Source organism: Tinamus guttatus, unplaced genomic scaffold (genome assembly GCF_059628265.1).
Source record: "Tinamus guttatus ecotype Peru unplaced genomic scaffold, ASM5962826v1 Tinamus_guttatus_pri_ptg000151l, whole genome shotgun sequence".
NCBI lineage: Eukaryota > Metazoa > Chordata > Aves > Tinamiformes > Tinamidae > Tinamus > Tinamus guttatus.
In genome coordinates this window covers 330,769-402,857 of record NW_028288685.1, presented here as the reverse complement: position 1 = coordinate 402,857, position 72,089 = coordinate 330,769, and the positions used below count along the sequence as shown (strand labels likewise).

The 72,089-nt window shown below is 39.9% G+C and overlaps 1 protein-coding gene across 1 annotated transcript; it reads right to left on the bottom strand.

Annotated features, from left to right (window-relative positions):
* Nucleotides 1–11,752: 11,752 nt before the first annotated feature.
* RAMP3 (receptor activity modifying protein 3) lies at nt 11,753–63,703 on the bottom strand. The gene is made up of 4 exons (XM_088522386.1): nt 63,593–63,703; nt 40,848–40,877; nt 38,316–38,448; nt 11,753–12,034 (listed from the first exon to the last, which is right to left on the bottom strand). The coding sequence occupies exons 1-4, from the start codon at nt 63,642–63,644 to the stop codon at nt 11,779–11,781; spliced, it is 471 nt and encodes a 156-aa protein (XP_088378512.1). The 5' UTR covers nt 63,645–63,703; the 3' UTR covers nt 11,753–11,778.
* Between the last annotated feature and the right edge of the window lie 8,386 nt (nt 63,704–72,089).

The following is a 72,089-nucleotide window of genomic DNA, read 5'->3' as shown; positions in this document are numbered from 1 at the left end:
GGCACAATTTTAATTTTGTATGAATTATGATGACTTAATTCACTTATTAATCCTGTAATAATTTTACCATACATAGTTAATGTGAAATTAGTAGCTATCAAATTTTGTATAGACCAGAAATTTTTAAATAAACTAAGCCCATATTGGGCAAAAAGGTGCTGAAGAAAATGAGAGAAATGCTTTTTAAATGTTCCTTAAGCAGAGTCAGGTACAGCTCATTCTTGTAGGAATTTTGATATGTTTTCAAGGATGACCTACATGAGTCTCACAAGAAGCTCATCTCAGACCATGGGAGCAGGGCAAATGCTTCGGAGCATATAACCTGGGGAAAACTGCATGAAGAAGCCCACAGATTTATTCACATTTCTATATTTTGTTTCTGAATTTACAAGTGTCAGGGGTAATCTAGCAGCTGAGTGAATTGAACACCAGCTCAGACTACATCTATTCTGTTCTGAAGAGCCAAACAGATTGCCAAGGATGATAGTTTGTCTCCATTCATCCACCTCACTTCAGTCCACTCCAGCGACTACAGCATTACCACTGCAACTGATACAAGAAACCAGGAGAAATTATAACTCCCTGTGAGGGACCTAATGAACTCTGGATAGGTAATAACCAGGCGCACACAGCTTTGCTCTCAGTGGCACTTTTACACCAGCTGCAAATTGGGCCTTATCATTAAGCCGTTCGCAGCTTGGTTTCATGGGACAGTGACAGTCTCATCACCTTACAGACTGAGACACAGGATCCATTTTTTTTTTCTTCTGCTTAGGTTATTGGTTGGAAAGGAGTGGAGACTGCGAATTTCCCTCTATTTCCTTTTTGAAGCCAGTTTTCTATAAGTACAGCTGTGATCCAATCTTATGAAGTAAGCATAGTCATTTGAACAAACCAAATCCTTCATTTCCCAGACAGCCTACAAAATGGAAACAGATGGAAGGGGATATCTACAACAACTGCATGGTCCTAGACACTGGAGACCTGCTAAGACCCTTGAGACCCAATCACTGGAATCTTACTCCTTACGACAGTTCCTCATTTCATTTGTGTAAGAAAAAAAAGAAGCCCATTTGCTTCCCATATAGGAAATCAATAGGCAGGTCAAGCATCCCCGCTTATTCATTTGTTAGAGCACAACACTGGTCCAATAATGTGACTTGATTTATTTGTTCCTTGTATTCCCTCAGTACATTCACCAGCTCAGCTTGTGCAGCTCTTTGCTCACAGTACATCTGGCTACTGCAGGCAAAGGTGTATTCAGATCAAAATATACCAATGCGTATGGGAGCAGCCCCCTGAGATTTCCCCTTCTTGAAGAGCTGAGAGCAGTGGGTAGATATACAGGAATCCCAGCAAAAAGCCTAGACAGGATACGCTTTAGGAGCAGAGTTACAACATATTCTGTGCATGAGATAAGGTATAAAAATACCACTGAGTGTTAAAGCTGACTGAAGTCCACAGAGTCAGTGAACTGGGCTCCAAGGGGGTTGCATCAAAAGGACCCCTCACGCATGCAAGTTCTCACTCTATTGGTACAGCATCTACTTGAGATCTCTGGGCTTTTGTCTTTCAAATAAAGAGCTTACAAATACTTTGGAAAGGCCAGTATTCTTCCTGGAGGTATCAGGACAGTGCTTATGGGGCATGTCACTTTTGCCTACCGTAAGTCCAAGAGGTAAAACATTTACCAATCTGTTTGCAGTAACATTGCTGACTTGGATTGCATTTCAAATTCATTGGGCGGGTGGCAACATTAGGTCTGATGCCAGAGTGCTATTCTTATCACAATAAGAACAGTTAACATAAAATTGACACCTTTTCTTGAAAAGTAACTCAGCCCTTGCTGAAGAAAACTCTGGCTTCTGAATTGATTCATAACTTTACACCCTCAATATGCTTCCAAACCTGGTTCTCAAAGTGAAATCTTCGTAAAGTTCAATAAATATGATGTAAAATGTCACTCAAATGTCAAAAAGACTGTTACTATTACATCATTACTATTAACTTGAAGATTTTCTGTCATTTTTCTTCTCTACTCTTTGCCTTCCTTAATTGTCTTGGTCTCCTTGGGATTGTAACATCTTCAAGACATGAGCCATTTCTTGCACTCTGCAGGTTCATTGCTTAGCATGTTGTGGCTCCAATCTGTAGCTCTGTATTACATATGCTGTACCTCATACATCATACTAAGAGTTTGCACTACAGGAAACCTTAAGCAGCCTTTTAACTCATTAGCTTTCCTCCACTATTGCTGTTTTTAGTGAACGACTTCTCACACTGGAAATCACATGTTGTGACAAGAAGGTGTCATGGCCATAAAAATAGGTCCCACTGTCCCCTGAAGAGGACTTGCTCTCAGTGCAACTAACACGATTTCATAAGGAAGCTGAATGTCTGCAGATTGTCACTGTGAATATCTCCCCAAAACATCAAAAGAGAAATAATCCTTCCCTTTTATGTTTTGATGAGTTTTTTGCTTTGGGCCATTTAAGCATTTGAACCAACCCAGGTGTCATACTCTCAAAAGAAAATAACTTCAAGATTGCCATTGGATCCAAATTTTCTCAGTTGGAAAACATTTTAATGGACCAAGAGCACAAAAAGGGAGTTAAATTTGGACTGCAAATACAAACTATGCAGTACAGATGCAAATGTTGTTCTAATTCTCAGATATATTTTAAAAGCATATGTTCCCTGTTAATGATTTGACTGTGTTGTTCTAATAAGTCTGATTTTGGTTTTATGTTCAATTGCAGAGCATGTTTCTGTCAGTTATAACATTTCCAAAACAAATACAATCATTTCCGCTTGTAGAAGATTACGGAAATTTTGAAATTCATTACATTTTGCCTTGAATAAAGGTAATAAAAAAGTATTATAAGAAAAGTCCTCCTGCAAAGACAAAGAATTAATTTATTGAAAAATAACAGTAGTCAAGCTGGGACTAGAAATATTCTGAAACATACAACATAGTTACTTTAGAAGAAGATTAAGGAATAATTTGTCCACACAATATCCATAATAGTTTCATTTGGTTTAGCTAGAAAATCACTTACTTACATTTTCTTTGTATAAATGTGTCTTTAATGACACTATTTCCTCTCCTTTTTAAAATAACTCTTATATACTTGAAGACTTCTTTTTTTCAGATCTTCAGAAATAACTTCATAAAAATATGGTAAAATCATGCAACTAAGTATCAGCAGTTTACTTTAAATAATTCTTAATTCAGGCATCTAAACCCACTTGTCATACCTTAGCCAAAGGAGAGGACTAATTTTTGGAAATTTATCTTCAGCCAAAAGATAAACAGTCCCTCACAACATCCTTGTGGGAAAGCTCCGGAAGTATGGGATAGATGAGTGCACAGTGAGGTGGATTAGGAACTGGCTGGATGGCAGAGCTCAGAGGGTGGTGATCAGTGGTGCCAAGTCTAGTTGGAGGCCTGTCGCTAGTGGTGTCCCCCAGGGGTCAGTCCTCAGTCCAGTCCTGTTCAATTTATTCATCGATGACCTGGATGAAGGCACAGAGTATTCCCTCATCAAGTTTGCTGATGATGCCAAACTGGGAGGAGTAGCTGATACCCCCAGAGGGCTGAGCTGCCATCCAGAGGGACCTGGACAGACTGGACAACTGGGCAGTGAAAAACCTCATGCAATTCAACAAGGCAAGTGCAAGGTCCTGCACCTGGGGAGGAATAACCCTAGACACCAGGACAGGCTGGGGAATGACCTTCTGGAGAGTAGCTCTGCAGAGAGGGACCTGGGTGTCATGGTGGACAAGTTGACCATGAGGCAGCAGTGTGCCCTCGTGGCCAAGAAGGCCAATGGGATCCAGGGGTGCATTAAGAAGAGTGTCTCCAGCAGGTTGAGGGAGGTGATCCTGCCTCTCTACTCAGCCCTGGTGAGGCCACATCCGGAGTATTGTATCCAGTTCTGGGCCTCACAGTATAAGAGGGATGTGGAGCTGCTGGAGAGAGTCCAATGCAGGGCTACAGGGGTGATCAGGGGCCTGGAACATCTGTCCTATGAGGAGAGGCTGAGGGAGCTGGGCCTGTTCAACCTGGAGAAGAGAAGGCTGAGAGGGGATGTATTCAGTGTCTATAAGTATCTCAAGGGAGGGAGTGAGGAGGATGGTGCTAGCATCTTTTCACTGGTGACCACCGACAGAACTAGAGGAAACGGCCACAAACTGAAGCATCAAAAGTTCCACAGGAACTTAAGAAAAAAATTCTTAACAGTGGGGCTGACAGAGCTCTGGAACAGGCTGCCCAGAGAGGTTGTGGAGTCTCCTTCTCTGGAGATCTTCAAAACCGGCTTGGATGCAGTCCTATGCCACATGCTCTAGGTGACCCTGTGTGTGAAAGGAGGGTTGGACTAGATGACCTCTAGAGGTCCCTTCCAACCTTAAGCATTCTATGATTCTATGATTGTTATTATAGTTCATTATTTTTAATATAGTAGTACATTATTTTTAATATAGTAGCTCATAAGGGGAAATTATTGGTCACAGATACATATCGTAATTCCTCCATACACTTTCCACAGTTGCTGGTATATTCAGAGAACTTAATTTAAAGAAGATGAAATGAGATCTTTTCTCAGTTTGTATATAACTCAGCCTTTCACAGACTCAGCAGCAATATAGTGGAGGAATATTTTCACATTTGCATATACTGTCTTCCAAATAAGCAGCCACTGGACTTTGCCTTCATGTTGGTAACTGCCCTAAAGACACAGACCTCAAGCCGGCCTCAAATCCTCCAGTTTTCAGATTTCATTTCCAAGTCAACAGACATTTAAAGGCTAAATCTGTTACACAACAGATGTCACTTGGGAAATGTGAGCAGGGATGTTTGGGAAAGAAGAAAGAAAAACATGATTTCAGCAGTGTGCTTTATTAATATAGAATTCATTGCATTATCATCTCTGGAAACAAAATTATTTAAGTTGCAACAGTTTTTTTTCAAATTTAGCTTTGGAGTTTACTTTCATGAATAAAATGTTCTAAAAGATCCCAAAATCCAAGACTATCTATCAGAGTCATCTATAGTATGGTAAAAACATTCAACAGACTCAAATGCTTTGACTATTTCTATCTAAAAGCTGATGCAGACCCATTCTCTTTCAAATTTGATTACATTCTTGCTCCTCTCCATGTATTTTTTTTTGAAAAAAAAAAGTCTTGGCTGTCATAAATTATCATAAAAACGCAAAAACCTGTAATATTACTTTTTCCTCAGGAAAACCCTCCAGTTTAATTAACATAGTTGACTAACATCATAAGTTTTTGTAGCCTAGACTAGCTATAATTTATTTTTATTTCTAAGCTATTACCCTAATAGTTTGCATAAATTGACAACACTAATCATTACATAAGATAACCTATACGATAAGCCTATCTTTCAGTCTTATAATCTGCTGAATTTGCAATATTTGGCCAGAACCATTTTCCTTGACCTTTTGCAATTAAAACAAAATTCTTCAACCATGTTCTATAATTATTTCAGATTACATACTCCACACAGATAGAGAAGAGCCCTAATCAATCACAACAGAAGTACAAAAATTATGCTAATCTGAGATAAACTAGGCTATCTGAGAAAAGTCGGGATGCACTCTCTGCTGACAGAAAAATTCATTGCTACCACCTCATAAATATTATACTCAAAGCAAATCCCTCTTCTTAAGAGACTCAAGCTCATGGGAATCCCCTTAGCCAGAAACCTAGGAAAGGCACAGAGTCCTGTAAGATGTTGCTCCTGTAAAATTACTATAAACCATGGTTTTTCTTACAAAATTTATCCTTAGAAATTACCCTCTCTGACAAAACCCAGGCAGCTCAAGCCTTCCCAAGTGAGGCTTTTAACTCTGCAGACTAACTCCAGAATGTCCCAATCAGAGCTAAGCACCCTTTTCACAGCACCCCAGGAGGGATAGCAAGATTATCTCTAAAATCAGCTCTTCTCTACGTTCTGCTGGTTCAGAGACTGTGACCTACCACTACTGTCTCCACCAGAGTTATCTAGAGATGCCTTAAGTAACAGCAAGCAGCAGTGGCATGTCCCCACCCGCCAAGCAGAAAGCAAGGCACGTACATTTCCAAAGTTGCCTGTCTTAGATGCTTCATGACCTTGGAAGAGTGCATGTGCCTGACCTTAAAGAAACTAATGTACTTCATGTGCATTTATTTCTACATTGCAGAGTAAACTGAAGCATTAATAAATAAAAGTATTAATTTTATGACAGCTCAAAGACTATTTATATCTTCTTTCTTCTTCACCTGTCTCTCTTCTTTGAGGTTAAAATTCATGCCAGTGAAGAGGACCCACTTAAAAAACAAAATATAACTTCATATGAATTTATTTTATTCAAAAGTGAATATTTAGTTGAATTCATTTGCTAGAGTGCACTCAAATCTGAGCCTGTTTTAAGTCATTTACTATACCAATGATTTTATGTGACATTTCCTATCTACTTCACACTGGTTCCTATCTTCTCCAAGCTGGTTTCTATTCCAAACCAGTTCCTAAAGGCTTATCCAGATCTAACTAGCAAGATGTACAGGCAATGTTGCTACAAAAATCTGATCAGACACTTCTAAAGAGCCACTTCGTGACTCTGTCTCCTCAGAGGCTTTTGGTTCTAATGCTGCTCCTGGCTCTGTGCTCCTGCACATGGCTGAGCTGTGCTGAAATGGCATCTGTGCCATCACAGGTACCAAGAAGAATGGTTTAGGTAAAATATCAGGATTTCCTCTCTGAAGTGACAAGCACCCACATAACCCAGACCACTGGTTTAGCGTGTGTTTAGGCACCAAATAGCAAGCAGATACCCCATTCACCTACAACTTGATTTGCTCCTCATAACATATAGATAAATTATTAGCCCTGCTGTAAAAGGGCAGCCCATCTCCTCGTAACTGCGCTGTAGTCCTGTTAGAGGGAAGGAACAAATAAGTCAATGTCTTATGCTAATGACCAAGATATTGCTAAGCTTTCTTTGCCTGTTTTTCAGTGATTATTTAAACGGAGCGGATTGTAGGAGGTGAGTCATTAAATGTATCATAATTTCCTAGGTTTTTAAGCGAACATTTAAAAGTTATGCTCTAGAATTATCTGTGCATTCCTGCTCACTGCTTGCATATTTACAGACCAAGTGTCTTGGCGAGCTCCCCAAGAAACAATCTAATTAGCTTCCAAGCCAAGCAACCTATTTCAGTTCTACAGAGCTGTATGCTAAACAGCCTCCTCTCTGCTGTCACTCTGCAGCTTTAATGTTATTGAAACTGTCAGGCAAGAACTGCTTTTGAATTAGCTAGGAGCTGCAGGACAATGAAGGTGACAAAAGATCCATGCTAATGTCAATCACAGAGGGGAAATACGGTTGCATTTCAGCACACATATAAGGCTCTGTCTTAACAGAGATGTATTTCTCTCTTCTAGTTCATTTAGTGTTTTAAAAGAGTAACTGCAGGGCAGAGAGAGGCAACAATGAAGAAGAAAAAAAGCCAAATGAACTGAAAGCTGAAAAGTTTCTCTGAATCTGTTTCCCATTTTTATCAGTTGCTTAATATATTAGTCAATACCTAATATACTTAGCTATCGTAAATATGATCTGTATATTCACTATGGTTATCATTCATGCATTTATCTTCATAACACCTGAGATTCCCTTTCAAGTAGGGCACCAAAGCACAGAGGACTAAGGTAGTTGGGATTATGATTTACCTCCTCTATCATTTAGATATCTACGTCATAGCCGAGACTCCATAAAGTGAGACTGTCAGTAAGATCCAGCTGATGCATTCCAGGGCACATTTCTCACCACTAACCTGACCTAAAACAGGTGTCTTATTTAGATTGAGGTGACTGTGAATTTTGCTCACAAGTCAATACCTATCCTCCAGATTTCTAAACTGAGATTGAAAAAAAATAATCCCACCTTGAAGGGTTGAGTTGGAATTCAGACAGCTCTGTAACAAACAAGAATGAATAACTCCAGCTATATTGCTGCTGGTTCTGAGGTTCCCAAATAACCCAAACACATCCCAATCACATGCTTGACGCACTGGCTGCGGAAACTCCACAAAGACACATTTTCTTCAGCCCCATGTTTCCATCTTTCTCCAGTCCATTAGTCAGGTAATTAATTGCATTAGTAAGGCTCTGCGCACAAGGCAGTAGGAGCTGCCTCACAAAGCCGAGTCAAGAAGAATAACACATTAATGAAGCTCCATACATTTCAGAGCAGCTATCTTTTTCCCAGGCAGCTCTAGGCAGATTTGTGCCTATTTGTTGCCTGTGCCTCCACCGAGATTCAGAAACAAGGCGTTTTCCCACCTCCATTCCCAGATAGTATGGACAGAGAACTCCCATTAGGCACCATTATTGTGGTCCTCTTTTCAAAATCTCTTGCTGAGTGTTCATCTAAATACCTAGCAGCCAATGTGCTCCACAGCTACCAGTACCATTTAAAGTTCTTGGTAGAAACAGAGATTGGTTTAACTGAAATTAAATAGCTTGTGAAGTATCTCCTCAATTTTTAAGTAACGATGCATGTGTTTCTGTCTAACTATGTACAGAGCTCCCGTCTTATTGCATTCAGAAGCAATGTTGGTCACTAATTGCTCTTCTCCTGCCAAGACAGGAAGCAAAAAAATGCAACATTTGTTTTGCCCTTGGGAACAGACACTACAAATACTGGCCAAGATGCTTCATTCCAGGGGAATTTTGTACTTTTATATCTATAAGGATTCAAGCATAAGATACGGCTTACATCAGCTCCCAAAAGATCCCAATAATGTAATTAGGCAGCTAAATGTCTTCCCTTAGGATCCACAGATGCCATTTAGACTGGCAGAGACACCATCATCTACAGCAGTTATGAGGAAATATAGCCAGAGGACAGGATGATCCCAGGTCTCATTCCCCAAGGTAGCTAGGGACCAGTGTAGGTAGGGACTGGTCAAGCTCCCTGCTGAAGCTGTTCTACCCTATAAGAAATAAAGACATTCCCTGTTCTTCCTGCATGCAAAAAAAGTCTACAGCAGCACAGCTGTCTGTGTTTGCTAGCTACTTGCCAAGGCTGACGCTTTTCCTCTGGCCCAAGCACTGCTAGAGAACAACCACTATTTAAATTCTAGAAATGATTTGGGACTGCTTACTTTCTTTCTCCTTGATTCTCTTATTCTTTTCTTCTGAGGCACTGCTGTAACAAAAAAATTAATTTGCAATTACAAAATGAGCCAGATTCTTGGCTCCAGGCATGATTTTCTTGGCCATGTACACAGGCTTTGGGGGAAGGGTAGCTCTGAACAGTAAAGAAAAAAAAAGAAAAATAAAAAATAATAAAAAAACCCACTAGATAGAATTATTTCTTACCAACACATAGTATACATTGTATTAAAAGAATCAGTATTTACCATTCTGGTTATAAGATCGGGACACTGTGGTTGCTTATTACCTTACAAATACTACAAGTGTTTCTGCACATTTAACCATCAAGCCTGCATTAAATTAATGATGTCTTTTCCCACACACTGTTTCAGCTTCTCTGCATTACATGTAGCTGATAAATAGTGGAAGATTCTATGCTGAGTGGAGTAGACAGAAAAACCGAATAAATCTGCACATCTATTACTCACTGAAGCTACAGAATCCTCCCTCTCTTCTCAGCAGCACAAGTTTATTAAGGAAAAATTTACTCTGTTTATTTCTTGAATCTCACATTTCTTCAGCTCTTCTGAAAATAATACATTAGATCATATTTTCAAATTAAACAGAATTCATTTAAACATGACATTTGTTTAAAGACACTAATAAACACATGGCAGCATAATGGCATCAGTGTTTCTCCTCCATATAATTTCCAGAGTAATCTGGGTTATAAAGAATTAGGCTAGCTGATACCCCTCTGCGGACTTTTTGAACAGGTAAAATTAGTTTCAAATGAGCCAGGAATGATCAGGAATTTATAACAAATTAAATTAGCAACTAGACTGAAATGAATATGTTTTGGAAGAAGTCAAATAAAAAAAAAACAGAAAAGAGAATAATACAGAATACAGAAAAGAGAATAATTTGGTTTTGGCTATAGAAAATGTTTAAATGAATATTCTTTTGTATTAAATGAATGAGTTTGTTTTTTTTTTTAGCTCACTGATGGTTTTGGTGGACCAAAACATGTTGTTTCAAAAAAAATAGTCAAATAGAAAACAAAAATATATTATTACCACATATTACCACATAGTTCACTTTTTTGCAAAGAGCAATCTTCTAATAGCTTTCAGAGAATTAAAGAGCATCTTTGGAAAAATACACAGGAAACACCTTACAAAATGAATCATTCTATCACAAGGGTAATGAAAATAACAAGCCACTGTGTTCTATTCTTGGGAAAGGATGTGAAAACAAAACAGTGCAGCTACAGGTACTCTTTATCTTTCTGTACATGAGCCCTTCTAATAAAGAGGGCAGTTCTATTTTGATTCAGGACTAGATTTACTTCTACAAACAGAACTGAATCTGAAATATTATGCCAGAATCTTAAAGGCGAAAAATCTCAGAGGCATGGGTAGAAAACATCAATTGCTTGACTATTCCAGCTGCTTTTTACTTGTGGGTGTAGGGTATGGAAAAAATGGAGACTCACTTGTAACAGAATTTGGTCACTCATAATGGAGTATTTGACTAGAAGGCCCTTTGTGCAATGACAGGCAAGAAAAGTTTACAATACATACATTTATTTTAGTCATATGATATTTATTTAAATTGTTACATAGGAATAGCTTTATTGAATAAGACTTTTAATCAGATATATTTCTTCTCTGTCCCAAACAATGTTCATAACTTTTTGATGTTCATACTTTAGTTCCCACGTTCTTCGCATGATGAAAATTGATTTATCTATGAAATTATTCCCTGAAAGGCAGCTCAATCAACATCACACCTTGTGCTTATTTGCAGGGCATCACTTGTGCAATTTGAAGCAAGAGTGGGGACTATACGATGAACACAAGTCATCAAGAATAATAATTATAAAAGAGAAAAAATAGTCCGGTGTATGAAAGTTTCTTCACTGGTCCTTAGTGTATCATCCTCTGTCCTTTCACATTTTCCCGCTGTGTGAAATATGTATCCTGTACATGTATCTGTATCCTTCCCAAAGTCTGTAATCCATCCAACTCCAACTAGCCATGCCTGAAAGGCATTTATGAACTATTTTATAACATGGCATGCAGGGATAGTCACTGGCCATACAAATTGCTCTTTTTGCCAATATTTCCAGTTCTTGATAATGATGCTAAGCAGCTTCCAGAAAAAGTTGCCACTTGGTTACATCCATATTTGCTTCATTCACTGCTAGTCTTCTATTCAAGACACTCCAGAGGACTCCCCCAGAGCTGATGCTGTACCATGCATACATACACTTACATATTGTTTCGAGAACATACTTCACCAACCAGCTTTAATTACTGGAAAGTAATTTTACCCCTCTTGTAGCTAACAGGTCAGTTTTTCTGAGGACTCTCCTGCTTCTCAGTATTGTTTATGAACTTCATGATCATAAATCCTGATGTTAGTAGAAAGCTTTCTATCAGCAGCACTGATAGCCAGCTCAGAAGCAATGACTTTCAGCAGTAGATGTTTGAACACAAGATCGTCTCTCTTAGCATCTCTCAGGTTTTGTATTTGCAGATTATGTTGTTCCTCTTTTTTCCCTCTGTGTTTTTTTAGAAGAAAGAAATGGGAAAAAAAATGCCCAGAGGAGGAACTTAAACCAGGATATCACTTCTTTTACTGCACCACACTACCAGCGTTATCATGGCACATGTCAGCATGACTGGGATTAATATCAGAGTTACGAGAATTTCATCTGGTGGATCTTCCCAGTGAACCTTTTCGGAAGTACAGTTTGAAAAGAACTGTTTATGGATTCCAGTGATAAAGCCTTCTGCAAGGGGGTTTGGCCAAAAGCAACTTGCATTGTTGGCTTCACGTTCTGTGCACTGGGTAAAGTTGTCATAATACCTAAGAAAGGAAGACAATGAAAAGAGTTTAGACAAAACACATGAAAGCAGACTTCAATGGGTACCATGGGTACCATTATGCCCAAAGGATAGAAAAATCTCTAAGATTCGGTTTATTGTCCAGATACTCTGTTAGAGGATCTTGAATTGAAGCTATGGATATCAAATCCAATGCAGAGTCAGATGGAGAGCTGACTCATGTGTAAGCATAAGACCAAAATATTCCAGATGAAATACAGGTGTCCTGGAAGGCCAGAAGTCAAAATCTGGCCTTGGGGTGCTATTTCTATGGCCAGAACATTCTAATTCCACTTAAATACTGCAGAATTAAAATCTCTTCAGAGAGGCAGCTACAACACCACAAAAATATAGTCAAATGTGCCAAGAACAGTACAGTTTAAGCAAAATATAGATAACTCATGCCTCATCTGTCATCAGACAGGAGGTTGTGGCCAAAATGATGATGTGATGCTGGACCTAAACCACAGCATGTAGTACTGTGTAATAATTCTAGTTCTGGTACATCCTTTAGCAATAATAATACAATGTGAAAATAAACACCAAAAAAAAAGTCAGCTTTTGACAACTTTTGTCTTTTTCCCAGCTCCAGCAAGTGTCCAATAGAAAAACCGGGGGAAAACAATCCTACTTAAACCTATTCTTAATACTCATGAAATGTGTAACACATATGTTCAACAGAGCATGTGCTGGAACTTACGGGTTATCCTTACAGGGATAACTTGTATTTATGTTATGAGAATTGGCTCTCCCTCAGAAAGAAAAGGAAACAATATGCCTAAATAAGTAATCGGATGGGTTTTGTGGTTTTATCATAAGGCAGGAAAATTCAGGAAGGGATTGAGTATGAGGGAGGAGATCGGAAATTGAGACGACAAGGACTGCCTGGTCAGGACATGAATAGGGGAAGAAATAAGGAAGTTGAATATTGTCTCTTGTGTCTTAAGCATTTTCTCTCAGTTCTGTGTGACTCAATAACCTCACTTCAAAGAGAAAAAAATAGAAAGACAAGGAAAGGAAAACCCACTGATGCCTCAAGGGATGGCATTCTGCATTAATATCTGAAGGTCCTACCTCATTTTCAATATGCATAAGTGGAGTAACACCTGATGAACGACTCATGATTATGTGAAGCACCACCAGGGACTTATGCAGACAGATTGTCTTTTGCTGTGAAGTAGTGGAGGAGAGACAGTCTGTGTCTGGGTGAAGACTGAACTGACATCCACTGTGTAGGGCCTGTCTGAGGAAAGATGGCCTATGCTACCACCCCCTTATGTTGGGAACACAGCCTGCAGAGTAACCCTCTCAGAGTGTGTTCTCATCCTCAGGGAATTTGCACCAACAGCACTTTATTCATTGGCAAAGACACTGGATGATCTGGCAAGACCACATCAAGATGCTTTGCCACACAGATGTCTATATACACAATATATGTATATTTTAAGCAAAACAACTAGAAAGGAAACTTTTGTTACAAAGCCAGCAACCACAGGGAAACAACAGGAAATAAGCTAAAAATAAAATACAAACATCATGGGTTTGTTTTTTTAATAGCACTGTTCTTCCAAGATATCCTGTAGCATCCGTCTTTTTTGTCTCTGGGCTAAATTAGGATCAATAGATGTTTAGCTGAACACAGGATAGACAATCTCAAAGGACCTGGAGAATAATACAGCTAAAGGCAAGCCTGGAGGAGATGGTGGAGCTCACACCGCATTGCCCAAACGGGTCAGTGCTCCGTCCAGCACAGACATAGGGCAGGAAGAGTCATGCTCTGCTCCAGCCCTGCTCTGTGCCACGCTCTGGCTAGCGGTACCTGTCACCCATGGGCACTTGGCATCCCATGTCCCCCTATGCTGCCTTCAGGTCCCATCTGTTTCTACAGAATAACAAGCACAAGAAAAAAAATCTTTGTGGTCTGCAGTGGCTTCATATAAATGGACCCTATCCAGAAAAGGCTTCATGCCAATTCCCCCCACCATCTTTTTTTTATAAATCTTACAGCAAGCTTACTATTCTTTCAAGAATTCTACAGAGTTTTGTGATAGAATGTTAGATGGTATGAACAACTCAAATTTCCCCTGATACTGAGTCTCAAGTACAGCACAGATAGAAAAAAAACCAAAAGGTTAAATGCTTCCAAAATGCAAGATAAAAATAGTGGAGTTATGTTGTATTTAAACACTGACTCCCTAGGAGCCAAGATAGAACATAAATATTTAAGTTATCTTAATAGTTTGAATTCCTCATAACACTCACTTAATACTCTCTAAAAAAAAAAAAACAGAAAAAAAAAAAGAAACTGTTACCTGCACTAGAACTGTTTTTTCAGGCAAATGTGAGAATGTAGAAAAAATGAATAATCCAAACTATTTGGGAACTATGTGTCTGCAAGCAATATTCCATTCACTTAAATATTTACGTAATTTAGTAATTTAGAGCTTTTGCACTGCAACAGAACACTCCCCTAAAATAAAAAAAGAAAAAAAAATCCACTGCCTGGTACTGGGTAACATCCATTTCACAAGGCATCTACTGAATTATAATTCCTACAACATTGGTATTTAATACTTGATCCATTGTTTTACAAGGCTTTTGTTTGCATTTTAAGGAGGAGTCAGGACTTAACAGCTATATAATGCCAATTCAATGCCCCTGTGTTTGATTCTCTTTATGTGATGCCTAACTCTCCTAACTCAAATTGTAAAGGTAGGGAAAGGAACCGGTTTCATTCTAGTTAATACATTACCTCTCACAGTGAAGTCCTGGCTTCTGACTGGTGGCACGGTAACAAAAATGCATAAAATAAAAAAAAAATATGTTTTGTGAAAGGGAAGAAGTAGAAATGGCATTCTGTACTTATAACCAGAGCAAGTAATTGGAGGACAAGAGTGCAAGCACCAATGCTTCAGCCTTGGGGATTAGAAGGAGGTGTGGGAAGGTAATTCTTCTCTGCACTGAGTTGAATTTTCAGCTCTCTTTCAGGCTAGCTATAAGGGTCAATAGTCAGTCAACAGGGATATATACTGGGACCAGTCTCACATAAGCTCTGTGATCAGTGGGTTGAAAAATCAATGCAGCCAGGAGTTTCAACTCAATTTAGTAGGTCAATACTGAAGGACAAAAACTAAGCATAGGCTGAGCACTAGAAATTTTCATTAAAATCTCTTCTCCACTAGTATGCTCAGGAGAATCACTGAGGAACCAACTGTTTGGTCATACTGCATTTTATTGATTATATTCATTGTCAAAGGAAGATTAAAAATAGCTGATTCCTCTTTGAAGCATTCTCCGGGCTCTAACACATTTGTCTGAAAAGACTACATCCAGTACTTCAGTGCATGCTGTTATTTTGAGAGCACACCTTTTCTCCTGTACTTTATGCTTCCATTAAACCAGTTAACAGCAGTTAACCTTATGGTTCATTTTTGTAAAAAAAAAAAAAAAAAAAAGGAAATTTTTATTCTGTGAGTAGTTATTTTACCTATGGAAAAATGTATTTATACCTGCACATATGACCAAGAACATGGGCAGGGGGTAGGAATGACCAGATATGCTAGCATAGGCATCTATCTTGACGGGACAGTGTTCAGAGAAACACTGTTCAGAGAAACAGCTGGATGTACTTCATCTCACTCTTCTCAGAGCACCCATCACCTAGCTCTTAAGGCATAGGTCAGTCTAAGCAGAGATCTGAATCCCAACCCTAGCTTCTCACAAGAGATAACATGGCAAATTCTTTTTGGTCTTCCTAACCAGCAGTCCCAGTAAGGTAATTTTGCTATCTCTCCAGCACTCAGGTAGACAAGCCAGAGACTCTCTTTCCTCTCACATACAACCAGGCATGTACTAGGAGGCATGAATTTTTTTATTATGACTGAATGAGAGAGGTCAGGAATTAAAAAAACAAGGACTTTCACAATTTCACCACCTGCCTTTACATTTATCAGTTTCAAGATTAGTGATATAATGTAATTAAATAAAGCTATTGCTATCAAACAGCAAATTATATATATTATCAGTTAATATTTATTATTTTCAATTTATTCAATATTCAAAAATATGGGGAAAATTTCTCCCCAGCATAAATGGGGCTTGATGCAGTTCTAGCAATAGATACTCTAGGGACACTCGCTTTTGCTACTGGTCAAAAATCTAGAGGTGCTGTTCCAGGATACTACAAGATATGTGGAATATTTAAATAAATAAATGCATTTTGAACCTCTGTATTTCTCAGAAGGGACAAAATTCCTCTTTTGCTATATGATACCAGTTCTAACTCTTGACTTGTTCTGCTGCCTTTAGGCTTCAAACTTCTGGTTCAGTTGCTGATTACTAGGGAGGAAGCCTCCCAGTTGATCCAAAAACCGCCAGCCCTGTAGATAACAGCAACTCTCATGCGACAGAAACACCCATCCTCGAAACACATGTTCGACCAAGAAATTTTCTTATATGTACTCATCTACTAAATTACATTTTTAAATGAATGATCAGCCCCTGTTTACTTCCCCGGAATTGTGTCTGATATAGTACATTACTAGTCAGTAATGTACTCTTCACTGAATAGCATAAAGAAATTAAGTAACCAGACTCCCAAAGATGGAAAGCTAATTTTATCCAGCTTGCTTTCAAGAAAAAGGTTGAAGTTCTCAGAAGAAGAGCACTTATACATCTTAAGCCAAATTGCCATTCGTAGACATTTCTAAATGAATTTTTATATATTAAAGAGAAAGAAAAAAGGCAATCGGCCTCAAAAATAATATTCAGATAAAGACCCTTTAATGCTACTTTTTCATGTTTTTGGTTCTTTGAGCTTCCACCAGATATGGAATGAGAAATACTAAAATAATAATAGTTTTAAATCTCATACCATAAGAGAAGCTCTTCTTACAGCATTTCCAGCTGAAGTAGAAGCAGGGAGTACCAAATAACCTCCCCCCCGGCAAAAAAAAAAAAAAAAAAAAAAGATTACTCTTGTAATCATATCCAGCCTAATTTATAGAATTTAAGGGTGTCCCAGTCTGGCTAAGCTTCAGATAGTGAACCAAACCTTAAGGTGATTATCTCTTGATGCTTCACCATCATTTTAAAAGTGAAGCTTCAGTTTTGTGATCAACTATGAGCCTACAAATATGACAGAATTCTTCTAGGTTCTTTCATGCAACATGTCTTTAAACAAATTTGTGGCTACATCTCACCATTCCTCTAGTCCCACATCATCTTTTGCCAAGAGGAGCATTCTCATGGACGCACTTGTACCGCCCTAGTCAGACCCGATTTGCCGTACTGTAACTCCGGTGTAGGATTAAGTCAAAGCAAACAATACACTATGAAATGCAAGGAAGGAAATCCTTGCAGAAAAAAATAATGGCAAACAATCCCTTGCTGGGTTAATGACAATATTATAAAGTATAGTTTACTCTCACGCCACTGCATAATGGGCATTGTGACAGATTACTCATTTGTATTGAAAACAATAAATACATTCTGCTGTCCTTTGAAATAATTACAGAACTCCACCCTTGGCTTCACATCAACAGCCTTCTGGCAATGAAAAATGGTTGAATAACCCTAACTGGAAACCCAAAATACACAATTATTAGTAAACTCTTTTTAACTTCTTAAAGATAAAACAAGAATATGTAAATATAAAGAACAACTCTAGATTTCAGGAACAGTTTAGATGATATATATCTCCCAAGAGCAATAGAATTTACTATATTAAGGTAACGCAGATCAAGGAAGGAAATGTAGCCTGACATCTAGTTCTATGATATAAGGATCAAAAATTTAGTAGCACAGGACTTTTACCAAGCTTTTAGTAGCACTTCTGAGCTAATATTTACTCAGCGTTAAACAAAACGCATTCCTTAGGGAACACCAGTTCTGAGGAGTATTCCTTGCAGCCGATACTATGCCATAGCTATAGCAGCCCTATATAAACTTATTATAAACTTATTGCATTAGAGTAATATCAAAACAGTAGGAGCAGGCAAACTCTAATTCGGCAAAGACTTAAGTATACATATCCCGCTTCTTATGTGTATGACATCGCCATCTAAGCAGCCTTCACCATCAATAGTGAGGTATGGAGAAAGCTGTATTTAAGGTACTGAAAAAGCTAAATTGGATCTCAGATGCTGTCAGCCACCTCATGAGATCCCACTTCAGTGGCAGGAAGAGAAGCAGAGATCAAGACGATATGCCAGGGAGGACAAAGGAAAACGCAGGATGGCCAAAGTGGCATGTGGAACTGGCATCGGTAAAATTCTGGCAAGCATCTGAATTGAAGTGGTTCATTCATGTACTGCATCGTCCACATACAGTTTGTTTTACTCTTTAGAGATGATTACACAGTTACAATATTACACAGTCACCCTCTTCACCCTGATCTAGCCCAAGAGCTACAGCTTTAAATTAGTTTGACTACAGCACTACATACTATACTGTTTTATAAACAATGAATTAGGTCAGAATACATTGCTCTTCATGAACTCTCTGGGAAGAAAGGCCATCTAAAGTCAAGCCATCTGAACTACTCCAAAGAAACCCTTCTAGAACCAGCTTTCAGTGGAAAACATGTGCACGTGCTATTTTAGTGTGCTCAATATTTAGAGGGAACAGAGAAAAAAATGTATTTCTCCTTCATTATGAAACAAATGCTGTTGTCAAGAAGTTTTTGTGTATGTACATACATTTGTATTCACATAATTTAGCTTCATTAGCCATGGAAAGCTAAACCTTTTTCCATCAGATTTTGTTGGAAAATGCTTCTTAATTTTTGAAAATATTAATGGGAGGGATCACTGAGAAGAACAGCATCTGTGGGAAATTTTCCAGTTGAGGCAAATCTGTCATCATTTTGACGCAATAGATATTAAGCTGTTAATTTTCAAATACATATACATTGGAGACGACATTTCTGGGTTAAAATAGTACATTTCTTATTGTAACAACAGGATCACCTGTGACACGCTGATTTTAAACTACTAGTTATTAATTAGTAATTAGTAATTTTAAACCATTTTCAGTCATTGTAGTTTACTTGGATTACAGCTTTGATGATAGAAAGGGTAGTTCCTTCTGCATAAACCCCTAAAGCGGCAGAATTGTTTGTTAGCAAGTGCTGCAAAACCCACAGTTTTGCAGCAGCAAATCTGCTATGTGTTTAATGAGCCTAACATATAGCACTGCAACCAGGGCTGGATTTGTTTCTATTTTAGGAATTCTGTTGCCTGTTCTCCGTGCTAGTTCTACACCACCAAATGTTGTAGTTACACTTGCATTTGATGGAAAACAAAACGGCAAGGGGGAAGTGAGAAGTCATTTATTATTCATGGAATACGGAAAGAAAATAGAATAGTTTTTAAAATGGGCTTCAATGTTGTAAGCAAATAAATAAATAAATGCATCTCAATTCCCAAATCTTGAGGAAAAGACAGGGTGACTGAGCAGTATGTGGAAGAGAAACAGGATTCATTAAAATACAACTTTTTAGTTTTTATTGTACCTATCACTCTTTCTTCTTCTTGGACTCCCATTGATGGGTTGTTTGGAATTTGTATGTCTAAAATTCTGTGCTTCAAATTAGAAGCAGAGTTTAAGAAGGCGATCTGGGTCTAGAAGGACACAAGCCATTATGGGATCTAAATTAGAGACAGATTTCTAAAACGACTGAAAGACAGATTCTAAAAGCCTCTGAAGTCTGCTACGCTAAAACCAGTATAACATAAATGCCTAGGCATACACAAATTCCGTATGAAGTATTTCTGCAACTCTTTCCTTCTTTTTCTTTGGATGATTACTATTGTCTCCAGAACTGAATTTCAGATACTCAAAACTACTTGGGAATTCAGGTCACACAATTGAAAAACAGTGGCAGGTTTAACTTCACAGATGTCAAGATCTATGCTCTCAGTCATATCAGAGCCCTCAGTGAGCATTGAAACTGTGAATGCTGGGCCCTGTTAAATGGGGATTAAGGTTTCTCACGTCTATCTAATAAAATGCAAGGTTTGATTCTTTTCGTGAAGTGGCAGCCGGGAACTGGGATACTACTGGGAGGGACCGGCACACTAACATCCATACATGTACGTATACTCCCACACAGCACAATTATGTGTGGCTTAATCCCTTAAGAAACCACAAGGTTGACAGAAAGTAGCATTTTATTGAGAGAAGGTGGTGTTTCAGAAAAACTTGTTTTTCAGCCTTTGGGGATTATTTAGGAAAAGGAGCTGCAGAGCACCTGCCAAAAGGGAAGGGAAAGATCCCCAAGCTTCTGTCAGCTATTTCCTCTGCACCTGGCCGATATAAGTAAGAAAGGAAAAGTACTCCCCATAGAGAACACAATTTTATACCTGAACAGGGATCTCAGGACACAAACAAGACTGCTACAAATGGAAAGAGCTCAAATGGTAACCCAAACATGAAAGCTGATCATTTGGATAACTCACCTAATTTCCCGGGTATACCACACTTCATGTCACTCAGCCCTGAGTACTCTCATGCCCTGAGAGATTTGGTTTCCTGAATGGAAATTAATGAGTTAGATCTTGGACATTCTTTAGCAGCATGCTGATATGGGTTACTAGCAGAGTAAGCTCCTGGGGCAATTCAGCATGCTGATATGGGTTACTAGCAGAGTAAGCTCCTGGGGCAATTCACATCAGGCAAGCTATGCCACCATACCAGAAATCTGACAAAAAAGTAGATGTGGGAGTCATTACATTTTGCTTTGATCTCATTAATTCCCCTGAAAATGTATGAAGTTTGTATTTTTAATCTACAGATCAAAAACCTCTCTACATTCAACAAATGACTTACCAATTTTAAGCTTTTTACAGTTCTGGGAAAGCTATATATTTATGTTATGCAGAGCTTGCATATTCCAAAAGCTTGAAACTGTACTTTTGAGATATGCTACAAATAAGTTCATAAAGGCAAAGAGGTAAATCAGATTGAAGAATTCACAATACCTTTGCAGCTACTTTAAACTTAATTTTCACACTTCCAGTTTCTCCCTTTCACAATCGCCCATTAAAATGATCACCTCGAAGTACAGAAAAGAAAGAGCCAGGAAATAACTCCATTTAACAACAGAGCAGGTATATGAGTTCTGTCCCACAAAAGGAAATCTCCATCTTCTTTAAATATGTAGAATTGGAAAGGTTCCTGTTTGAACGTGAGACAGGAGTCAGTAGTATTTATTTGCTCTAAATAAACTAATCTTTCAGAAGTTCAGGACGCCTAAGGTTATAAAAAGTACTGCTGTAGCAAGTGTTACTGACATGCTGTTTTCCACTCTCTTCAAGGGCAATCAGCTTTTTTTTTCCCCCATAATGCAGAAACAAACTCTGCTTCTGGAAAAACATATTATGCTGCTAGCACAACCCTTTGGAGTGGCCAAGTCTCAACAAGGAAACAAATGTATACCAAAACACCATGATCATAGAATCACAGAATGGTTTAGGTTAGAAGGGAGCTCTAGAGATCATCTAGTCCAACCCCTCTGCTCAAGCAGGGACATCTAGAGCACGTGGCACAGGACTACATCCAGGTGGGGTTCGAAGACCTCCACAATCTCTCTTGGCATCCTGTTCCAGGGCTCTGGCACCCTCACAGGAAAGAAGTTCTTCTTCACATGGAGATGGAACTTCCTGTGTTTCAAGTTGTACCCCTTACCCCTAGTCCTGTCGCTGGCCTCCACCAAGAAGAGTTTGGCCCCATCCTCCCTACATTCTCCCCTCAGGTACTTGTACATGTTGACATGTACAAGTCAGAACTCCTCTGTCTTCTTATTCTTGGCAAAATGCTGTGGTCTTTCACTGGTGTGAGAAAGATGGGTCCTGTCAAACCATCAAAGACTCAATTAATTAGCAATTATTCCTTCAGGAATTAATCCTACTCGAGCTATTTAAAATGTAGATGAAAAGGATGTTACCTGTTTTACTGGCAAAACACTGTGGGATCAGTCAATGCTGAATTATAGCAACAAACTGCTAAAAATTTAGGTCTAACGAAATAAAATGTTTCCACAGGACCACAGTTCCTCCTACAGCCACATTTCTCAAAAATCACAAGCCTCAGATTCAGACAGAAGAAAAATGACATTACAGCTCAACCACACACCTTAAATGTAATTTCTTAGCAATATTTTATTACTATTTAAATAATCACTTTCAAACCCAGATAAAAGTGGTATGCTAGTGAGGAGGGCAGTAAGAAGCCTCAATTTGAACAGCCTAGCTCTTGTTGTCAAATAGCTCCTACCTTGAGCACCATGAATGAAGTGTCATGGGAAAAAAATGTATTAATCTAGCCAGGCAGCAAGGCATCATTTCTCAGAAACCAATCCCTAAAAACAACTTAAGTAACTCTAACACAGCAATTTTACTAGTCATTAGAGCTATGCAATATGAGAATCAGAAAGATCTTCTTTACTGTAGACAAGTTTATATTTAAGTCAGTAAATCAATGCAGTACAATCCAGTACAATCCACTTATACCAACGCAACATTAAATTAGCCACCCTGAGGTGAAGCTTTTATGTAGATGTGTCCATTGTGAGATGCCTGTTCTTCAGAAACGGGGTCCTTTCCCAACTCCAGAAGCAGTAGCTCACATGAGCAAGAGCAAACCTGTTTGCTTGACTAATTCAAATCTTTCTGAAAGCCTGTTCTTTCACATAACAGTCTCCAGCCACTGAATATTTTTGATGGAGAGCAGGTAATACATATCTGCCTCACAAGACCATCTAACTGTAACCAAAAAGCCTGTGTTAAGAAAAGCTCATCTGCCTTTAAAGAAGTGAGAGACTGCTGCTAGAAAAAAAAAAAACTATTTGATTAGATGATATACTAGTCAATGGCCTTCTCTCACTATCTATAGGAATAAAAGAGTGCTTCAGCTGATGAGTAATGTCTCTGAAAAAATAAATAGGTCCCCAAGCAAAGCAGCTATTGAGATGGTAGCAGGAGCATCATTCCTTGTTAAACAAAAAATAAGAGATGCAGTTCTCTCTTCAAAGAGAACTAAGTAAATGAAAACAGCTGTGTGGGAAGACTCTCAAGCTTCTGCCTACTTCAAAAACTTCCCGGGTAGTCACATCTCTGCATAGGCTGAAGAGGTGCATCTACACCCATTTTGCCTCTTAAGCTAAAGAGATCTTCAAGATAACGGTGTATTTTATACCTCCATATGCATGCCTACGAGGCTGACATGCAACACCTTCAGCTTTCATCTAAAAACAACTGCTTCAGATCCTATTTTTAAAAGGATATTAAAGAGTTATCTGGTGGAATGAAAAGACTCTATTCAGCCTGAAGTAGCACAACCCTTCATAACTTCACAGCATCATGTTTTAAAGAGGAAACAAGGAAGAGACACATATGATGATATCCAACAATGAATTACAAATCACATGTCAAAAAGGTTTATACTTAGGGAAATATCCACTAGTGTTTATGCATAGAGTAAAAAAAATCAACTAAAATATTAAAATAATTCATCTACTTCCATGTAAAAATTATCACCATAATTTCCACACACTTTTTTTTTTTTTGTGATTATTCCAAAAATAGGGGATTTTGTCTGACTATTCAAGGAAAAACTAGTTTCACATACACAGATAAAATTCTTGAAATTACAAAATCCACTTGTTTGGGGAAGGGAGCAGTAGTTGTTTTCTAATGCAATCACAAATGAAATAATGAGATTGAGTAATCAGGGGACTAATTATAGATCTTAAACTTCAAATTGTATGATATACTAGACTGTTAGTGTGCAGATGATTTCCAAAGTTTTAATTAACAAACATATTCTAAAAAATTCCAACCTGTCCCTTGGCTGTTCATAAACAAGAGCACAATTCATGAAAAATTATCCATAGAACCAGAGTAGCAATAACATTAAGAGAATTCAATGAGCGGCATAAAAATCTGATGAGAAAGTATCATATAAGTACAATGTTATATTTGAACATGAGTGTTGAAGGTACAATTGTAAACTCTTTACATCAGAGGAGGATATTTTTGCTGTTTTTTCAAGGGTACTGCACACAAACCTGCTAGCAAATATTTACAGAACACTAATATCATTTTGATGTTATCCATATTTCTCCTCCATCCCAATTTATTTCAAGTGCAAGAAAAACAGTTACTCATAGCAGTAAAGAAAAGTTCCTAAGTAGCTTCATGTTGCACTGACTGGCTTCTCTACCCTGTGCTAACATCTCACAGAGACAGACTGAAGCAGATGGCAGGACCAAAAGTCTCCTCCACCCCTCCACCTTTAGTAATGCTTACTTGTAGATGAAAATAGATACACCTATTTTTGTACGTATTTCGTTATAAGTAACATTAATACCTAACACCTGTACACTACACGACCATATAGATATGTATCAGGTATATGTACTCCCCAAGAATATAATTCAAAAGTACACTCTCTTTGTCCTTTCTATTCTTCTTTACACTTTCTGCTTCAATTATGGAAAAAAATCCTTAATTTTATGAAGATGCTGTACCCTTAGGTATCATTTTTCTTAAGTATTTCAGACATTTCTTACATTGTCATCAAGTTCATCAGTGAATCCAGCATCTTCATTTTTCGAACTATAGAATACGCTGAAAAAGGTGACTAATGTCTTTAAGAATGAAGAACACTGCATTTCTTGTCTGAGAAGTACTTTCTAACACTGAATTATATATTGTTTTGCAAGAGAAAACAGCAATGCCAGAACCTTGTCAATTAGCAATGTAAAATATTTCTTTAAAGTATCACTATATAATCAACTTCTGTAACTGAAACAAGGCCATGAACACAGAACAAATGGGTAGTATTAATTCATACTTCTTTGTGCTGTCAGCAGTTAACCACGACTAGCACATGTAGCTTGAAGCAAGAAAATACATTTTTTTCCACTGTTGAGTTAATCTTGATTATTATATATTCACAGTTGATTCATTTAGAAAACAAGAAGGTAGAAACTGTCTTGCAAAGCAAAATGGAAGAACCACAGAAGTTTGTATCGAGTATTCATTTTCATAACAAAGATTTATTTTCTTTTTCATTTTCACTGCTTCTAAAAATAAACTATACTTGATAGCTGCATCGCCTAATTGATACCAGTCTATCAATTTTGCCGTATTACTTTACCACTCCAAAATTTAGACAAACATGTTACGTATTGCTTATACTTAAATGTGATCTTTCATAATAAGCTCCATAAAGATTGTTTTCTGTTACTGATCTTGCTATAATAAAATTCAAACAGGCCCTGCAAACTGCTGAAAGGGCATACTATCTGAGCAGAATGCTCAAGTTTCTGTATTCATCAATAAGGGGGTTTCTCCACAGTTTGGCTGAAGAGCAGGACAAAGGGAGGGGAGACTGAGTGGAGCCATGAGCCGAGAAGGACAAAGAGAGCCATCTGCAAGGAGATGGGGGCCTTTACAAAGGAGGGAAATAGGGCAATTCCCCCACATTCTTCAACAAGGGGGACAAAGGAGTTGGTGAGCTCAGAACAGATGGCGGGAGGCCGGAGTTCGGTGTAGGCAGGCCGGGAAGGCTGTAACTTCTGAGTACCTTGGCCAATGGGGAAAAGGAGAGGGCGTCCCTCGGTCGGGAAATTAGGATAAAAGGGGGGCTGCATCCCCCAGCAATTTGAGACCCCACAGGGATATGCCCGGTGAACTCTCCCTTTATTCAAATAAAGTTTTAGGACTCCTCTGTCTCCTTTTGGACATTCAGTTCTTGACAGCGAGATTTTCCGCACACATCTGACACAGGGGAAATTTCATTTGGAAGTGCTTTCCAACATCAGTTCTAGATGCTTTACATTTTCTTTGCAAACAATTTTGCTCATTAGGATTACTATATTGTTCCCCTCTGAACTATTTGTTAATTGGTTTGCTAAAGAAAGCACCAGCATACTGATTCAACCCTGCAGGTGCAAGCTACCAGCAACTAGTCCAATGCGTCTACTGTGGCAAACATTAATTTACTTTGCACCAGCCTGGGTAATAATAGAAATACAAGTGGTGACTTCGGCTGACTTCACCAGTGTTGAAAACTCTCTCAGCATCTTCAGAAGGAATTACCAATATTTACAGTTGTGACCTTTTAGTATCAGAATTCACCTTCTTTGTTTTTCCTCCCCTCTAAACAGTGACTAAAAATGTTACATATGTCAAAAACGTTTGGGGGCAAAAAATTAAAAAATCTAAGAAACACAGCTGGAATCTGATAGTAAGAAGTGATGAGCTTTCAGCTATTAGTGATGAAGAATTTTTTTTTTCCCTCTACTCAGTAACAGGCTCAGAAGATCCTTTTTGTTTCTCATATGAGCTAAACCTTTTACAAAAACTTGCAAAAGTCTAAGTAATTGGAAGAACAGGAAGGTTTGATTCCTCACTAGCCTTGGAGAGACTGAGAACAAGCATCGAGAGACCCTATTTTGACATGATACAGTCATTATTATCACACTGTCAGACTGAGAGTCTCCATAGTTTTAACAAGAAAGAAAGTTATCTTTGAAGAAGAACAAACTGCAATAATTTTCTCTTCTTTCCATTTCTCAGGAACAGTTTCCCCGAGTTAAGACTTCTGTAGACCGGAATTACAGCATGTGTTGTGCTATAAATAACTAAAAACATTGTTTTGGTTCATTAAATCTGAGATTTTTGGATCTCCCATGTTTAATTCAACAGACTCTCAAAAGACTGGCCAATATCCCTTTATCCTACCCATTCAGCTCATCTAATGGTGCTCAAAAAAAAAAAAAAAAAAAAAAAGAGCTCTTGAAAGCTTCTTTCCTTTTTTTTTTTCCTAAAAAAGAAAAAGATTTCTCAGTGTTTGAGCCTACAAAATCCATAAAACAGCATCAGAAGAAAAAGTGAAATGGCTTAGTTTGTAGCGTAGCTCATTCTACAACATGATGCAGAACAAAGTGATAGTCTTACATTTATAATCAAAATGGTCTGTAGGTTTTCAGAGTAGGTTTTCACAAGTAGCAGTGTTCTTAATGCAACCTTAAGATTCAGAAGTCATATTTAGAATACACCATTAAAAATTTAATATTCACAAATGCTTTTTGCTACATTTCTACATCTTGTAATGTGGCCAAAACAGACCAATATTGGTATGCAATACCATAACTTTGCACTAAAGATTGAAAAAGAAATAGGAATGAGTGTCCAAAGTCATATGCTTATTTAGTCTCCCACCTTGAATTATCACTTTCACTGCAATGACTTCTATAAGGAGACTTCTAACTGAATCCCATGAGGGTGAGAGTAATGAGCAAAGAAGGAAATCATGGAGGGAGTAGGCAAGAGATTTGGCAGGTAGAAGGGAGCGGAAGGGAGAAGGGAGAAGGGAGAGTTCTTCATCAGCAAAATGGGGCTGAAATGGAACTACCTCAAGCATTACCTGATGGGATGCGCACACAAGTGCTGAAAGACCTGACAGTGTCATTGAGAAGCCACTGCTAAATAACCATATTTCAGCCCCTGAATATATTAGGATGAAAGCAATTATGTGGTAAGAAATTCTATTCTTGCTGTTGGCCTGATAAATAATCCCGGTCTGTGAATTCAAAGTGACCACTTTATTCACATTCAGCAGGACATACTCTCATCCGTACAATATAAAACTAAGCAAGCATATTTGATGTGATGATAATAGAGATTCACCTGAAATGTAGCGTGTCTTAAAGACATTCTAACCCAGGCTCATTCAGGGAAAACCAATGTCTGAGCATGAACTTCACATTTACTTTGTAGACAGAATGGCTGATTCCAAACAGCAGATGAATGTACATAATTTCATCATGGCCCAACATTGAGGAAACTGGTGAGATTTCACAGGCAGTAGGGTTCTTTCAATTTTTAAAATAATAGATGGTAAACATTATTCTTCTTGCAATAAAAAATGGTTTTGTCAGCTATCAGCATGATGGCAACACAATTGTTCAAATATGATATTCTTTGCCATTGTTTTACTTGCCAGCACCTAACTTATTTATCAGCAGCTTTGCTTTTGAAATGAAAAGCATGAATCACAGAGGGAAAATAATAGGTTCATGGGGGTAATTAGTACTAGCCTGTGTTTGCCACTGCTACCAAGCCCTCTAGGAGTGTTTAGAAGGAATTTTTAATGCAAAATCGCTGTAAGCTTTTGTATTTGAAGAGCTGAATAAGAAGGAGGCAGAGAGAAAGTATAAAAGATGAAAATTTATACTTCAATGAGAGCTTCAAAAAGACAGCAACTAGAATTATAGGGGAAGCTCCAAGGAAGACAGATGTCAGATATGCTCACAATGCCAAGAATGCTTGGAAGATTCAAAGGGTAGAGAAGGCAAAGTCCTTTTCCAAGTCAGCACTGCTCCTGACGTGCAGGATTCAAGCTCTAGGTTTCACCACACCCAGGAATGATCCTGGCTAGTTGTGTTCCCCTTAGTATGTTGCTAAAAAGAAAGCATTTACTTTGACTGCCAAGGTTTGTTTTCCCATGCTACTTGCATCCAACTGTATCCATCATAACATAAAACAACTGTGCAGGACCATCCTAGAAAATGCTAGCTAGCATCCTAGCACAACAGTTGCCAATTCTCTATATCAGAGCTTCAAACACTTTACTGTAAATAAATCACACAGACATGGGGCCACCTAAAGTGCAAGTTTCTAAAACCTTCCTCCGCAGAGATACTCAGCTAACTAAGAACTTCCTTCTACAAAGTCTGGGCTGACAAAACTGGGAGAGTCTATAGCAAGCTAAATAATGTTCAAATTTTGTTGAGAAAAAAAAAAAAAACACATACATAAGTTCAATGAAAAACCATTTGGAGACCAGGCAACAACAAAGTAAGCTTTTCCTATGCAAGCACATTCCTCATTCATGACCTTGTCCAAGTTGAGGAACAATCAATGTACTAGTTTGCCTACCTGAATATAAATCATAATGCAAATACACACATGTCCCACATGGCATACACAACTACCTGAAAGGAGATTGAAACGAGGAAGGGTCAGTCTTTTCTCCAAAATAACTACCAACAGAACAAGGAGAAACAGTCCCAAGTTGCACCAGGAGAGGTTCAGATTAGATACTGGGAAAAATTTCAATATAGAAAGAGTGGTGAAGCGTTGGAACAGGCTGCCCAGGGAAGTGGTCACCATCCCTGGCAGGGTACAGGAAATGTGTAGATGGGGTGCTTAGAGAAGTTGTTTAGCAGGCATGGTGTCAAAGGGTTTACAGGTGGATTGGATGATCTCGAAGGTCTTTTCCAACCATAATGATTCTATGAATCTATAGAGAAGAGTGAGACTCAATTAATACTGCTCTGGATCTGAAATCCTCGTGTGCCAGCTTCTCAAAGGTACAGCTCCTGGCAGGCCCATTTTGACCTCAGGACCCAGTAGCTATCATTGCCTGTTAACTGGATCTGCACAGTCAGAGATGCCTTGCTACCACGAATGACATGGAGGTGTCAGATCAGGACCAGCAGTCCGCACCAAGAGCACACTGTATTCAGAAGCTCTTGCTTCTGTTTAATTGAACTGTTTTCTTCCTTCCTTCTGCCTTTCATGACAGCAAATCACATGCCAAAAGCCAGATTTAAGGCTTTACTGCTGATGTTAAAAAAAAAAAAAACAAGCCAAAGTTATCTATTTTCTAACTGTGAGATAATGTATGTCGTTAGAGGAAAGAATTATCTACACATCAATCATTGCCTCACTTTAGCTACAATATAAACCTAGTGGTTTCTCTGAAACTGTAACAGCACCTTCTTCTTCTACAGATGTTCTGATACTAGCAGCTGAATGCAATTACTGATGAGGATCTAGATCAGACTTCCTGCAGCAGTCTAAAGAAGTCAGGGAAAGGGGAAAGAAAGCCCATACAACTGACGAAGAAAATGAGTCAGTTTGGAAGGCTCTTAAAACACAGTCAGCCCAGAGTCAGAGGTTATTAGTTCAGAGATTTAAGAATGGGATACAAGTAATTTCATCTTGGTTTGCACTGCATTTCTTTTAGTTTGCTTTCCAACTAATTTTAATGACCTCTGGCCTTCTTTTCTTTTATATTTGACCATGTTCCTCTGCAAACTAGTTACTTTTACAATTAGCTTATTTTAGTTAGGTAAAATTTTAACACAGGCAAAACGCCCATTGATTTAAAAATTGAGCAACAGTTTTTGGATATTTTTTCCAGAAGATTAGATCAATTTTGGCCCTAGTCATGCATATCTTTTTTTGTTAATTTCTTTTTCAAATCTTCAACATCTGCACAGAACATGGGTGGATCTCCTTCATCACCTTCAGTATGACTAAAGCTTCTGTTTATATAATTCATTTTCAGGTAAATGGTTCTGGAAAAACTACACTGAGGCTGTACACAAATTAAACATTTGATCAGTGTGGGAACAAGACTTTGGATTATGCTCCAACAGAATTCCAACAGATACACAAACAGTGATGTGAATTAACTTGGACATATAGTTAGCATAGCTGGTAGGGACCCAAATTTAAATGTGTAGAACTAAATATTCTCACATCTTCCAAGCATTAGAGTGCCACATAGCCATTCGCCCACTGCAACAAGACATGATCTGAGACGCAAAGACAGGCTGGATGAGATAGAAGAAAATGCAGGGACTGCAGGAAAAACTGTAACAGCTCACTCTTTCACTAAAACAGAGAAACAAGTTCTTCTTATTACTTGCACTACTCTGCCAGAACTCCCTTCCAAAAGCTATTTCACTCTCAGCCTTTCAATTCACAGCGATTGCTTGGCTGTCAAACGCAGACTGACTGCCTGCGAGTTCCCCCGAATAACAGGTATGCAACTTTACACACTTGTAAGATGACTGTTGCATTAGCAGTATAGCCTGGAAATAACAGAACACTTCACAGACACACATCTAAATCACAGACACACATCTAAATAGAGGACAAAGATAACACCAAAATCCTACATTTCTCAATTTCAGTCCAATAGTAGACACATTCTTCTAGGAGTGGTCTCTCCCTTCAGGGACTGATTGTTGGACTGAAACACTGGGAATTGCAACTCAGCAGGGTTTTTTTTTATATTTTGAATTATTAACAGTTATTGCATTTATCACATTAGCTGCAGAAAAGCACGTCGTAGTTTGCTTTGTTCCCATGAGAAACTAGCTTGGGGATGGACTTCTTAGATAATGATCTGCAGGCTGGCATGGTTTGTGGTCACTCAGATCAAGATAGCATGATCCCTCAGATCCCGAGGATACCACTGAATAAATGTGCAGCAGGAGAATAGGAGAAGTACGGAACACGCAGTTATCAATTTCTCTTAATTGAAAGGCATATCCACAAAAGAAAAATACTTTTTGGGCTTGCTGCTCCTGAACTACATCAGAGGGAAATTGGTCAGCTCTGTTCATACGTAGAACAACACTCTCTTACTCTATATCACTGCCCAGAGTCAAGTAATATCATGCTTGCTTTTTTGATTTCCTCATGAATTTGCTTGAGCAGGATCACATTCTTTAGTGCCATTTGATGTCTAGCGCCCCAGGCACACAGTGTTCATCTTTTGCTCAATCAGGATCCTACATCAGGTCCTTCTGGCAGCTTGGTGAAGAAGAAAGCTTAGAAAAGATGATGTACAGGTATACAGAGTGGTTTGGATCACATAGGAGTGTCGACATATCTAAATGGAACACTGGAAAATGAAACATGATAAAAAAAACAAAAAATAAGAACAACAACAACAAAAACATATAACATACATCATATCATTCACTCTAAGAAGAACTTAATATCATGCATAGGTTGTAGAATATCAACTCTTGGTATTATTATGCAGCTAGTGCGATAAACATTTTGGCAGAAGAAAAATGATGAATACCCAGTAGAATTAGAGAAAAAAATATTAAGTTTGTATATAATATAATGAAAACTACCACTAGAACAAACATTCAATTCTACAGTGGACTCAAAAGAAGAGCTGCTGAAACTGGCAAAAGGTACAATAAGCCTGAAATACAAACATTATCATGATAGACTTTGGAAGATTTATCTTAATTTACTCTCCCAAAAAAGAGGAGAAAGACCAAAAAAAAAAAAAAAAAAAAAGAGAGAGAGAGACAGGATTTCTGGTAACAACGAATTTTACTGTATCAAGGGAAGGTGTAAGAAGGTATAGTCACTGCAAACTGAAGTTAGACAAACACTGAATAGAATAGAAATAAGACACCCATTTTTCTCGAAATGTGAAAGCAGTAACCATTTGGAACCTCCAAATGTAATTGATTAGTATTCATTTGATACCTATACATTTACAGTCCCATAACATATTCAGACACTCTTACAGGTTTTAAAATAGTAATTACTGGGTGGATTCTGTGGCCCACACTCTTCAGCAGTGCAGCCTAGATGACTGCAGCCATCTGACCTCAAAATTACTGAAATGCTAGTCAAAATACTCAGAAATGTTCAGGAAGTGGTAACATAGAATATAGAGGAGGTACTGTTGCCTAGGAGCAGGCCAAAGCTTAACAAGCAACTGAGAACAAAAATCAGCGCATTGCAGTTCTGTATTTCCGCAAAGGTTAGGACTGCAAGAGGCTGAGGGATTTGCCTGAAGACTATTTGTTCTAGCAAAATCTCTTTCAGAATGAAGTTAAAATCATTTGGAAAATTCTTTCATTAGCTTGTGGTAGAAAATAATCTATGCAACTACCATAAGAAAAAAAAAAAAAACAGGAACATGCAAAACTGCTCATTTGGTCACTTCCTTGAAGGAATTAACAACTAGCCTCTTAGCCATAGTCCCATTATAACCAGACCCAATCTTATCACACAGGGCATGATGAAAAAAGTCCTGATGGCTAATAATGGTCTTCGGTATGTGGACAGTGGTAAAAAACACAGATTTTATCTATCTAGCATTTGCTAATAAGTATTAAGAACATAGTACATTAATAATAAAAATATAACATATTAAGAATAAGCAAGCCTTCTGAAATTTTCAATCTTCCAGTAAACAAAAAGGTCATCTGCCTTCATTAACTCCCCTCATAGTCTTCATTCACACTTCAGTCTCTGCTTGTTTAATTGCTGCATCCTAATAGAGTTTCCTGACGTTTAAACTACAAAGCCACATTTTAGATTTTAATATATTTCTGAATAACCTGAAAGCAAAACTATGAACAACTCCTCCTCTTTTGTCCATGAGGATTTGCAGCTGTATTTTGAATGCTTTACCTGTCTATTTAATTTAGTTATTTCTGGTTGTCCTTCATATTCTGGTGACCAAGCATGAAACACCAAAACTCGTGACTCCACATTATTGGAAAATCTCACTTGGACCTCAAAATATTTAAGTTCTCAAATACTTTCACAATCTAATCCAGAGGCTTTGTGTCTTAATTTCCTCAAAAAAAATGAGAATATTATGTGTATACTAATATGGAAATATTTTCCAGATAGTGCTTCTGTAAAAATTTGCATGAAACTGATATTTATATACATTATATATATATCATATACATTTCTAGCAAGGCCAAGATCAATTGTAGAGGCTAAAAATTGATTTTCAGTACTAGCTGCCATACATGACAGCATCATCTGCTTCAAATCAATCAAAAGGCTGCTTTTTTTAAAGAATAAAATTAGCCCTGAAGTTTGTTAAGAATAAAGTTAAGAAAAAAATAACAGAGCTGTCAGAAAAGCTTAGAGTCTAATTAAGTTACTGCAAACTCAAGTCACCCAAAGCTATCTAATGACAGCAGTGAAAGAAAGCAGATAACTGCTATTTACAATTCCACAATCAAGGACAGCTATTTAGCAGGCAGAGCTAAAACTTCTCCACAAACACATAGTTTTACAAAAAGAAAGCTCCATGAACAATTGTATTTTGATATAAGATACTTTTTTTTTTCCAAGAAAGATCTTTGTAAGTGAAGAGTGCCAGGCAGAAATTACTTCATACAAAGTTACATTAGTTTTATCCCCCTAACTGTTCCAAGCTGACTGATTTTCCTACTGGAGGCCAGAGCTAAAATCAGGATGGACTACATACTACCAAGCTTAAATATTTGAATTCCTTTGATTTCTTTTTTAATATTTGAATTTGCCATTCTTCATTAATCTGAGTATTCAAAAAAAGTCTCATCACTCAGGGTTCCTCCAGTGAGCTGGCAGATAATAATCTATATACTTATCAGATAAGGTATGTATGCCTAATCGTAAAGTCTGTTCTTATCACAGTTAAATTCCTAAATATAGAACTAAATGCATTCTACAGCATCATGAAATTTTATGATAAGCTTGATGTCTGGACAAGAAATGCATGATCCCAAACAAATTTTACACTCTCTTCTCCCTCTTCTAAAACAGAATTTCAAATACAAGTGAGAGAAAAGAGTTTTTTTTTTTAAAAAAGGACCTTTATATGATGAAAACATGTAATTATTTTTCATGTAGCCTTTGGAAAAGGTTGAGTTGTTTTCCTAGTGCTGCACATGGGGAAGAATGAACACTATTTTTCCAAAGATATTTCATTTTCTTTTCACATTTCTATAAACAAACAAACAAATGGTCTCACATTGGCAGATTTTTTCAGCCAAAATAATCTCTACAAATAGTCAGAAATTTTCTAGTACCAGGAATGAAAATGACACAATGAAGGAAAAGCGATCAGAAAGGACAAGACAAGGTGAATTATTAACATTATTTGAAAGTCAAGAGAAGTCAAGAGACTTCGTCACCTTCAAACATTGGAAGAATCTTCCAAAAGAGTATTTTAACTCTCAAAGCAAATTTAGCACAAGGCTTGCAAAATACTGCCTCTGTTTTCACCTACGTCAAGCAAAGGCAGATTCTAATATTTTAATTCTTGTAAGTACCCTTGACTGTACTGCCAGTCATCCCCTTAGTTGAGGATTCTTATCAGTATGAGCAAGATTATCAGCAATGAATTCAAATTTATAACACAATTATGATGGAGATCATATTGGGGAAAATGGCAGTCCTTCCTTCAAAACTGGGAAAATAACTTGTAAGTAGATGTGTTCCATACAGTATTAAAAATATTGCTTCTAGTAAGACCTAGTATTTAATTTAAAATCTTTATTACATAAATTTAGTAGCACTTGCATTCTATGACTTTTCTTCTCATGGTACACATCCATTTCTCTCTCATATTTCAGTGCAATTTCTAGCCACAATAGAAGGGAGAAAATACTGGAAAATAGAATAAATACAGCTTACGCATGCAAAATGCGAATGGAAATCCCAGGTCTTTCTTTTTCCATAAAACACATAGTTAGTTTTAACCAGTAGGCCTTTAGCTTTAAAAGACAATCATTTGAGCTCAGTAATATCTAATGGCTTGTTACCAACGCTGTGACACACACTGCTCACTTCTCTCCCATGGAAGTTATCAGTACCTGATAGCCAGCGCACTTGCTATCAGCTCTCCATTTCAAGGACCTTATTCTCTACTGCTTGTGTGAAAGGTCACTTGCTCCACCTTGAAAGAGTTAATCTGGATTACTTATTTTGCTCTTGATTTATTGGTAGCTCACTGGGAAATAATTTTCCCAATGCTGACTTTCAATTACAATGATCATCATAGAAAAGGTAGGCTCTAGTACAGCTGACTCTGTCATTTAAATATTTCTGTACAACACAAAATCTGAAATTAGTAATACACCAAATGCTGTGCTACAGCTCCACATGCACTCTGAAATCTGCATCCTCTTTTTTGTGGTATCTGTTTTCCCATGTATTACAAAAACTGTTTTTTTTTTTCTCTAGGATTTGCACTCTTACAGAAACAAGTTTGCTTTCAATACAGTAAGAGAATTTCAGCAGCTCTGTACTAACAACATTTCCAAGAACATGACATACGCATTTTTCCCCCTATTCTTAAATCTCTTCTCAGAAGAGGAAAAAACGCATTGTCAAACATTTGATTTCACCAATTTCTAGCATGAGAGTATAGTAGACGGCTTCAGACTTACGGTGAAAAAGATATCTCATAATATTCACCAAATATTGGAAAATGAGAATAACACCCCTTGAGACCTACAGGCCCTTTGGGTCCTTTTGCTAGCTACCCAAGAAAAGAAAGCAGTAACTAGGAGTTTGCTCTGTTTATAAATTATTTGGAGTACAATAGCCAGGAATCAGTTATTTATATTGCTTAAACACATTATATACTTATGTATGAGCCTTCAGGGCAGGACTGGCAAATTTCTTCAATGAAAGGTAGCCAAAGAGCCCATTCTCAGTCATTCCACACCTCTCAGGAAGAGGATTTCGATGCACTGTACTGGTCCCAAAACCTCAGTCAAATTTGATCCAGCCATGCGTTAGAGCCAGGGGCAAGGGTGTATCATCATCCTTAGGGCGCAGAAGACACCCAGTTGGATAATAAGGACTGATGTCTTGCTTTGCTCCATGTTTCAACAGATGTATATATGCATCTTTCCCACTACAGCTGTGTGTTTTAAGACTACCTTTTAAAACCTGAGCTGTAGTATCATCCAGCACAGGGAAATAAAAGTGTCAAGAGGCAATAGCACCTAAGTAGATAACATGAAAAACTACCAACATTTGGGAAAACTGAATGCAGATGTCAGTAGCAGAGAAGCACTGGGTACTGCTGCAAGGCAGCACAGAGGGGCAATGCTTCATCATCTGTTGTGCCTACTGATGGTCAGCCAGGTAAAATCTCCATGATAAGCATACAGTGATAATAATCAGAGAATACAATTAGAGTTCATATGACACAAGGATATATCTGGGTCTAACAGAAATTATAACCAGCGTGGTGAGGCCCGCCTGAGGCTACCCTGCTCCAAGAGATGTCCCAAAGGTGAGTACTGCATCAGGGCAGTTTCAAATCTAGGAAGATGTTCTGTTTCAGACTGGCTCATATTTCACTGGAGCTAATCCACTTGAGCCCTAGTTTTCTCAAGTGCTGAACACCTGCATTTTCCTCTGATTTCCATTTGTGTAGAGGGTACTTAGCACTTCCGAAAACCAAGCACTATGCATGAGTATACATGCTCTGAAGAAGCAGATGCTCCATGAAGCCAAAAAAAAACATAAGCTCACATTACCAGGAGTTTCCTCCAGAACAGATTTTGAAGCTTGCAGCTTTAGCGAAGGATGTTTAAATACCTCCAGCAACACAAAACAAAAATAGAGATAGGAAACTAATAACACTTCATTATTGTAAGTCTAGCAGTTTTTCTGTCATTCAAACAGAAAAAGTGTTTTTTACGCTCTCCCTGCTAACTGGCAAACATAGAAATAAACTGTAATGGCATCAATATAGAGGATAATTTTACATTTGGACAGGATAATTTCACACAAGAGGTAGATTTCTGAAACCATGCCTCAGAAAATATTGTTGTAATCTTAGTGAAAAAGAAATCAGAGAAGGAAATGACATCGTTGCCAATAGAGAAAACAAGATAGTGTAACTCTGGAGTCACATTGCTTTAGTGCTTTCACAGAAAAAAAGATCGATTTAAATCACATTTGCATAGAATATATTGAAATACAAATGAAATACAAGCACAACTAAGGTGAAAGCAATACCAATAGTTTTCATTAGCGAACTGGTTCATCTCCACTAACATGTTTAGTTTGTGCATACTTAAGAGTCAAGAACTGGGTCTCCATAAGCATGTGGTTGTAGTACAGGGACTTAAAGAGCTCTTCGCAATGGGAATCTAATCCAGGAGGTTAGCAGTTTATCCGGAACAGAAACATTTTCCATGCTTTAAGGATAGTGATAAATCATGGCTTTCATAAGGTACTGATAAATAGCTATCCAGCATTGAATATAAATTGCTATGAAAGATGCTCTGAGACAAAAATCCAGAAGAAAGGATTGTTAATAGAATTAATAATCCATAAAGCTCTGACTTTCACTGTTGTAGTAAGTGAAAAGAGAAGTGAAGGCAAGTGAAAGCCTAAGGCAAAAGCACTTTTTATCAACTTCATAACAAACTTTATAACAAACATTTTGCATCCAGTGGGACAAAATCTTTCCCTCAACAGGATTGCTAAAATTTATCAAATCTGGCTTGTGAGAAGAAAATAAAGACTAAACTATCTAAACTATTCTGCTTTAGAGAACTTACACATCCTACTAGGTGTCAAGGTGTCCTTGGCATTTGAGGGGGTCAATTTTATTAAAGGGCAATCACCATAAAAAGATGCAAATGTATCAAAACCCAAACTAACTCTTACATGATAAACTCTGTCAGATTACACCATTTTCGACGGTCTACTTTCTTCATCACCTCTTCAAAGGATTTTCCACAGGCAGGCAATTTTTCTAACATGAGGGATTCATTGCAGATATTAGTCTGTTGACGTGCACCTAGGTAAAAAAAAAAGCACCTTAAATCCCAAACACTGAAATAGAAGAAGCATGAATGCATCTTTTCCAAACTCATTCACATAATTCTACCTGCCACTTAAATTGCTGTAAATCTAATATTCAACTTTCTACAGGAGTTGATATGTAAAATGAATGTTTATATTAAAAAAAGCTCAGTATAAAACAATATACCTAATCACATCACCTTTTAGAGAAGGTTACCTAGTTATTTTTCTAATCTTACTCAATTCCTAATGTTACTACTTTTTTTACTAAACATCTGCATCAATACTTAAAAGCTAACTGGAAACAGCAGTCATAGACTTCCCAGTCTTCACTATAGAAAGCACAGTTCAAGCTTATACAGACATGTCCCATTGGACTATCTGTATCACTACAAATATACTTCTCTGTCAGAAAGATTTGTACAACTTATTAACTAAAAGTTTGAAAAAACACGGTCACAGTAAAGACTTCTGTTTAGCATATCCTTTAATGGAATTATTTGTCATTATCTGATATTAATGCTACAAACATAGCCATAGGAAAGGAAGGAATTAACCTTGCCATGAGCAAGCCTGTACCTTTTGCAGTATGTAATGGCAACTCCACCACAATATTTAGAGTCAGTCAAATGTACTTATCCAGCCCACACCTGAACTGAAATAAAAAGCCAATATTTTGACATTTCTTTATTCTGAGTAACTGAGGTATTTCGTTTTGCTAAGGTTGAAAGTGCTGTTCCAGAGAAGTTAAAATCCTGCCTTCCACCCAGGAAGGGAGGAGCTGCTTTATGGTTGCCCTTTTCCAAACTCTTCCTCCAGCATCTAAAAGTTACTTCATTCACAGCTGCCATATAATGGTAACAATCTGTGGCTATCATTCAGGAAATTTTATGGCAAAATTGAGGTTCCTTCCAACTTTTCCCCCCTTTCTATGTTCTAATTCCATGTTGTGTTAGCAAAAAAAAAATATTGTTGAATGAAGTATGTCTTCATTTGATGAGAATCCAGACAGAGCCCTGACTCTCAACGGGGTTCAGCTCCTTATTATTTAGTCCAATAAAACCGAGGCAAGATGATTGGTTTCAGACTTCTTAGCCTGATGCAGTTGTTGATTACAAACTGGAACATCTCCACTCAAAATGAGATGTGTGATTGTAAAACAGCACCAGGTGCACATTACAGTGCTTAATCCATGAAGGAGACTCTTCAGAGCTCTTCTTTCAGAGCCAAAGCAGGAATGCCTTGCCAATTTAATTCAGGCTATAGCAGTTGATTCTTTCAGCTGGAGAGATCATCGACTCAGTAATGTTATGTGCCAACTAAAAGCATCTGATCAACAAAATACTTTGCTTTCATATACTTTCAAATAACAGTTGGACTGTAACTGGACAGTCTAATTTATATCCATGACTATAAGTCTATTATTTCCTACTGGCCACAAACCTTTTCAGGCCTACAGCTGACTAACTGGGACCATCTGAATAAACCAATTACTTCTGACCCTACGTATTTTATCATATCTCAATGTCAGAGCTCATTGCTGATAATAAGACTTTAGCAACATTAGAAAAATTCAGAACTACAATTTATCATCAGTAATAGAAATGGTAAAAATTAAAATAGGGGAAATGCAATTTTGTCCTTTGGAAATTAACATGATAGTTAAGAAATTATAACATGAAAGTGTTCCCACAAATTCATCTAGCAGTCATAATTTATACCTTGAAATGGTAGGTTGGCAAATGAACATTAAAACTGAGCAGAATTGACAGATGTATGCCAGGTATGATAGATGTATGTCTAGTAAATTGAATTCTGCAGGGATGCTTTTACAAAGTGCAAGAAAAGCTGGCTGCTCTGGCTGAGTATTCTAAACAACAAACTATGACTTGATTTATAACCCCATAAATTCAATAGAATACAAGCTTGTCCTCATTACGTAACGTGCACCAGCTGTTGACTCAACAGGATGTTTAAATGGATTTTCCATTTGGTATTTTTGGATGTCTTTCTTCAGAACTTTAATATTTTGGAAGGCTGCAAAAAAAGTTCTGAAAGAGTCACAGTATGACTTGTATGACAAAGATTTGCTGATGTGATGACATAAGATTTTCTGAAATGCTAGCCAAAATTTATGAGTAATTCTTCAAATTTATGAATTCATTTTGAATAATTTACAAATTTATGAATAATTCTGCAACTTTTCCAACACTATTGAGACTTCTCTTTACAAACACTGTCTTAACCACTCTGTTCAAATAACTAATGGACAGACCAATTGTAAAATATGCATAAAGTGTGACCAATTGAAACAAGATAGAATGGAAGTGCTTTTTAAGTAGCTATCATGAACAAAATAGAAATGTATGTTTGAATTTTAGAAGTAAGGCTTACCTGTTAATCCGAGTGTCATTAGACCATTAACTAGGAGGAAAGAGAGATAGAGATTGGTTAGATATCTTCACTTTATTCCATAATAATTAAAATTACTGCAGATACCAGCAAACCTGAGCAAACTTCATGTTTCAATAAACCACCTCTTTTGAACATTAGTTTCATTTTTAGTAGAACGTGTTTGAATTGAAAAATGAGCATTTAGAGAAAATGCTTCTTTTAAAATTTCCTTTTATCTATCTTTTAAACAGATGAGTCATGTAGAATTTTATGGGTCTGTCAACATCCCTTTTTTTCCTGTAGTTTCAAAAGTTAAGGAACAGGGATAAAAGAATTTTTACTTCAGTTCGAGAAGTAAACACATCCACATGAACTATAGCTCAATTACACACTCTAAAGTTCAAAATAAATCATTTGCTATTGAAATTGGGCAAGCACAAAATCAAAAATAATGTGTGCTCTATTCATCGGAAATATAATGCTGTGTTTTATGTCCTCCATCTTTTCCAGAGTGAATTTATAGATTTTGAAAACCATAAGCTCAAAACTCTTAGGTGCCTGATATGGAAGTTGTATTAGTCTCCTAATGGAAACGTTTCCACATCAACAGAAGGAGTCTTCTGATCAGAAATTTGCAGTCCCTCCAGATGGAGGAAATTAGCACTTGCTCCCCTGTGCAAGTGGAGCTGCAGCCGCACTTAGCATTTTGCAAACATAGCTAGGAAGGATGTGACTTCAGTTATTTTTTAACCTTCTACTGAAAAAAAAAACAAAAAAAAAAAACAAAAAAACAACAAAAAAAATTGACAGCAAATCTTTGCAGTGTTAACATTGTATCAGAAACGAGGAATTTCACGCAGATGGGTACCTCGTGCTCCTTGTTTACACCCCATGTGTCACTCCAATAAAATAAGCCAAAATATATGGAACAAAGTATCAATCTCAATTTCGGTGAAGGCAGGATTTACATCAGTGTAATATGCCAAACTACTGATTGAGTTAAATGCAAACTGTTGTGTACACACATCTGTGAAGAGTTTATATCCCCCTAAGAATATATTTTCATTCTAGTCAAGCACTAATCTCTGTGTTATTTGCTAATGAACTTGAATAATGTACTGAAATTATGAAGAGCAGGAATATGTGTATCAAAATATTTTATTGCATCCAAACAAAAAGCTAAAATTCCATTATACACTCTCTTGTAAATAAAGCAACTCTTTTTCTACAAAACTATTAGCTATTATACATATAAATACCCTTGAGTCTCCATATATATATATTTTTTAATCTGCACTTGAAAATGGGCTTCATTAATTCCACAAAACTGAAGGTGGGATTAAAAGTACGTATTCCATGAAAATGTTCCAAGGAAAGTTTCAATGCCCAGCTATAGATGCTCTGTTGACGACTGCAGATTGCAACTGAAATTCTTATTGTATGAATTCCTGCTACTGATCTCTAAATACTTTGTAGCTATTTCTGTGCTATTCCTCACAAGACCACTTAGAGGTAAATCAAAACATGATTTACGATGGCAGAGACCCAATATGAGAAAATAGAGTACCCATATTTTACAAGAGAGAGTTGAAGTTACTCCTCCAGTGTCACAAAAGGGAGCTACGAACAGCCAACACAGAATAAATGGCTCTTGATTCTCAGATCTGTGTTCTTTAGGTAAACCCCTTTAGGCAAAGGAAAGCATGTTCTTTGCATTTTCTGCTCTGGCCAAAATAGAGTAACACGGGATGTTTCCTACCTATCCGCAACCAAAAGAGTGCAGATATATTCAGATAAGGATAAAGTAACAATACAGGCCATCCATATCACACTCACCCCTCACTATTTGCAGTGGTCTCAGATAGCTCAAAAAAAGATTGCTAAAAATAAACGATTTTTGATCATGGCAGTTTACACAAAAAATAGGCCTTTCAGTGGGTTCTTTTGAGAGGGGGCAAGTCCTGTGTATTTCCAGTGCATTGAAATGTTTACAGCATCACATCTCATTACAGGAAGCATATGAATGTGAAGCAAAGAGCAGTCACTGCCATTGGAAGATGTTGCCCTGATCCGATAATAAGCAACTTCCAAGCTACATTTCCATGCATTTGCACCTGAATCAATATTTGAGGGTAAAAAGGAGGGTAGTCTGACAATTGCTTGCAGGTTTAGGCATCTTAATACCAGATCACAGCAACTGCCTTCAACTTTTATTTATTTAACATACTGTAGTAGCAGGAATGACTGCCCCTAGCATCAGTACAATCAGATACTAAAGGATCAGTCAATTTAAAACTGGAGCAACTGGTACAATGACAGTGACTGCAAGAAGGGGAAATATACGTTTGCAAAGGTATTGTAAATGAAAATAAAAGATAAACAAAAGAGTAAAAAATAACAACAGAAAATATGAAAAACAAGAAACAAATCAAGCTTTTTATTAGCTTGTTTCATCCACAAGTCTCATGCATGAAAAAGGAAAATATGATCCAGATATTTACTGCAGCCTTTCACTGCCTAGCCTGTATTCTCCTTTGGTGATCAGAAACCCTCATTACTCACATTTCCTTTGTAAGTCTTAGATACTGAACAATTCGATCTTACAGAACAGTATCTGTATTTCTCTAGGTATTTAAGTGCTGCATAGATAAATCTACTACTTGCATAGATGGCATTAAAGACTGTTAAATTCACCAATCTTCCACCATTTTTCTTTATGTTTATTGTCTGTGTTACTGTTGCATTTCTGAGGTGAATAGGGATTTGGAAGTGTGAAGCTATATATTTCCCGACAAAGTTACCATACAACTTCCTCAAGGACCTTAGGAAGCTGACTTGTCCTCCCCCTGACACTCACTGTGTTTCGGATGCTTTTACTCTCGCCATGTTTTTAGGCCCACTTCATACCACTGCAAACTTTAGCTCTGGGTTATTTTTTAAAAATTGCTTCTCTGAGACCAGTTCTTATTTCAACTAATTACACCAGGATACTAACCCCTCAACAGAGATAACAAAAGGATAATTTAGCATAAAGTTGCTAAGTAGATGGGCAAGGTCTCAATTTCAAGCAAGAAGAAAAACTGTAATGCACTCAGGAAAGCAAAAATCAGCGACAATGGTCCCATCTCATGGAAGTTGTCACGGGCAGAGCCTAGAGAGAGCTCATCCGGCTGGGAGGCTTGTGGGGCTCCTCACACCAGGGAGGAGCACAAGGGGGCTGCGCTGCCTGGGAGGCTGAACCAGGAGCACAGCACCCTCTTTCCTGTCCAGGGGTTGCTGTAAAAGTGCAGAACGGAAAAATACCATTATTGGTACAAACTCTCGACTCCCACTTGGCCCTGGCCACAACGTGCATGGCTTGGGAGGTCATCCCTCCTTCTCACTTGCCTTCGCGGTGCGAGCAGCCTGGCTGGGCGGGAAGGCAGTCGCGACTGTGCCGCAGTGGGAAAGCAGCGTAGGAAATGAGGCAACCAAAGTTCACAGGAGAGGAATCTGCCCCAAAGGAAGGATGCAGGGAATAAACAGAAGCTGGCAATAAATATAGCGCTCAAAAGAAATACTACACCTGCATTCAAAGCTGGCCCAGAAAAAATATGCTTACATCAGAAGGTCAACAGGCAGAAGCAAGGTGGACTTGGAGGCAGGGAGGGAGGACCTCTTGTTGCCTCAGTGAGGCACAACATCAGCCTAGCTCCATGGAGCTCCTGCTCCATGTCAGAACTGGGCTACAGGGCAGTCTGAGTTGGGAAACACCAACGGGCCAAGCAGGGGGACATTGGTACGCAACGCGGCACATGTGAAGTTAGTTTTGCTACAGTGAGCTCTAAGGGAAAGTTCATGAATTTTCTCAGTGTGGACGATGATAATGCTGGTAAAGCAGAAATAGCCTTTAAAAAAAAAATCAGAGTTAACAGTTACAGAGTCTCTGTAACAAAGAGTCAGAAGAGATGCAGATGACTGACACTGCTGTTTGGGGCTAGGGAACAACCTTGAAATGGGAAGAGGATTCCCTATGTCCAAGAAGCTTTTTAGAGATCTAGGGTAACACAAAGGCCTCTTTGAACTTATCCTCTGCTTTGAGGCTGAATCCTTTTTTAATATTTTTTCATTTTTTCCTGTATCCAATATATGGAAGATCAATAGATATATTAGCCAAGGAAATTTAATACTCTAAAACTGGAGTTCAGTACTGTAATGTATTTTTAAGTATTTTTAAGTACTATGCTATTGCTTTTGAACTGGTAAGGTAATTTAAGGTGGTTAACAACTCTGGGTATTAGAGACCTCTTCCTGCAGAGCAAGAAAAGCATGAAAAGGAAGCAATTTCAGTTTTTTTTTTTTTTAATTCCATCAGTACAAATCAACAGGTAACATTACTGAAGGCATTGACTTCAGTGTCGTGTTGGTCCAGAATTCTTCAACTCTCCAGCAACTGTGAAGAAGCTGCCAATTTTTCTCAAGTCAGACTTCCACTGTGAATCTTTCAGCAGAAATACAAATCACCATCCTTCACATTCATTTGTAAAGTGCTTAAATCACTATTGGTGGCATAAAATAGGATTTGATAATTTTTGAACACCTTATGTCTAACTCCAGAATTGCTGGATAAGATTTCTACTACTTTACTTTAAACCAATATGTTTTAATTTGTCCTACTGATTAAATCACAGACTTAGGCAGTTATTTAGCAACTGACTGATCCTTTGGATCAGTATTATAATGGAAGTCCCGTGGCTCAATCTGAAATATCAAACAGTATTTTCTTCACAGCGGTGTATAACTGAAATATAACATTTCTTACAAACACTGACTTTCAGACAGTGGATAAAGTAAATGCGTTACAACAGAATCCATTGCCTGAAATAAACTCTCTTCACGCTCGTTAAGACTGGCGCAGACAAATAGGTTCCTTGCTGGAAAGCCAATTAAGATCCTTCCATAGACAAGAACTGAAGAAGAAAACAACATTTGTTTCAAGAGTAGAGAGGAAAGCCACAGCATTAGAAACTTTAAAGATGACTCTCAAGAATAACAGAGGGACCTCAGTCTGATTTAAAGTACCCTGAAGAGATTTCCAGAGAATTAACTCATTCAGCCAATACTCCAGCATACATCTAGTAGAGATGAGCAGGGCAGCTATCTAGACAAACGCAAACCACCCCTGCCTGTATTCACCCCTGTGCATGGTGAAAGGTATCTGCTGGACAACACTATGAGAAAGGTGCATCAGCAGATCATCATCGTTCACATTTTCTCCCCACCAAAGGCCTGTGAGCTCACAATTTTGGTGGAAAGCCCTTTGAACTCAGGACTCAAGGGATAGAAGGTGTTCAAGTGAATCCAGACCGCAGAGTCTAACAGCGCACCTGATTACCTAGAAGCATATACGTGATTTAATGAGTACTCATTACTGCAAACCAGGTGCCTGTCATTGGCCAAAGCAGCTGGAAAAGACATAAGAAAATGTAATACAGCATGTGGTTTACCTATAATAAAAGAGCCAAAGGTCAGCACAATATTGGCTCTACTCAATACCTATTTACCTGTGAATGAGATGTACAACCCCAGCCCCTTGAGACAAATAAGGACTTTAATCTGCTCCTCTGGAGCAAGCTTGGGGAGATTACTTTTTTTTTTTTTTCCTTAAATATCTTTGGGAAGGGGAAATGACCCACAAAGGTTTCAGAGACAAGGATCACAGCACACTCCTTCCTGAGGAAGTGTGTAAAACCATGTGATACTTCAAGACATTAAAAGTTTCTTCTTCCCTTGACTGGCAGAAACTTTAAATCAAGATAATGCCAGCACAGAAGGCTTGTGAAAATGATTTTCCCTTTTCTGCCTAGACAACAAAAATCCCCACCCCGAAAATCCCCTCTCTTGATGCTACATGTACTTCACTCAGGCACCTACTGCTATTACTAATCAATGTTCAATCATTACAGCAACTTGATTTTAAAGGAGTCATGTTTTCAAAGGAATCCAGACAGAATAAATATAAATATGACAGAATAAATTGGCTTGTATGTTTGAAGGTGGAGTTGTGTTTTACTTAAGCAGCCCAAGCCTTCTATCAGTGCTATCACCTATTCATAAATTACCACCATACTGAAGGTTTATTACAATTATGCCTAAGTAATAAAAACAAAGCACTTACTAAGTATGTTCCAATAAAAAAAAAAGTCTAATAATAATCTCTGTGTGACTGGGCTAAGATCAAAAGATGTTATAATAACAATAGATCAGCAGCACTTATATTTACATATGGAGAAAAGCAAGGATTGTGCTAAGAATATGTTAACAAGTATGGAAAATGAAAAACAAAATAAACGTATGGGAAAATATATCTTCCACTTTATCCCTTGAGATAACAGAACTGCTTAGGAGGCCACAAGAAATAACTCGTCATCACTTGTGGAATCACACTGAAACAGTGAACAGAGACAACCCAAAACAGCAAGTTTATATGAAGATCTTGAGATCCACATGTTCTTGTGTGCCATGAAGACTGATACTCTGTACAAAGTCCTCTGCTGCACAACACTACTGAATTCACTACCCAGGCCTTTTTCACATATGCTTTTTCTCATACTTTCAGCCTATGAATAATAAAAAATTCTTCAGTAATTTGAGAATAAAGCAAAAAAAAAATTGGGGTTACACAAATAAACATCTGCATAAAGTCAGCTACAAAAAAAGAAAAAAAAAAGTTATATCTTGTTATTCAGAAAGAGAATTAGATCTAACTGTATTATTGAGTGACCATCATCTCAGCTAGGGCTTCTGTTTTGTAACTGGAACATGAATTAGAGGCATTGGAGCCCACTGCTTAGTTCCACATAAATCTAACCTCACATCATTACAGCCTTTTCGTAACTCATTACTCTCACGGAGTAAGTGATGAGCTTTAACTCATCGCTGAGTTTAACTGCTGCTTAAAGAAAAGAGCATTCCATATACCACACGGTAAATTATTCCTGTATTCAGATCTTCCAGTCCAGAAAACAATTAAAATTGGATCAGAGACATAACCTGACACATATTAGTTATTCTCTATTGATTAGTAGAGCATAAAGGTTTGTTTACTATTACTGATATTTCATAGCAGTTTATCTCAAACTGCCTGCTTTCACTGCTTCAAAAACTTTCTTCTTAGGCTGAAATTTTCCATGGCTGGTTCTCATATCGGACTGAACTTTTTTTTTTCTCCTGAAGTCCAAGGAAAATCATTTTCAGGATTTTTGAAGCATGTAAAAAAAGTTGTAGGAAGGGGAGGAGAGAAGAACGACGATTTCTCTCATTTTGGAGAAATTATGACAATCATTCTTTTCCTTGCCAACTTAAAACTAGCTTTATCTTAAAATCCTACAGAAAGATATATTCCAAGGTTAGAAGGAATTCTTAGGATCTAGATTGACTTCTCCTGTAGCAAAAAGAGTATCTATCAATAACTTCTGTACCAAATCAGTAAGTTCCACTTATATGACATCATATTATCTATGACTTTTTCCAGTACAGATTTCAGGACTGCAAATGATGCAGGATCCTCCACTTCCCTCAGGTGGTATTTATTTTGGTGGTATTTTCTTTCCATCAAAATCTTTTAATGCTTTGGTAAGGCCTTTGCAATTACTACATGTTAATTGTTACATGATAAAGTACGAAGCAGCTGGGTAGGAAAGAAAACCCAAATATATAGATGCATGCTTAGCTTACAAGGGCCAAAAACTTGAGCAAATCTCCAAAGTATCAAACGTTCTTATGGTGTTACAGTGCATATTCTCTCTATTCTGCTCAGCTTCACAAGAAAGGCAAGAAAGAGAAAGACTTAGATCCTACTTTAACTAAATACTCATGAAAATCCCAGGCTTAAGCTCTAACATTATTACATTTGGGACATTATTTTGCTATTCTTAAAAAAAATAATTCAATGCAAGGAAAAAATATTTATTTCTAAAATGTTGAAATGCAGAAAGACATGAAAATACAAATATTTTGAGGAGTTTCGTTCTCCTTTGACCTTTCTTTCACATTGCTCTGACTCTCTTGGTATTTCTAGTTTACACTAGAGCTAGCTAAAGAGAAAAACAACAGGTACATGGCTGTTAAAGAAATGCAACTCTACTTCATTGCATATCACTATGTACTTTATGGCAGAACACTTTCTACACTGTAGCAAACAGACCCCTAGAAATTGTCCAGCAGCTAACAATGGCTGGCTCCCACACTCAAGAAGTGGGAAAGGGCTGTGTAAAACCCCCACTGACTCACCAAAAAAAAAAAAAGGTGGGGGGTGGGGCGCAAAGAGAAATTTCCCTCTGCAGGTCCATCAGACCTGCCACCAGGCAGCAGTAACCTGATGCAAATGTTGAGATAACCTTTGAGCAACTGGCCCCGTTCTTTCCAAATTACAGAACACGTCTTGCTACTCCAGAGCCAGCTGAATCTCTTTGGATAATCCGACTGACTGCAAGCACCTTCAAGGCCTCCTCCTGCCAGAGCAGGAGGATGTCTTGCTTACAATCTTTAAGATACTCTCTAGTGTCCAGGTGCAGAAACACAGGGTGAGCAAAAGAAAACAGTACAGCTGAAAACCAACATTTTACCTTTTTTTAGGTTCCTTCTGTCCCAGTTCTCTAAAGTTCAAGTCCAAGAGCTTAAGTCTTGAGAGAAACCTGAACTTCTGAGTCCTCCTGATGAACACTTAAGTGAATTCTCTAAGATGATGTTTCTGCCAAAGTTTCTCCCAGCAAAGCATCTCCTATGGCTGTCAACTCAATTTTCCTTCATACTGAGGGCACAAATGCAACATAGACCAAGAACACCATATCCTGTATCTAACGCATCTGAGACAACAGAAATGCAAGAATATTTTCTAAAGATTAGAATCTTTATCATCGATAAGGATGCATATGGAAACAAAACTCTGAATTCCCAAGAGAAGTGACAGCCACTACTGGCCAATATCAATCATATTGTTTCTTCTTGCACTGCCTGAAGAATTTTCTCCCAGATGATGCTCTCCAAAAGGGCAAATTAGTCACATTTATTAGGGTGTGAAAGTAATAAGACAGATGCTTTATTGTAGGGCGTGGTGTTTCTGCATAGCCTCTTGCTTGCTCAGCTGGATCTGGTTAGGTGGAGCAAGTAAAATTCTGTCTGTGAAAGGCCACAAATCTGGCTGTTGGCTTGCCATGGATAAAATATTATATTCCAGAGCTAAATTTAGGCCTACAGCTGTTATTCAGACATGGCTCTTGTTGAAGCAAATATGGTAGGTCTTGTCAAGCTGCTCTCAAGATGAAGGCTCAGACCCTCTCTCGCCTTCAGATCATTTCTAACAGCACCATGAGCCTTTCTTTTAATGCTTTAAAAGAGCAATGAGGCAGTCTCCTTTCTTCAGAAATCTTCCAGGGGAGTCAATACATTAATGGAGATCAATGCCAAAGAGTTCGGGGGAAGTTTTTTCTGACTCCACTTTTCTGCTCAAGTCTTTCATCATATCCACACATAGAATCATAGAATCATAGAATGCTTAGGGTTGGAAGGGACCTCTAGAGATCATCTAGTCCAAACCCCCTGCACACGCAGGGTCACCTAAAGCACATGGCACAGGACTGCATCCAAGCAGGTGTTGAAGATCTCCAGAGAAGGAGACTCCACAACCTCTGTGGGCAGCCTGTTCCAGTGCTCTGTCACCCTCACTGTTAAAAAAATTTTCCTTAAGTTCATGTGGAACTTTTGATGCTTCAGTTTCCGGCCATTTCCTCTAGTCCTATCAGTGGCCACCACTGAAAAGAGACCAGCACCATCCTCTGCACTCCCTCCCTTGAGGTACTTATATACACTGATTAGATCCCCTCTCAGCCTTCTCTTCTCCAGGCAGAACAGGCCCAGCTCCCTCAGCCTCTCCTCATACGGCAGATGTTCCAGGCCCCTGATCATCCTTGTGGCCCTGCGCTGGACTCTCCCCAGCAGCTCCACATCCCTCTTGTACTGTGGAGCCCAGAACTGGACACAATACTCCAGATGTGGCCTCACGAGGGCTGAGTAGAGGGGCAGGATCACCTCCCTCGACCTGCTGGAGACGCTCTTCTTAATGCACCCCAGGATCCCATTGGCCTTCTTGGCCACAAGAGCACACTGCTGCCTCATAGTCAACTTATCATCCACCATGACACCCAGGTCTTTCTCCGCAGAGCTGCTCTCCAAAAGGTCATTCCCCAGCCTGTACTGGTGTCTGGGGTTATTCCTCCCCAGGTGCAGGACCTTGCACTTGGCCTTGTTGAATTGCATGAGGTTTTTCACCGCCCAGTTGTCCAGTCTGTCCAGGTCCCTCTGGATGGCAGCACAGCCCTCTGGGGTATCGGCTACTCCTCCCAGTTTCGTGTCATCAGCAAACTTGCTGAGGGAGCACTCTGTGCCTTCATCCAGGTCATTGATGAATAAATTGAACAGGACTGGACCACGGACTGACCCCTGGGGGACCCCGCTAGCTACAGGCCTCCAACTAGACTCGGCACCGCTGATCACCACTCTCTGGGCCCTGCCATCCAGCCAGTTCCTAATCCATCTCACTGTCCACTCATCTATCCCACACTTCCGGAGCTTGCCCAGGAGGATGTTGTGAGGGACGGTGTCAAAAGCCTTGGTGAAGTCAAGATAGACGACATCCACTGCTCTCCCCTCGTCTATCCAGCCAGTCATTACACACATCCTTACCTGCTCTGGTCCTCCCTCCCAGATGAATCAAAAGCTATTTATGCAGCCTTTAAGGTCGCTCTACACATACAGTCACATTAATGTCATCTTTTATTTCACATTTTCCAATTTATCTCAACACAAGACTGTGAAAAGTCTCTTCCTTTAGAAAAACACACAGGTTGTTTTTGTAGGACCCTGTGCAAAGAGGGGCCATATAAGAAGTTAATAAGGTTGAGGTGACTAGGTACCTAATTTCGCTATTTGCTTCTGTGAACATAGCTTGCTACTTATGCTGAGTCACCATGCTCTTGCTGCAACCATGAGATAAGATATCAGACATGAAGAACTGGTAACTGCAAATAACGTATGCAGAAATTGCAGCTGTCTATAAAAACACAAACTTTTTCCTAAGACAACGCGGATCTCAGGGGCCGTCTAATAAAAGCTTGCTTTTCAACCCACCAGGTTGCGCGTGCATTATGGGGGATCCTGGCCATCCCGATCAGATTCCTTGTATCGTTCCATGGAATGATATCCTAAAAGAACCCCCCATTTGGCTACAAATGTGTATGGTAAAATGTGGAAATGGGCACAAAGTACTAGCAATGAGAATGGGGGGAGAGAAGCCCCCCATTCCATCTGTGGCATCCGTGCCAAAATTCCCTGTCCTCCAGGAGCTACCCAAAAATCCAATTTTACCACCCTATAGCCCCCAGGAAGCACAAATCCCCCCTGTGGTGCCGGATCAACACGGTGGTTCTGCCCAGGATGACCCTTTATCCCCACCCACACCAGAAGGGGTCAAACTTATGGCCCGGTGGGAACTGATGAAGCCATCTCTCCTGACTCCACCAGCTTCCTGGTATCAGTTTTACCCCTAAGGCAGGTCCCTGGAGGAAGTGGGAGCGCACCCTTCTCCACCACAGACCTGTATAACTGGGAGCAACAAAACCCTCCCTTCTCAAAAGATTGTGGGAGCATGATATCCCTTCTTAAATTTGTAATTTATAATTATCAACCCACATGGGATGATTGTCAGCAGCTCCTCCATGCCCTATTTACATTGAAAGAGAGGGAGAGAATATTAAGAGGAGCCAGAGAATTGATACCAGGTATAGAAGACCTGACCAAACATGGTCGTAGAAACGTTCAAGATGAACGTGCGCTCCTCCAACGGCCAGAGTGGGATTACCATACAGTGGACAGGTGAAGGTCCACTGAGTTGAATTGGCAGTTTCTGATAAAAGGGCTTCAAAAAAAAAAAAAAAAAAAAGAAAAAAAAAAACCACCAAGGCAACGATAGCAACAGTGGCAGCTTTACAAGCCACTCCACCCCATTGTCCTATAGATAGGAAGCTTCCCCAAGGAAGGGAAAGGAAGGATAATATGGGAACCACCCAGACGATCCATTCTTGACCGAGATCAGTGCGCAATTTGTAGAAAGGACATTGGAAAAATGAGTGTCCTTACCGAAATGTGCCACCAAACTCGCAAGAAATTCTATTTATGACAAAAGAAAATGATTGACAGGGCCAGGGCTCTGACAGCCCCAAGAGCCCAGGGTAACTTTGAAGGTTCGGAGGCAACCTGTGTCATTCGTTATTGGCACCGGAGTGTCACACTCAGTAACTTAAAGAACCGTTAGTCCCCTGTCCCAAGAGACAACTAGGGTACAGGGTGCCACCGGATGGATGGCAGCAGTTACGTAAAAGACAGAGTCCGGTATGCAGGGGCCGCAGTGGGGACACAAGAAGGCCAAGTAATATGGGCCCAAATCATTGCCGCATGGCAGTTCGGCACAAAGAGCTGAACTCATTGCTCTGACACCAGCGCTACGATGGGCAAGAGGAAAGGTGGTAAACATCTATACTGACAGCTGGTATGCCTTTGCCACTGCCCATGTGCATGGGCAGATATACAAAGAAAGGGGACTATTAACATCAGAAGGAAAAGGCATAGAAAAATAAAGAAGAGATCTCAGCCCTACTGGAAGCTGTGTGGGCCCCCCCGAGCAGTAGCTATTAGCCATTAGCCAGCACACCAAAAGGGAAATAGACCCCAGATACAGGGCAACACTCTAGCCAATACAGAAGCAAAACAGGTGGCTCAACAGCCAGTGGGGCCACTACAAATATTAACATTAATGCCTCAGACCCAGTGGCTGAAATACCCCCCCAAATATACTGAAGCCAAGAAAGATTTATGTAAAGGACCATCAAGGGGAAGAGGGAGATGCAGGATGGTGGTAGCTGCCAGGAAGAATACTGTGTTTATCTAAACAGATGGCAGAAACCTGGCTACGAGACTTCCACTCCAGCATGCACCTCTCCCCTAAAAGGGCACTTGAGTTAGTATGACCTCACCTCTGGATGTCAGGTCTATGCCAGAAGTTGGAGAGGATCTCCGCCCGATGTGCTACATGTGCTCAAGTGAATCCAAAAATATCCTCGTCAAACCAGGGGACTAAAGAAGTGGGGGACGCACCAGGGGTTTACTGGGAACTAGACTTTACCAAGATAAAACCCAGAGAGTTAGGATATAAGTATCTACTGGTATTCGTGGATACATACTCGGGATGAGTGGAGGCTTACCCAACAAAAGCAGAAACCACCGCTATAACTGCGAAAAAGCTCTTGCAAGAAATAATTCCTCGGTTTGGTTTACTACACGGTTAGTAGCAAAACGCTTGGAAATTACCTGGAAATTGAGGTGTATCTACCACTCCCAGAGTTCAGGAAAGGTAGAAAGAATGAACTGTACCTTAAAGGAAACACTTACTAAATGGAATATTGATACAGGGGCTAACTAGGTCAATTTGCTCCCAATGACGCTTTTACAAGCACAGTGCACCCCATATAAGATAGGACTATCCCCCTATGGAATACTCTGTGGGAGACCCCTGCCTTTGTTCCCCAAACCATGAGTATTACTAACAGCTCTCCAGTGTTCCTCCAGGCAGTACAAAAGGTACGAGAGTAGATACACCGAGGCTTGCGAGACCACTACGAGAGCCAGAAGCCTATACAAGAACCAGCTCACCCATACCAACCGGGGGACTTGGTGTACATCAAAAGGTTCTGAGCAGCATCATTGGAACCTTGGTGGACAGGGCCACACCAAGTGATACTTCACACTCCAACAGCGTTAAAGGTCGCCGGAAAAACTGCGTGGATTCATCACTCCCACGTGAAACTCCTCCTCAACCGAATCCAGATTCAGATAAGTGGACTATTTCCAAGGACCCTAGTAACCCACTAAGGGTCACAATATGGAGAAAATGAGTAGACAGATATGGGGAGCCTGGTTAATTTTAACAGTGTGTATGCAAACTTTGGGTTAAGATATGAGCACAGTCCTTATCGCCTCATTAACTGGAAATGGGAAATCAGGGATACTGTAAATGGGAAGCACAATCCAGGTAATAAGCACTAGTGATGCCCCTGAAATAACAATTGATTTATGCAAAATAGGGATACCCATATGACGAGCCTCAGCAACAGGAGGAACAGGGTACCAAACAGGGGGTCACGGGCAGCAGCGGCTCAGGGATGTGGTTCCCATTGTGGGGGAGGAATTACTACAGGAGGTACAATACTACATATGTCCTGCTATAGGAAATCCTGGGTGTCAAGGAGATGGCCAGTTTCACTGTGCCCGATGAGACTGTGGAACAGAATCCTCCTGGGGGCATCACGACCCTTTCATAAGAATAGAGTGGGGTGGAAGGGTAAATGCAGTATACCGGAACCTGCAAACCAATCCTTCTTAAACCCCAGTATTGAGGCTGATATGGAACAACCTGGGATACGGGCAGGGTGTGGGGACTACAGCTGTATGTCCACGGGCCTGACCCAGGGGTCTCCATAACAATACAGAGGCATTCCCCTACTTTTGAGAAAGATTGCTGGCTATGCCTAGATCCAAGACCCCCTTACTATATAGGCGTAGCTACTGAAGGCGCACCTACTCCCAGGAAGCACTCAGACGAGTGTACATGGGATCACCCCAGACTGACCCTTGGGGATGTGCAGGGAGCAGGACTATGCTTGATTGCTGCAGGGCGAGAGATACCCGCCTTGTACCAGAAAAATTGTAACCGAACATTAAGAGTTAATGTTACAAGAACCAGGTATTATGAGGCCCCTACAGGGGCATGGTGGGCCTGTACGAGCGGGCTGACTGACGGTGTAAACACCCAGTAACTTGAATCCTTGGGCACAGGGCCTGATTTCTGTGTATTATTATATATTCTACCCTAAATGTATTTGTATGGCGGGGATAATGGAAGGGCCCACCTGAGCTACATTGAACATCATCATGGGAGAGAGAAAAGAGCTGCCCCTATCTTAATTGAATGTGGAAAAAAGGACAGGCCCCCTGGGAGAAATACAGGAACGTAGTCAGGGAGTGCAGAGATGCGACAAGGAAAGCTAAGGCACGTCTGGAAGGCAAGCTGGCAAGGGACGTTAAAAATAACAAAAAAAAATTCTTCAAATACATTAACAGCAAAAGGAAGATCAGGGAGAACGTGGGTCCGCTGGAGGACGGGATGGGCACCTTGGTTACAAATAACACAGAAAAAGCAGAGTTGCTCAATGCCTTCTTTGCTTCGGTGTTTACCAAGGGCAGCCCTTTAGAGCCCCAGGCCCTAGAGGCAAGAGAAGAAGCGGGTGGAGAGGAAGACTTGCCCTGGGTAGAGGAAGATTGGGTCAGAGAGCACCTAAGGAACCTCGATACCCACAAATCCATGGGCCCTGATGGGATGCACCCCAGAGTGCTGCGGGAGCTGGCAGATGCCATAGCTAAGCCGCTCTCCATCATCTTTGAAAGATCCTGGAGAACGGGGGAGGTGCCGGAAGACTGGAAGAAGGCCAATGTCACGCCAGTCTTCAAAAAAGGCAAGAAGGAGGACCCAGGCAACTACAGGCCAGTCAGCCTCACCTCCGTCCCCGGAAAAGTGATGGAACGGCTCATACTGGCCGTTGTCTCCAGGCACATGGAGGACAAGAAGGTGCTCAAGAGTAGTCAGCATGGATTCACCAAGGGAAAATCTTGCCTGACTAACCTGATAGCCTTCTATGATGAAATGACCGGCTGGATAGATGAGGGGAGAGCGGTGGATGTCGTCTATCTCGACTTCACCAAGGCTTTTGACACCGTCCCTCACAACATCCTCCTGGGCAAGCTCTGGAAGTGTGGGATAGATGAGTGGACAGTGAGATGGATTAGGAACTGGCTGGATGGCAGGGCCCAGAGAGTGGTGATCAGCGGTGCAGAGTCTAGTTGGAGGCCTGTGGCTAGCGGTGTCCCCCAGGGGTCAGTCCTTGGTCCAGTCCTGTTCAATTTATTCATCAATGACCTGGATGAAGGCACAGAGTGCTCCCTCAGCAAGTTTGCTGATGATACCAAACTGGGAGGAGTAGCCGATACCCCAGAGGGCTGTGCTGCCATCCAGAGGGACCTGGACAGACTGGACAACTGGGCGGTGAAAAACCTCATGCAGTTCAACAAGGCCAAGTGCAAGGTCCTGCACCTGGGGAGGAATAACACCAGACACCAGTACAGGCTGGGGACTGAGCTTGTGGAGAGCAGCTCTGCGGAGAAAGACCTGGGTGTCATGGTGGACGACAAGTTGACCATGAGGCAGCAGTGTGCCCTCGTGGCCAAAAAGGCCAATGGGATCCTGGGCTGCATTAAGAAGAGCGTCTCCAGCAGGTCGAGGGAGGTGATCCTGCCCCTCTACTCAGCCCTGGTGAGGCCGCATCTGGAGTACTGTGTCCAGTTCTGGGCTCCACAGTACAAGAGGGATGTGGAGCTGCTGGAGAGAGTCCAGCGCAGGGCCACAAGGATGATCAGGGGCCTGGAACATCTGCCCTATGAGGAGAGGCTGAGGGAGCTGGGCCTGTTCAGCCTGGAGAAGAGAAGGCTGAGAGGGGATCTAATCAGTGTATATAAATACCTCAAGGGAGGGAGTGCAGAGGACGGTCATGGTATCTTTTCAGTGGTGGCCACTGATAGGACTAGAGGAAATGGCCGGAAACTGAAACATCAAAAATTCCATAGGAACTTAAGGAAAAATTTCTTAACAGTGAGGGTGACAGAGCACTGGAACAGGCTGCCCAGAGAGGTTGTGGAGTCTCCTTCTCTGGAGATCTTCAAAACCCGCTTGGATGCAGTCCTGTGCCACGTGCTTTAGGTGTCCCTGCGTATGCAGGGGGGTTGGACTAGATGATCTCTAGAGGTCCCTTCCAACCCTAAGCATTCTATGATTCTATGATTCTATGATTCTAATTCCATTACTGGTTGGGGCAGGAATAGCTGGCTCCACTGCGGTCGGGCCTTCTGCATTAATCACTCAAAAACAGGGATTGCAGGACTTAAGCTTACGTGTATCCCAAGATATGAGATATATGGAAGAGACAGTGGGAATATTGGAAAATCAAGTGGACTCTTTAGGTGAAATAGTCCTCCAAAATAGAAGAGGACTAGACCTTCTCTTTATGAAGCAAGTAGGCCTATGTGTAGCTCTTGGAGAAATGTGCTGCTTTTATGCAAACCAGTCAGGAATCATTAGGGAAACATTAGCCATTGTGCGCAGAAATCTAAAAGAAAAATATTACCACGGGACACAGGAACAGAATCTGTTCCAGTCGTGGTATAACGGCCTCTTTGAAGGCACAGAGTGCTCCCTCAGCAAGTTTGCTGATGAGACCAAACTGGGAGGGGTAGCTGCTACCCCAGAGGGCTGTGCTGCCATCCAGAGGGACCTGGACAGACTGGATGACTGGGCAGTGAAAAACCTCATGTAATTCAACAAGGCCAAATGCAAGGTTCTGCACCTGGGGAGGAATAACCCCAGACACCAGGACAGGCTGGGGAATGACCCTCTGGAGAGCAGCTCTGCAAAGACCTGGGTGTCATGGTGGATGGCAAGTTGACTGTGAGGCAGCAGCATGCCTTCGTGGCCAAGAAGGGCAATGGGATCCTGGGGTGCGTTAAGAAGACCATCTCCAGCAGGTCGAGGGAGGTGATCCTGCCCCTCTACTCAGCCCTCGTGAGGCCACATCTGGAGTATTGTGTCCAGTTCTGGGCTCCACAGTACAAGAGGGATGCAGAGCTGCTGGAGAGAGCCCAGGACAGGGCCACAAGGATGATCAGGGGCCTGGAACATCTGCCGTATGAGGAGAGGCTGAGGGAGCTGGGCCTGTTCAGCCTGGAGAAGAGAAGGCTGAGAGGGGACCTGAGCAGTGTATATAAGTACCTCAAGGGCGAGAGTGAAGAGGATGGTGCTGGCATCTTTTCCCTGGTGGCCACCAACAGAACTAGAGGTAAAGGCCACAAACTGAAGCACCAAAATTTCCACATGAACTTAAGGAAAAATTTTTTAACAGTGAGGGTGACAGAGCACTGGAACAGGCTGCCCAGAGAGGTTGTGGAGTCTCCTTCTCTGGATATCTTCAAAACCGGCTTGGATGCAGTCCTGTGCCACGTGCTCTAGGTGACCCTGCGTGTGCAGGGGGGTTGGACTAGATGACCTCTAGAGGTGCCTTCCAACCTTAAGCATTCTATGATTCTATGAACTGGTACCCATGGCTCACCACCCTTATGTCCGCAATAGCTGGTCCCATAATGTTCTTATTTTTATGATCATTATCCCTTGCATCTTAAAATGCATCCGCAGCCATATCGCTAGTACAATTTCAGAGGCAAAAATAATGGTCACGAGGATGTACTATAACCCACTCCCAGGAGAAGAGTAGTACCTCAATGGTTTGAGGTAGGGGACAACAGCCAGTGGGGAAATGTAGGACCCTGTGCAAAGAGGGGCCGTATAAGAAGTTAATAAGGTTGAGGTGACTAGATACCTAATTTCGCTATTTGCTTCTGTGAACATAGCTTGCTACTTATGCCGAGTCACCCTGTTCTTGCTTTTCGCTATCTGCTTCTGTGAACATAGCTTGCCACTCATGCTGAGCCCCCCATGCTCTTGCTCCAACCATGAGATATCAGCCGTGAAGAACTGGTGGCTGCAAATAACGTATGCAGGAGTTGCAGCTGTCTATAAAAACACAAAGTTTTTCCTAAGACGACGTGGATCTCAGGCAAACTGTAAGAGGTCCGCCGCCGGCCAGCTAATAAAAGCTTGCTTTTCAACCCACCAGGTTGAGCATGCGGGTGATTGTTGAGATTACAGACTAACATTTTCATAAACTGCAAAGATAGATATTTCTACACTGAAGTAACAGTTCATGAAGTTCATGCAAGTTTTTGCTAAAATAAAAAAGGGCAAATTAAAGCAGACTTCATTACTATGGTGAAAAATAATCAGTTTACAAACCTAAATGGGTACCTAATTGGCTTTCTTTATACTTTTCTGTCAAGCAATACTTTTAATAGTAAAGACACAGATGGTAGCAAATTGTATTTAGAAAAAGCCCCCCTCACTGCATTTCTTTCCATAGCGGAAGACACAGGTATTTGATGTGTTTGCCACTATTCCAAGGCATGAATCATCTCTGTTATCAGTAAAGGTGGGGAAAACTGAAATAACAAATCACACTTAAACCTCTGGTGCTGCAATGTTTAAATACAGCATAATGGGCAAAACCTCCCAACAGCTCCCTCGAGCTGAGCCAGTCAGAGCTGCTTCCCAAAACCCTGTGGTTTGCACCTATCTGCACATGCAGCACTTCCTTTCTACCTACTTATCTATCTTCAATCTGCAGCCTCTGAAGGTTTGACTTCCACATTTGGCTGAAACAAATCTAGAAGCTGAAACCTAAGACCTCAAAGGGTCTGCTATCTAGGCAGGGAAACCTCATCGCTGTAAAAGCAAGCAGTTATGGCCACATGTTTCAGGTTTGCATCTCAGTTATATTGGCGAGACTCAGCAGTGGCCTCATTGAATTTAATGAAATGGTGACAGCACAGTTAAATCAGGATCACAAAGCCCACTTTTGTCCTATCTTCAACCTGGAGTTAACTTCAAGGGCAGTGAACGTCATTCTTCCTCATTTCTGGGACATTCTATGCTCTGTGCTACCACCTACAGTCCATTTGCAGCCATTTCAGATAATTAGCTTGAAAAAGGCAGAAAATACTCCTGCTCTCCCTGTCAAGTGCACACAGCACAAATCCGTCAGCTGTTGTCCGGGCAGACTTCAATGAAAGGTTGACAAAAAAAAAAAAAAGATACTCAGAGGCAATAGAAAAAGTGAACGATGGTGGAAACAAGTTGAAAGTAGAGGTTTGCACTTACACTTGTAGCTTTGCTGCAGAAATCGTGATGCTGATAGGGCCTGCAGACAGGGCCTGCCGAGTATCTTCCCATTCATTTGGCATCTAAAAACCTTGTATATACTTGGAAAATAAAGCCTTGCTTTGGTAAAGCAGTGTTTTTACTAAGGCTGTCTGGTCTTGCTTCAAAATCAGATGTTCTGCCTTGCAAAGATTTGTTTTATATACACACACGCCAGAGTCTACTACATGCAGCACTCCCACACTGGGTTTCCCTTCCTTCTTTCCATTCTTTGCAGCTGCAGAACAGCATGGCAGATTCAATAACAAAATGATAGGAAAAAATGCTTGGTTTTCAAACTTCGACCTAATAAAATTGTTTGCTCATTTGTTTTTCCTTTTTAGAGTCCAAACGTCCCAGGAATTACAGATGCCCAGCTCCACACAAGGGTAACCCGAGATCTTACAGATTTCAGATTTTAGTACTCGTGAAATCTGCATGGGAAAACTTTTCAAGACTGTACCTATCATGCAATCTCTGTCTCTTTCTAGAAGTGTGTTTTTGTGTATATGTGTGTGTGTGTATATATATATATGGAGAAAGACTCCTTCAGAATTTAAATTAAAAAGTAATAACAAACGCAGCCTTAATCTGATAGCACCTTTCACCTTATATAAAATAGTACCACTGAAATGCAGACATTACCTAAAGGATGAAGGAGCGAATGTACGGACAAGTATATGATAACAGCAGTCACTTGTGTACAAAACTACTTACTCTGTTAAATGTTATGGCGAAGCCCTGAAGTTTCATGCCTCACTTTCCACACATAAAAAGAGAATGTTATAAGGCATTATGAGATTGGATGAGTAGGTAGATACCTTCTAAGAATCTAAGACTCTGCTAAACAAAGGATGAGGATTTCACCTGACGGCTCAAGTCTCCAGCTCCTCTGTCATTTGGGATGTTATCAGCACTTCAGAAGGGAATCAGCATAGATCATCTGTCTGCATAGCAGCTGCCTCAGCTCACAGCTTCCCCACACACACATCACAGAAAATCCAGCTTCTTCTGCAATTACAGAGCTCCCGGGGAGCAAAAACACTGCCTGCTTTGCCATCTTGGCTGAGGAGTGATAACACTCAGCAGATGGTTCTGTATAGTGGTAATGTTGGAGGAGCAGAACAGACAGATCTGCAGAAAGCAGCAGTTTTCAGTTTAGAGAAAGAAGCCTCAGTCCCTACACACACGGAATTCCTGCCAAATTCAGCAAGAGCATTGTGGCAAGATTTTTACCTTAAAGGCAACATTCGCAGGTCTCCAGAAGCCATTAGGAAACATTGAGGAAAATACAGTCAATTCAAGTGAAAATCCTTCACAATATAAAAGCACATTTATATTAATTGAGAAAGAACAACTTTTGTTTTCTTCCACTTAAAGCATTCCTTATTATAAGCCTTGACTTCACATACTAAAACTTTCAGAACTCTTAAATGACTTTTCCACCAGGAAATTAGTCTGATTTCATTTTGCTCTTGAGTGCACCTATCCTTTCAAACTTCGATCAAATTTAATATATTATTAGTTAACGAGTACTCTAAAAACCCATTCTTCTGCAATATTATGTTAGGAAAACAACTAGCATAAGCAAAAATGCCTAACACAAGACACGGGCTAGTGTCTCCCTGGTGAAAAATGTTCCAAGCTTTCTGAGCTGCAAGGGACATGACTCCTCACTTCACTCATCCTCTGAAATCTTCAGTAATCAGGTTCGTATTGTAAAAGTCACAGTAGCATCTTGATCCCCACTCAAAAATTTGACTGCTGGGTTCCTTAAATTAAACACTGAAGAAATAAATCAAGTCAAGCCAGGTGTTGGCCTTTTTTATTCATTTTTTCCAGATAAGAAATAACAACAACAACAACAGAAAAACAAACAAACAAACAAACAAACAAACAAAAAAACTCTGAGTAATCAAAGTAAGATTTTAGCAATCTTTGAGTCATAGAGAATCAGAAAATTTAAGCACTGGACATATCAATCTTTTTACAGACCAAACTAATGTTATGCCACTGTTATGCCATTGAATTCTGTCCAAAACAACTCTCCATTCATTTCTAGGTCTTTTCAAACAAAGATCTCCAGTATTTGCCAACACTGCACTTTGGAAAGGGCCTAAGTTAGCAAGGAAAGTCAGAGAGTCCTCAGATAACCCTTCTAAACATACAAAGCCCGATCCTCATCCCTATTCGTGAGTCACGTCTCTGGGTCTGCTGTGGAGTTCGAAAAGACTCCTCCACGCAACCTTAATCTCATCTGCAGCACATCAGATATGGCCTTTCCATAGCAAGCTACTCAACAAGAGAAAAGCAAACTACTTCCAACAGCAGGGCTAATCCTGAAGCGGATGAGTGCAGCCCTGTGCAGTTCCTGCACTTTCACAGGCAGCTGCAGCAGCAGCCCGACTGCCTGAAGCCTTCACTCACAGCAGAAAGGCAGTGTGCTTCCCAAAGGCGAAACCTGCCCTCCCAGTAGCAGATTTGGGTTCCGGTTGCTAAATAACGCCAAAAAGTGGGGAGATCATTCTACTAAGGGGCGGGGGGCAAACTGTCAAGGCATCGGACAGTATTTCTGAGCTCATCCCATGGCCTCCTGTGGGATGTGCGACCAGGGACCCCCCCAAATCTGCCACGGCCCCTCGCCGCCCCGAGGCCGCGCTCGTAGCGCCGGCGATGCTTCGCGCCTTCCTGGGACCTCCGTCTCGTCCCGTCCCGTCCCTTCCCGTCCCGTACTGGCACTCACCCCACAGCAGCAGGACGGGGAGCTGCCGCTGGCGGCGGCCGGGCACCGGCATCCCGGCGCGGAGGGCGGCGAGGGGCCGCGGAGCGCGGAGCCCTCATGAGGCGACCGCTCCGCAGGCGCGCAGGACCCGGTCCCGCCGCGAGGGCTCCTCCTCACGCCCCACACGGCGACGGAGGCGGCGCGGAGGGGCCGCCAGGCTCCCAGCGCCGCCGCTCACGGAAGGCAGCAGCCTGGGAGGGAGCTGCGCGCGAGCGCGGGCGTGTGCACGGCTATGGGAGCGCGCCTGCGAGGCGGGCATGTGCGCGCCAGCTCTGTGCGCGGGTGCGCGTGGCCGTGTAAGTGCGTGCAGGTGCGCGCGGGTGTGTGTGAGCCTGCACGCAGGTATGCGCGCACTGAGCGTGTGTTCCCGCCTGCGAGCGCTGCCGGCCCTCCGGGGAGCGCTTGCCCCCCGGTCCCGGCAGACCGAGCAGCCTCCCCGCTCCTGCTGCGGCACCCTGGCAGTGGCGACCAACGTGGGGCCACCGAGGTTGTCCCCTCTGCACATACCCCACTCAGAGCCTCCATGGTCTAGGTGGCACCAACACGGTTGCTCTCTAGCTTTCCAAAGCTGGTGCCAATGCCAGCACAGAAGAGCCAGGAGCTTGAAGAAAACACTTAATGTGTTTCACTGTTGCTGTTTCATCTCTGTATGACTCTGTCCTTTGGGAGACTGGCAGTACTCCTGCTTTTCATCAGGATTTGGGACTGTGTTCCTGGAGTTTGCTCTTGAGAAACCAACTTCACCAGCAATGAACCACCAAACCGAGAAGCTGCTAATGAAGCCTCTTCTGGACTGGGAATATCTGTGCTGCTAAGTTTTAGCAAGAAGCCAGAGGGGTGGTTGAGGTACAGGAATGTTCAGCCTCAGGAGTGGTGTTTCAGCACAACATAACATTACTGCTGTTGTTAAAGGCAAGCTATACCACAAAACTGTAAACTCCAAAGAAAACTAATGACCTACACAAGAGCGTATGCACCTTTCTGTGTCAAAAGGATTGTTTGCACTGATTTTAAACACCATAATGGGAGAGTAACTTCCAAACTCTTTGGCAACTTCCAGGTAGCATGCTGCAGGATTGTCTGCTTTGCACATGTATCTGAAAGCAAAGTACCCAATGTGCAGACTAAAAGTAGCCATCTAATTTGCTCTCTTACCTAGGCAGAAGGCAATGGAAAAGCTTGAGGAACCACAGAGAAAATTTTGAATCCAATGTGTTGAAATATCTCCACAGACATTTAAGTGTGTACTTTATAATGATGTGTGTACATTACCAAAAGATTCAGGCAGCACTTCCCATTTTATATATGTGGCTGTTACAAATAGAGATGAAAGTAAAACCTTAAAGCAGAACAATAGCTAAAATATATAGGCAAATGCACTGATTTAGAAATGTTCAAGTTATAGTAAATCACAAGCAAACTATGCTAGCCTTTATTTTCAACAACATGTATCAAAATGAGTAATTCTGACATGCAAGTACATCTGAACAAAATTGTGGCAATAGAACGAGATCTTGATTTTCACATAAGAACAGACATGGATTAGAGGAGTCTTTACATGTGTGTGCATGATGTACACACATATTTATGCCACATAGGGCATACTTAAGATACATGTGAATTTGCTCTGTGATATCAGAGGGGCCCTTGATGCTGAGACTTAGACATCTAAGTGATATGTACATATTTCAAAATGCTCTCATTTTCTGAGATGTTGAGCTATCCAGCTCTTACCTGGCAGCCTTCCCATTAGCAGAAAATGTGTACTCTGTTTAGAGGAATTGGAACACTCAGATATTTCATTAGTTTTCTGGTATTTAGAAGTGCATTCATGAAAAAGGGAAGGAAAGAAAGAGAAAAAAAAAGATCAAGGTACTGTCATGCACCATCAAGGCTAATATTATGGCTAGTAAAAAATGGCTTCAGAAATGTCATGATGGACATCAAGGTAGAGTAGATATTATATAGAAATGAATTTACTTCCAGAAACTAAAGTAGTTCACATGGATTTTATTTGCTGGGAGAGGTGATGCCCTGTATTTCCCTCCTATGGCTATATATACCCTACTCTATCCCCCAGAAACAAGAACGATTATTTTGAAATAGTGTTGTTAATCAACTACACAAAATAGTAAGTGGCAGTGATAGAAAGGATTCCAGATAGAGGCTCCTACCATCTACTTCCAATACAAGATACATAATGAAGGTATGAAACATTCCTTGAAAGTCAACAACCACTATCTCACAACAATCACAAGAAGAAGAATGGGAAGGGAAATTCCTGAGTCAAGGGCCCTCCACCATGATGCCTGCCCTTTATGTATGTTGATATGTGGAGGCTTGAGCATGGCAGGACAGCTCAGAGTACGTGACTGGAAGCTTGGCCATAGGACTTTTACCCTGGTCTGCAACTGAGCTCTTGCCAGATTTATCTTCTTCCTGCTCCAGTTTCCTGAGTGGCCATAGTATGCAAACGTGGCTCACAGCACAAAGCTGTGACAGGTATGAATGGCTAACACGCTTATTCTTCCAACTTTTATCCCATCCGATCTGACTTGTTTTATGGTCTATGTTATATAAGGATCTCTTCAAGGGACCACAGAGTTAAGCTGTAGCTGAGCTGCTATGTGCATAATTTTCAACTCTTATCATAAGAAACATCCTAAGATTGTTCTTGAGTTATGTGATCTTTTCTTCCTGTTGCGCACTGCTCGATATCTTTTTGTACATCGAGCAACAGCGTTAGGGTGGAAGAAAACCTTTGTAATTTGTCTGAGGCTTAGGAAACAAATCATGCTTCATTTTCAGTGTAAACATTAGTAAAATATGCACCATATTCTATTCCTTCCAAACCAAATAAAGCCAATATTAATTTATGGTCTTTTAAACACTGAATTTCTGCACACAGAAAATGCGTTAAGTTCTCTCCTGACAGGCTGTCTGAGAAGCTTGGGAAATGCCAACAGGGAATATGTAGATTGTCTCCATACGTGGTTGTGTCTCTCAGAATGAGAGAAATAACTCATCTTGAGAAAGGAAAGAAAAGGAGATATACATATTACAAATAATAATGCCTTGTAATGCCTACAAATAATAGTAACTTACACAAAATCTCATAGGAATCGAGTTATCAGTACTTCTTTAGCAATCTAAAGAAAGATTCGAAGATCTTTTTATAACCCTTGAAATTCTGCTGACTGCAGTGACTGGTGACCAGCACACAGTAACAATAAATTACCTGTGAGAGAAAGCAGTAACATTATCCTAATTCAGCTTAAGGATTTCTGACTCTCTTCCACAAGACTATGATCAGCCAACACCATATTTGTGGTGCATATGGACTCATTATCCATTGTAGCTGCATGAAAGACTAAGCAAGATGAGATCCTAGAAAACTGCTGACATGGGAGATTTCCATTAAAAATAGTTAAAAGTGTGGCACTAAGTAAAATGTAAAATATTTCTATAGTAAATGAAAGGTTATTTGGAGGCACAAAATGAGTGCAAGGCAGGACATTTAACTATTTCTTTTTTTTTTTTTTTGGTTATAATTCCTATAGGACTATTGTAGTTCTCCTTATAAAATAAAACATAAAAAACATATGTGTTCATCAAAGCTGAATAGTTATTACATTCATATAGTTATATTTCTATTGTAAGAAATTATCCTCTTTTAATCATGCAATCTTTATAGCCCCAGGGCAACCACAGATTGTGTACAGACAAATATCACCTCTTCCCATAAGCATGTCTCACAGCAGCTGCTGAAAATGGCATAAAACTTGAGCCCAGAGACAGGCGTTATTTTGACATACAGGCAACCCAGATCTTTGCTGTGCAATTGTGTAAAGCTCCAGTCTCCATCACCTGAGGACAAGATAACATCTAAAGGGACCTTTACCTTGCCATGAATTCAGTTATACTTAAGTATTATATATATCGTTGTTGTCATAGAATCATAGATTCATAGAATGCTTAAGGTTGGAAGGGACCTCTAGAGGTCCTCTAGTCCAAACCCCCTGCACACGCAGGGTCACCTAGAGTACGTGGCACAGGGCTGCATCCAAGCAGGTTTTGAAGATCTCCAGAGAAGGAGACTCCACAACCTCTCTGGGCAGCCTGTTCCAGGGCTCTGTCACCCTCACTGTTAAAAAATTTTTCCTTAAGTTCATGTGGAAATTTTGGTGCTTCAGTTTGTGGCCATTTCCTCTAGTTCTGTCAGCGGCCACCACTGAAAAGAGGCCAGCACCATTCTCCTCACTCCCTCCCTTGAGGTACTTATATACACTGCTCAGGTCCCCTCTCAGCCTTCTCTTCTCCAGGCTGAACAGGCCCAGCTCCCTCAGCCTCTCCTCGTAGGGCAGATGTTCCAGGCCCCTGATCATCCTTGTCCTTTGCTTAAGAAATGGTGCACAGGACATCTTTGGCTTCTTAATGAGAAACTCAGAAAAGGTAAGATGGCAGTGTGCCTAAAATCATATCATAGACTGTCAGTACCAGTGGAAAAGAGGAAATGGAGAAAACCAAGACTCAGAGAGGCATCTCATTGCTCCCATTTTCTATCACTATCGTAGATTTTTCCAGAGATCTAGAACATACCATTCACAAAGAGTTTTCCTCTTTCATCCTTTGGAAACATATTTTCCATTTGATGAAGACTGGAATTCCCTCTGAATGCCTTAAATAAAGGAGGAGAACAATTATTTTCCTGACAGAGTAGTGAAACTGCTGTTTACATTGACCAGTGCAACAGCTGAAGTTACTTTTCTGAATTTACTGCTCATATAGAAAATTTAGTATCCGCTTAGGTTTTTCTGGCCACAAGCAGCTAAGCAGGTAAGTCTGTTGAATTACTGCACCTGATCAACTGACAAAAACTGGCAAAAACTAAAACTACCCCAGTCTCCCCTAGTGCTGTGCTGCCTGTTCCTATCCTTCTGCTGCCTCTCCAAAGTGCTGGCATATGTGTCTCTGCTACTGTGCAGAAAAATAGATCACAGTACAATTAACCTAGTAAAAGAAAATATGCATTTCAAATATTTCAGGAAGCACAGAAAGGGAATAGGACATGGGCGGAAATGATGAATTCAGGGTTTATTTTAGTAGTACTTGCTACTTTCACTCTACGTCAAAAGGCATCGTGTGCTGCTGAAACAGTTGTGTTTAATCTCTGCTTCACTGAGACTTATTCCACATTTTAAAGAAATTTCAGCTATTAATAAGGGAATTAATAAATACATTTATGTGCAGGTTAACATTAAAAAACATCCTTAAATATCCTTAAATGAAAGCATTGCTTTAAAATATAGTAGAAAGGAAAGAAGATTCCCTTTTGAAATGTTCACAGTCTATGAGAGATTTTATTCTTCATAAAGGAAATCCAGTCCTGCATTAAGTGATTTGCTGTAAAAATCTCCTGCAGTTTTTACATCTAGTAACTACTAGATGAACTACTAGAGTAAATACTAGAGAACTACTAACATTATTGTATATTATAGAAACATTAGCGAAGTCTTAAACAGGATCTCTTCTTCCCAACACTCCGTTTTCCAACTTAGTCAAGATTGGAAACAACAAGAGATGATAATGATCACCATAACAATTTTACTACACATTAAATCCCTACACATAAAGGAAGTGAAAAACTCATATAGATGAGCATGAATGCTTCAAATAACTTAGATTAATTGAGCTATTTTGCTGGTAGATGTAGATGTAAAATATTCCAAAAGTGAGCCATCTTTGCCATTTTCTCTTGAGATTTCTAAATCAGAGGAAGGATATGAGTAAGCAAATGACAGGCACAGCAGGTGCTACACCAAGAGCACACATGTACACAAATTCATTAGTTGCAGCTCAATGATTGCGGGTGGAATTTGCTGCTTGATGTTGGCTTGAATAATACAAATACTTGAAGTAAAGCCTAGTGTAAAAGAGCCACATGGGGAAGGTACAGTATGGTACTAAGAGAAGTAAGATTTTTCAGAAAACTTAATGGACTCTCAGAGACAGAAGTGCACCATGAAATCTCCCCAGGCCAAAAGCTAAACCAAGATTTAAAGTCTTCAGTAAAATCGAGAATGGCAAACACATGAAAGTGGATTTTTTTTGCACTGCTGTCACAAATGTGTCTTCTAACTCCATCACACATCAGAGGTTTCAAACACAATGTGAGTACTCCCAAAACAGAAATATGATGATACTTTCCTTAAAAAAATGTTTACAGGCCATGTGTAAAAAAATTCATAAATATTTAACCAAAATCATATACCTGTGCACACCATAGAGGTAAGTGTTTTAAAAGGTGCTATTGCCCCACAATATTTAAAATTTGCTCTTTTTTCTGCACATTTTCTGCACATGTGTCCTAACTACCTCTCTATTGGAAGAATCTTTTTACTGTTTACTCTTACAGTTACTCTTCAGTTGCTAAACTATTTTGCAGTAAAATATGTGTCTATGATTGGTCATGTGAGGAAAAGAGTTTCCATGATTTGAGACAGTAATCCTATCTATTAAAGGAACAGATGGATGGTCAGAAGCAGTGAACAAGAGATGGGCACAGATGTTTCTGGCAATAATAACATATAATTTACTTTTTTAATTTATTCATTCTGAAACCTAGCAAATATGAATTGATTGAGAGAAGGGCTTGCATTCGAATTAAACTTCAAAAGAGCTGATCTTTCTTAACTGACTGTAGAAGGATATCCTATCCAAACAGTAACTGAGAATATTTAAGCAAAGCAACTAATTTCCTTTCTTAGTCTAGAGATAATATTAATGGATTTTCTTAATCAAAAAAAAAAAGAAAAACTTTGAAGTGAATTATCTGAACCAAATGAGGGAAAATGAGACTAAAAATGAGATTAAAGATGATCAGGGTCTCAAAAAATAATATAGGACATCAAATGCTACCAGTGAGAGACATCTTGTGGTAACAGAATAAACTGTCACTCCTGCATTTACCTTGAATGAAACAGAATGAATGATTTATGTTGGCTAGGTAAAAGATTATAAAAGAATAATTCTAATAATACAGATGACACACATAAGAGCAACTGGCATGTGATGTGAAAGTAGCAAATTCAGTTTCCAGTGTGTTGCCTCATAATCCTTTTCTTCAGTCAATTTTTACCTCTGACTTCTGCCCGTGATGCACTCCCTCATCCTCGAAACTCTACCACGTCACCCTCCAGCCCCCAAGCTTAGCCCTCAAAGGGCAGGACAAGGTACTCCAGCCTGAGCTGAGGTAGGTCCACAAGAGTTGTGGATGGGGGCTCCCCATGAGGCTCATTATGGCTGTTAAAGCCTATCTGTGTGCCTAGGAGCTTGACAACTTGTGCTGTTCATGGCTGTTCTCTAGTTTTCCTTACATGCCTCAAAATGTCACTTTGTCATCTTCCAAAGAGTCTTTTTCCTCTTTTCATTTTCCTTGGCTTCCTTCATTTCCCACAGTCTCTGGATATTTTCTCTCTGCTCCAACATACTTCTGTGGTCCTTCCCTCTGTCTCTCTGAGCCTCTTCTCTGATGTCTCCTTTGAGACCTTCCACAACTCACTCCAAACAAACTTGATTCAAAGGCCGCTCTTCAGTGCTTGTGCAGCACATCAGTCACCCCCTATTTTCTGCCAGTCTTGGCAGCACTATTGTCAAACTTCCTTCACACATCCTCCAACTATTTTTAGGCTTGTCTTCATGCTTCTGTTTGTACTGATCTTTCTCTACCTCTCTCTCTCTCTCTCATTATCTTACTTGGATCTTGGTCTTCACGCAAGCAAAAGAGAAGCCTGATTCCTGCTTTCTTCCAAATCGCACAGACCAACTGAATATATAGTCTCTCCCTTGCCCAGGTTTATCAGAACAGGTTTAGAATGAATAATTTAATCCTATAAAACTGTGATGAGGAGAGGTTAACCTGGATTATTTTCACAGAAATGAGTTTGAGACCAAGTTCATGCCAGTTATATATTCCGAGATAAGAAAACAAAACAAAAAGTATCGGAAAGATTATTTAATTCTAAAATTGCAAATGAAAGTAAAAGAAGTAAATGATAAAAAAATCTTATATCTATACTAGTCTCATTGTTGCATTTGTTGCATTAAGTGAAAATTTATGCAGCATTCAGGTAAGCTGTAGTTTAAAAAAATGAACTGCAAGTCATACAGATAAGCAGCATGTTGCCTCTACTCTGTTGCATTTCATTCTGCCTGATAATACTGCCAGGTAAGACCATAAGCGCCACTGACTCAACATCCTCTGAGTTACTTCACTCAATAGCTTGGAATAAATGTCCATCATCTTTCTGAGCTGGAATATTAAAACCACATGCATTATTCCACTCACATTTTTAATTTTTTCAGGTGACACCACACTGAATATATTTTAACTTCCAGCCCCCTCTACTGTGCAAAATATTTAAAAAATAGAAGCTCGATATTTCATTATTTAAAATAA

Bases quoted from the DNA above. Each gene is read 5' to 3' on its own strand.
- RAMP3 (XM_088522386.1), bottom strand. From the start codon at position 63,644: ATGCCGGTGCCCGGCCGCCGCCAGCGGCAGCTCCCCGTCCTGCTGCTG. The intron at 38,449-40,847 runs GTAAGCCTTACT...TTTTTTACCTAG, and splicing joins AATGACACTCGGATTAACAG to GTGCACGTCAACAGACTAAT. The intron at 12,035-38,315 runs GTAAGAGTTAGT...TTCCTTTCTTAG, and splicing joins AATCTGACAGAGTTTATCAT to GTATTATGACAACTTTACCC.